General features: G+C 41.9%; 1 protein-coding gene across 2 annotated transcripts; it reads right to left on the bottom strand.

Moving 5' to 3' along the window:
• Positions 1-5877: 5877 nt before the first annotated feature.
• rbl1 (retinoblastoma-like 1 (p107)) lies at positions 5878-42177 on the bottom strand. 2 transcript variants are annotated; one of them, XM_084173104.1, is made up of 22 exons: positions 41781-42177; positions 34510-34643; positions 29667-29867; positions 25919-25983; positions 25665-25793; positions 25259-25416; positions 24753-24817; positions 24432-24618; positions 23866-24032; positions 23373-23485; positions 22834-22937; positions 22439-22576; positions 22044-22208; positions 21513-21648; positions 20804-21022; positions 14123-14304; positions 13413-13589; positions 10578-10649; positions 10256-10346; positions 9772-9920; positions 9008-9172; positions 5878-8480 (listed from the first exon to the last, which is right to left on the bottom strand). In XM_084173104.1, exons 1-22 carry the CDS (start codon positions 41937-41939, stop codon positions 8307-8309), a joined length of 3150 nt encoding a protein of 1049 aa, XP_084029230.1. In that variant the 5' UTR covers positions 41940-42177; the 3' UTR covers positions 5878-8306. The 2 variants fall into 2 exon arrangements, with proteins under 2 accessions (XP_084029230.1, XP_084029229.1); XM_084173103.1 differs by having other exon boundaries at positions 9772-9932; positions 41781-42175.
• Between the last annotated feature and the right edge of the window lie 29912 nt (positions 42178-72089).

Raw genomic sequence — 72089 nt, forward strand, 5'->3', positions numbered from 1 at the left:
CTGCACCGATAGTGGTCGATGAGGGCCCTCTCATTCCACCCCGCATCCGCCGCTAGAGTCCGGAAGACCAGGGCAAACTCTTGTGCGCTCCTCTTCCCCTGTCGGAGGTGGAACAGACGCTCCCCCGCCGCTTTACCCTCTGGGGGATGATCGAAGACAGCCCTGAAGCGGCGGGAGAACTCCGCGTAGCTGATGGTGGCGGCGTCTATTCCCCTCCATTCGGCATTGGCCCACTCCAAAGCCTTGCCGGATAGACAGGAGATGAGGGCGGAAACGCTCCACTTGAAGTAGGAAACCCTGACACCCGGCTGCGGTGCCATCATATGCCCTCAGGAGCGAGAACCGAATCCCACTGGACTCCGGAGATGGTACGATGGGGCTGGCCGATGGTGGTGGTAATGTAGGAGGAGGTGTGGGCAAGCCTCCTCTTTCCCATCGGCGCAGGGTGTCCATCACGTCTTGCATGGCGGAGCCGAGTCTATGGATCATGGCGTCCTGGCTGCTGACCCGATCCTCCAGTGACTCGGTCACCGCCGCTGCTCCTGCTGACTCCATGGGTGGTGTGTTATTCTGTCAATGCTGAGGTGTATGCGGTGGTGAAGTCAGGCGCAGGACACAGAGGATCAGTAACGACTACTTTACTTTCCAAAGTAAAATACGCACAAAACAAAAGCCTCCAAACACAAGAGGAGAAATGTACGCGGAGTGCGTAATAAACAAGATGGTCAATGCCGAACATACATACAAGAGACGCGGACAATAACACACAAAGGCAAACATAAAACAAGGGAACTTATATGGTACATAATCAATACAGAATACGAAACAGGTGTACCAACTAGACAATACAAGACAAACATCGAAACATCGAGCGGCAGTATCTAGTACTCCGGGGACGACGAACGCCGAAGCCTGCCCGAGCAAGGAGGAGGAGCAGCCTCGGCGGCATCCGTGACACCCTGCTCACTTGCATAATCAACTCCTCCCTCACCACTGGCATTGTACCCTCCACTCTCAAGATTGTTGCCGTTACTCCGATCCTCAAAAAGCTGAATGTGTCTTCCCAGTACCCTCCCTCCAACCCTACCCCCTAAACCTTATCCTAACCCCTCCCTCCTCTTTTTATCTGTCTTGTTTTGTCCTTTGATTTTAAATTGCACATTTGATTCATGCACTTAATTTTATGATTTTATGTACTGAAAATTCTTTTTTTTCAAGCTAGTAGATTCCCATAGACTTCCAGTCATTGCACTAATTAGCATTGGCTCTAACTTCCGTCATACTGGACACAGACACATAAAAATGGTATCCACAAGTTCATCTGACTTAAAGGGCCTCATTGCCAAAATCCCGAAGTATCCCTTTAAGGTCTCAGAATGACCTAGAACATATAGATATACAACAGTCACACCGTTGTAGTAGTGTAATGTGTAACTTCATACACACTATGGTGAGCTAAGTAAAATGTTCATCCGAAAAAGTTTGTTGACTTATCAAAATGCAAGCAGAGGTCTACCACTCAGAATTTTTTTTTTATGACATAAAAAACGTAAGCCTATGCAACATTAACCAATTAAAAACAGTTATGTAGCAATGAGGTTTGTTCAGTAAGCTATAGGCCCAATACATTATCACCGCATATTGGCTTTGCTTGAATTGCCCTGCCAATATTGTTCTTCTCAGACAATTTTGAAATTATATTTTTTAAATGTAGGCATTTGATCACATTGCAGTCTTCCAGCTGATGGCAAAACTCAAGTCGCACTGCATTATTCTGCCTCATGCACCAATTCATGTTGTTACTCCTATGACCAGAGAAAGTGAAATTCCTCGATTTTAAAACCCTTTCTGCAGTCAAATGACCAAATCGTACTCCAGTGGCCTCATGGGTGAAATGTTATTAATATCTTTCATAATTTCATAATTAATAAACATTATTTAAGAAAAATCGAACAAACTGTTTTGTTATATTTCAGTCTTCTGTGATGTATTTAAAGTGTAATATTGGGATGCAAACTCAAATTGTAATACATTTCAACTCTATATCTGACATAGTACAGGTGTCTTATTTTTCTAAAGCCCATAACCGTGTGTGAGGTGTATACTTTTTTCCCAATGTAGATTTATTTAAGACTACCAAGAAACACTGTGTGACCCTGATTTAGCCCACTGCAGTAAAAGGTTAAAAAATACACAAGCTGCTAATAATAACAACGCAAGCTTATCGGAACACTTTGCTGTACTCGTTCATTGCAGCTGCAGTGCTGGTTGTAGCGTGAGTAGTGAGACGGGTATTTTATGGTTTATAAAAGTGTTGACCAAAGTGTTGACAGTGCTGAATAACAACTTAAACTTGAACACTTACTCATAAAAACAGCAGCTCTTTGCTGTATTCGTTGAGTCTCTCTTTAGTCATGGTTTTAAACGTTTTGAAATCTCACAGTATCAACTTTGCTGTGTATTTGAGGCTTCTTTTTACAGTCTATGGCTCGAGGAAACTGTGCAGACATGGTGATCTGAGCTATCTGATTGGCCAGCAAATGTTTGGTGATCCGACTAGGAATGCCTTGGAGATCTACCAGTCTATTGCAATCGACCGGCTGGTGACCACTGCCTTAAAGGAATCCATAGACTGCTTACAAGGAAACAAATATCTAAATACATTATTTCACTGAACTATCCCATTACGTTTAAAAAGGGTTATAATAAGGCCCGGCAAAATTACAGCCAAAGTGTGAATATAGTCTGCGGTCAAAAGACTGAAGTACTGGAAGTATTTAAAGGTTATACATGTAACATTTCTACGTGAAAGTAACTCTACATGTCAATCACATATCAGTAGTAATGGACAAAAAATCTATTATCTATAACTATCTGTTGTGTGTGTAGGCTACATCTCCCTGTTTTATGATTAGATCACTTTCATCAGGTTGACAACATTAGCAAAACATTTGAAATACAACACTTCCTCACATCCTTGCAAGAGTTGTTTTACATCAGTGTTTGTGAATTAAATATTAAATATATTTCCGTGAACATCCTGTGTTGTGTGCTTAACCATTCTTTTACCATTGATATGTTCTAAGCGATGGATCTAAATTTACATGGAAAATGGGGGCGGGTCATGTATTTTCAATTTCAGTCAAGGGGAGGGTTTAGTAATTTTTATATCTAATCCAAGGGAGGGTCATGTAATTTGTCATTAATACAATTTCAATATTTCTCAGTTTTTTTTAGAATTTGTTGCTTATAAGGCAACTATATACAGTATATCAATGTGTGCCCGATGTTGCCCCTCATCTCTGATTTTCCGCTGGGCGTGCAATATCAAGTGCGCCTATAGGCTATTTAGTGTGGTCTCAATCAAATCATCCATATAGGCTATGAAGTGCATGCTCGGAGAAGCACAGAGCAAAGTAATATTTCTAAAGATAGCTGCTGGGTTGGTGTGAATAAAACTAGGCTGCTTTACACACTGCAATGGATATTCTAACCCTGAGCCCCGGCCTACTCTGCTCTTGCTGATCAACTTTTGTGTGTGCTGCCTAACCAATGGCTGTGCTGTGTAAGACCACGTGACAGTTCAGGAAGAGAGAGTCCAAGGCTTCTTCTCCAATTTTTTTTGATTAGGCCTAGTCCAAAAAAGGCACTATCTTGCGTGAAGACTAGCCTATAGCCTAGGTTCTGTTCAGTTTGAGAAGAGCTTGAAGATGAGGAGGACCGGAGGTCAATTTTTATAGCTTGCTACTACGATCATTGATTTTATTTAAAACAATATGTTTCTTGCCCATGATGTAGGCCTATTTATCAGAGGTATTGACCTTACAATAAGCCAGATTTGAGTAATTTACATTGTGGTGCTGAAACTTGAAGCAGCAGCTGTGGAGCAATCAATTGGAAATGGACAGCTCATGGTGCTGAAAGTAGGCAAATTCGAGTAGGCATAACTCATTTAAACCGTTTTCATTTTAATTAGACTTTACTAACAACAAGAGTGCTTTGTGTTGGAGCCAATCTTTTCCGATTTAAGAAATAAGAGGTAGGCCTAACCTTTTGACAGATGAAAATTAGGCTATATGCTGCTATATCCATAGATTTGTCGGTCAATTCCTCCACCCACCATGCACTCTTTAAATAACAGCCCTTCACTGAGACGGAGGTAGGCTAAGTTAAAACCAAGACTTGAATTGAGGAGGTATGAGAGGGTCAGCCATATGCCTAGTTTTTATTAAAGAAAATGTCAAAAAGCACAGGCCTAACCCTTGTTAGCTTAAGATTGTTAAGACAATAAAATGGATCTGATTATATAAAGTGATCTATAACAGCGCTTTGGTCCGCGATGCTTTATGCTAGAACCAAGCTCTAAAATACCCAGGAAAGACGTGACTCCGATGCGTATGGGGATACCATTGTTTAGTTTCTTTGACATTCAGAGGCTGAGCTACAACCTATAGCCGAGGAGACAAAACATTGACTTTGCTTGGGAAGTAATCTAATTGTCACTATCAATTGATTAACCTGTTCACTTTCTGTACAATAGAAGATGTTTAAACCCAGACAGATTGTAGGGAAACATTTGTGACCTACTCTCATTGGGTTAAGCCACAGAAAAAGAGTAACCAGCAGCTAAAGCTTACATTTTTCTGCGTCGGTAGGCCTGCTGTCTGGGGTGGAAAGGTAGGCTTAACTTTTGAATGTAGCATACTCAGATTCCTAATGACGTCTCAGATTGTATTATTTGCACAGGGACAGTTTCATTGCAAACATTTCATGAAATATGATAAGGTGAAAACATAGGCTTAGCTCTCTGTCCATTCTTAGCCTGCAATTTCGGTAATTTATGTGGTATAAAAAAATATTCTGCTAATATGTGAAATTACGCACAAATAGCATGACATTTTTATAAAAGGCAATTTTTTCTCGGACATGTAAATACGATTATGTATTCATGCAATGCTTTTACTATAAAGGAGATCTTCCCACCCCTACTCTTGTCCACGGTGGTCTGCGAGCCCACAACCTTCTGGCCCGCAGCCCTGTGCGCCATCAAAACTATGAACGCGCTTATGAATCATTACATCATTGAATAAGTTTGTGTTAATAACTAGCTTACTAACATTTACAAATGTGGGAGTATTGATTAATAAATGGTGAGCAAACTGTAAATGCCTTATAAATGGTTTATTATTGAACATTAATATAAAGGGTTAACCAATGTCAGTAGGAGCAGCGATTTAGGATAAATTCTGCCTTAGACCACAATGAAAAAGATTATATGGACAGGGCAGATCAGAACTGTTACTCTGAGACGCTTGATATATACATGATGGTCTAAAGTTTATACTTTGGTGTAAATGTAACAAATCTTTTAAAGCTTACAACTTTGTAGTCAGGTAAGGCAAGCTAAGAAGTAGGAAGAATGGAAATGGGAGAAATAGAGATAATGTGTGACTGACCAATGTATGCACAATGCAGGAACATGATACACAGTAGTACCTCAATACTTTTACAATGTGGCATGGAGCAAAATCTGACAGTTCAGGATTTGTTGCAAAGTAGTAGATTCTGTGATCAGTTTATTGTGTGTTTAACTAGCACCATCTAGTGGATTTTTTGTTTGTTTTTGTACTTGCCAAAGACACCACAGAATGTATCAATATGTCTTTGTCATCTCTCCTCTTCACAAAATATATTGGGATCAGTTATACCATCCCATGAGGACATCCAACATGCCAAGGCATGGTCAGTTATGAGCATAATAGCCTAATAAATATCATGAGTAAATGAGAATAAGCAGATGTATTATCTATTGACAATGTAATCATGAATGTCCATTTGGCTCTCAGAGCCTTTTGGTGAAAATATGAAGGAAACAACTGATATCAAAGTTTTATTGTACAACCGTGAGTGCTCGTACAATAGTTAGGAATTAATCCAAAAAGTTAATGTGACCAAAATCATCAACACCAGTAAAACACTAATTTCATAAAACACAGATGAAGTTTAACAGTGTCACAAGCATTACAAAAGATTTCTTCAACATAATATCTAACACAAAAGACAATTCAGGCACATGTATGGGGTATACAGTGCATTCGGAAAGTATTCAGACCCAATTACCTTTTCTACATTTTGTTACGTTACAGCCTTATCCTAAAATGGATTATATAAACAAATGTTCATCAATCTACACACAATACCCCATAATGACAAAGCGAAAACAGATTTTTCCGTTTTTTTTGTTGCAAATGTATTAAATAAAAAACAGAAATACCTTATTTATATAAGTATTCAGACCCTTTGCTATGAGACTCGAAATTGAGCTCAGTTGCATCCTGTTTCCATTGATCATCCTTGAGATGTTTCTACAACTTGATTGGAGTCCACCTGTGGTAAATTAAATTGATTGGACATGATTTGGAAAGGCACACACCTGTCTATGTAAGGTCCCACAGTTCTCAGTGCATGTCAGAGCAAAAACCAAGCCATGAGGTCGAAGGAATTGTCAGTAGAGCTCCGAGACAGGATTGTGTCGAGGCACAGATCTGGGGAAGGGTACCAAAAAATGTCTGCAGCATTGAATTCTTAAATGGAATAAGTTTGGAACCACCAAGACTCTTCCTATATCTGGCCGCCCGGCCAAACTGAGCAATCAGAGGAGAAGGGCCTTGGTCAGGGAGGTGACCAAGAACCTAAAGGTCTCTCTGACAGAGCTACAGAGTTCCTCTGTGGAGATGGGAGAACCGTTCAGAAGGACAACCATCTCTGCAGCACTCCACCAATCAGGCCTTTATGGTAGAGTGGCCAGACGGAAGCCACTCTTCAGTAAAAGGCACGACAGCCCGCTTGGAGTTTGCCAAAAGGCACCTAAAGGACTCTCACCATGAAAAACAAGATTCTCTGGTCTGATGAAGCCTGAATGCCAAGCGTCATGTCTGGCAGAAACCTGGCACCATCCCTACGGTGAAGCATGGTGGTGGCAGCATCATGCTGTGGGGATGTTTTTCAGCGGCAGGGACTGGGAGACTAGTCAGGATCGAGGGAAAGATTAACGGAGCAAAGTACACAGAGATCCTTGATGAAAACCTGTTCCAGAGCGCTCAGGACCTCAGACTGGAGTGAAGGTTCACCTTCCAACAGGACAACGACCCTAAGCACACAGCCAAGACAATGCAGGAGTGGCTTCGGGACAAGTCTCTGAATGTCCTTGAGTGGCCCAGCCAGAGCCCGGACTTGAACCCGATCGAACATCTCTGGAGAGACCTGAAAATAGCTGTGCAGCGACGCTCCCCATCCAACTTGACAGAGCTCGAGAGGATCTGCAGAGAAGAACGGGAGAAACCCCCCAAATTCAGGTGTGCCAAGCTTGTAGCGTCATACCCAAGAAGACTCGAGGCAGTAATCGCTGCCAAAAGTGCTTCAACAAAGTACTGAGTAAAGGGTCTGAATACTTATGTAAATGTGATTTTTCAGTTTTTGCTTTGCCATTATGGGGTATTGTGTGTAGATTGATGAGGGGAAAAAACGAATCCATTTTAGAATAAGGCTGTAACATAATAAAATGTGGAAAAAGTCAAGGGGTCTGAATACTTTCCAAATGCACTGTATGACATAATGAGGCTCACATTTACTAAATTAGGTTGTTGTAACATTGGAATTTCAACTCCTGATGATAAGAAATCCATCAAATTCGAGCCCCTACTACATCAAGGAAATGTGCAATACCAGACATGTTGGTATGTAGTTGATGTTTGGATTACTGTAAGATGTTGCGGTTGAGTTAAGATTTTAAAACCAATTAATATTTTATCAAAAATAGCACCACTGATCATACCTAAGAAATTTCCCTTAAAATAAGACAAAATAAAAAGTGTAGATACTACACAAATGCTGCCTTAACTAGCAGTATGAAGGAAAACAAAGTCAAACTGCCATATTTCATATAGAAACCAGCCCTTTCTGCTATGATACCGCATGCATACTTTACAATGCAATACAGAGGGCCAAAGGATAATTTATGATAAACCAATTCAGCAGCAAAAGCCTATTTGGTCACCGTCTTAAAGTCCATGAACAATTTAAAAGCAACACAGGTTTTGGTTCATGTGACTTTGTGAAATCGAGGGGAAATCACATCTGAAGACAAAAGAAATGTTGACCAGAAAAAGCTACAGACTATAAGTAGGGTAAGCACTTGCGGAGGACATTAATGAGTTGTTGGCACTGGAATGTTGGGTTCTTAAAGAGAGATTGAGTTTCAGGGTGGGATTTGGGTTTGGGAGGGGCTCTCTCAGTGGTGGGCTCTCTCAGTGGTGGGCTCTCTCACTGACCACATCCTGCAGCCGTTTGAGCAGCACATCCTCGCTCTCGGGACACACCCGTTTGGTGGGGGACTCGCCCAAGTAGTCGCCCTCCATGGAAAAGGCCCTTTTCCTGCTCACCCCGCCCTGGCGGATCATCCTGTTGATGTCAGTCAGCTCCTGGGGAAGGAGGGGTGAGCTAACATGAACATACACACAGGCAGTAAAAGGAACCTTTGCCCCTGGGAGTGCTCCTGAGCCAAAAGGGGTCCCCTAAATCAGCCTCTCAAACCTCTCCTCACGGACACCCAGCTATTATATGCATTTTAATTATTCCAGAGCTAACACGCCTGACCTGATCAACTTGTCAACTAATCATCAAGCCCTTGACTACTTCAAATCAGGTGTGCTAGTTCAGCAAAAATGTGAAACGCCTGGGGTTCCCTGAGGAGAGGTTTGAGAAACCAAGGTAAATGGACTGTAATATTGTCCATAAATTACCTAATTGGAAAGAAAGGACCACACCTCCCCACACATGTGCAAAGTATGGATTATGTTGATTCACGAGTTAATACATGTATTTATGTTAAAGTATGTGTATATGAACCATACAGACAACACAATTTGAGGTAACAATTAGCAACTAAACTTCTGTACAGCCACTTTATAATACAAACACACACAAATGCATAAGGGTGGGAACATACTTTGGAGGGGCTGCCGTTGATCTTGTAGGTGTAGGCAGAATTGGGGGTGAGACAGGAGCCATTCTTGTGTGGGGACACGTAGATCGAGTGTCTCTGGGAGATGCGGCGGGGGGACAGCGGCTGGGCTCTCATCGAGGGGAACGGAGACAGAGGAGGGGCCTCCATCTGGAAGACAAGAGGGAACAAACAATTAACTACAGACAACTAGCTTACAAACCTCAAACCTCTGACTGCTTTGACAGATAACTACAACTAACAACAAATACACTACTAATGTATTATAGAGACCGAAAGTGTAGACTGGTGTCAGGACAGAAGTTCTGTCCATGGTTAAAGTTGTATTAGTCATATGTACAGGATACACATGGTATACACCGTCCAACAAAATGCTAACTTGCAGGTTCCTTCAACAATGCAACAATACGAAATAATAAAAGATAATACGAACAGAAAGTAAATGGCACAGTAGAATATAGGAAGGCACAATTTATAGTACAATATTTACACATGTATCAGGGCAGGGGGAATTAGGGGGCAACTGTTTCAATTGTGCAGTATTAACAATAGTAAATAAGAGTCTGGTAGCAGCAGTTGTGATTTGTGTGTAGCATGAATGTATATGTGTGTGGATGTGTGTGTCTGTGCGGTGAGTGAGTGCATGTGTGCTAAGGTGCGGAGAGTCAGTGCAGGTGGTCAGACCAGTTCAGATTGCTTGTAGATAGAAACGGTCTCCGAGCCTTTTGGTATCAGACCTCATACCATACCCTGTTGTCCATGCTGGGGGCGGCGTATCGGAGGGCAAAGCCCTTTATCTTCAGCACATAGACAGAGTTGTAGAACTGGATGAGGTCGCCGCGCTCCTCGCCTTGGACAGGGGCCTCCTCTCTGCTGCTCTGGTCGGCTTTCTCAGCAGCTGAAATTAAGACTGGTGGGTGCAATTGTTCAATAACGGATACTCATATCACCAAAGAGTCTGCCTACCGTATCAATATCCATTTTTTTTATACAATAAAAAAAGAATATGAAAACTACATTTTCTTTCATAATTTCTGTGCTAGAAACAAACCATATGAAACCAACATTTTCTAACAGCTGGACATTCATTCAGGTGACATTCAGTGGGATTCAGTTCCAGAGTCTCTCTCAGCTCAGGTATGAGGTATCTTTTAGTGGTCCGAAAGTAACTATCCGAACCACCTGGCTATACTCCAGCAGATAGAAAGGCAATTTGGGGGCGAGCTGTCTTACATTTTCCACCAGAGGTGGGGTCCACTTCCATGTTCTCGTCTGAGGGCTGTTCTCTAGTGCTGCTGGGCCGGATGAGGACACTGCGGTAGACCTGTGGAGTGGGTACACACAAGAACCATAAGGAACACATCACGCAAAAATTATTTTATGCTATACGACAGGCACAAATTCTATATGTAATACAATATTAGTGGTTTATATTAAAATCAGTTTTCTGACTATACACCACAAAAAGGCACCTCTCTCTGCAGAAGTGTTTTGGAGAAGATCTTGAAATAAAGTACTGAAGTGTTCAGAAAAATCTGGCATGTGGGTTACTTACATGACTGCTGGCTTGTGGTTGACTGCGGTAACATTTCATGATGTCCTGGAACGTGTGGCCTTCTTTCGTAATCTACAACAACATTCATATGTATACTATTAATAGGAATTCAAGCAACAATCACTCAGAAAATGAGAAAATAAATGTATGCTGAAATGCTTTATGACAGCGTTACTTAAACGTGTTAGTGCCAGGGGCTGGCAAAACATGGCCTTCTTCCTCTGGGTACAGCTTGGGTTAAAACAATGTGACAATTGCGTTTTATTCCCCCCCCCCAAAAAAAGTATCAATGCGTTCTCTCTATATCTACTACCCTAACACATAATTGTTTTAAGATAGCTTGATGGTCCATGTCATTACTATTTGATTATCTATTTTAGGACACCTGGGGCTATCAGAAACAAATGTGTAAAAAAATGTTGATGAAACTTCTGAATTTTGAATTTTGCCTTACTGCCATTACCTCAATTAATGCACAACATAAAACAAAGACATGTCAAATCAGGTAGGCCACATTTCAATTGGAAGGATTTATTGTTTGTAGTGACTGAAATTCATCAGAAAGGTATTGGGATCATCTGGTAGTAAGTGTGTGGATGTGTGTAGAAAAGAAGATCTGCATTGCTTTCAAATGAGATTGTGTCCTGCGCGGCTTGTGGGTGTGGTAGAGGGAAACATAAGACACGTGTTCCTGAGAGTCTTAGCTTTCAGGAATGGGATCATAATAGCTGATAGCCACAACTGTTCAAAAGTTAGAGGCAAATTTGTAAAAACAAAAATAAAGAAACGCTCTGTTTGTCACAAATGTCAATAGCGGATATCGGAGGTTACTCACGTATCCGCAGTTCTATGAACCAAGCGGCGCATTCAATGGATTGAATATTATTGGGGGGGGGGGGGGACGACAAAATAGCCCTCTGGAATATTGGGAGGACTTATATGCCTATGCAGTCAGAACAATATTCTACAGTGAAAATGAGTCAATTCTGCTGAAGGTCACATTGAGTCAGTAAGATAAGGTGATGATTATGATATGGGCCATCCGGAGTACGTCAGTTATTGCAGTAGGACGGACACACACACACTGTATTATTGAGTCAATTGTCATATTACAGTTTCCCCTCAAGGAAATGTGCCACAGATGCGGTAGAGGTCAACCGAACTCGACCATAACAATGAAATTGCCATGGAAACGCGTGGGGGAAAGGGCCACAGGAGCAAGATGGAGAGTCTCCTCATTGCCCCACAGCAAAATCTGCCTGCATTTAGGTTATTGTGTATTTCACACTATGTTGAGGTAAAAATCGCAGTATAATGCTTTGTATGGATGTCAACCCCAACACGTTCATGTCATCGTTACCAATCAACTGCATTACAGTTAAAAAACGACTGACTACCAGTATGCTAGCTATGCTAACCAGCTTATAAGAATGGGAGTTAGCATTTAGCAGTCACTTCTAAAACTGAAAAGGGACAACTTCTAAATGTTATGCAGTGAAAACAGCCAAATATATCAAAATCGGACTTAAGTAACCACATGGTATAGGCCTGTTACAATACATAAATCCTGACGGATATCCACTCTGTTAGATCAGATTTGTTAAATGTGCACCAATCCATTGACTCCTTTACTGCATCTATGTTTAAATATGAGATGAGGGCAAGCAGTTCAACACAGGTAGGTCACATTATTTACCATTTTGGGCAGTGTTTGTCCATAATGACATCACAACTACATAAGCATGTGAGCCCATAGAATTAGAATGCCATGTCTGAGCCAGCCATGATGTCACAACTAATCAATACATTCCAAACATTCCGTTTCAACATTCTGGTGACTAGGGAACATAGAACACCAGTTTTAACAAGACAATCTAGAAGATTCCTCCCGGGTATAGTTATTACAGACTAGAGAAACACAGCAAGATCTGTGCCAAGCTGTCCTCCAAGAGCTCCAGACCAGGGGGGTCTAGGACTCCACCAAGTACCGGCTCAAGGGCACTGACCTAGCCGGCTACGTCAAGTGATCCGTGGTGGGATGCACCAAGGGACCTGGGCCTGTCTGGAAATGATCACTCTTGTATTTTTGATTCAACAGACAGCCAGAACAGAGAGGAAGAGCAGTGGGGCTGAGATTCGAGAACAGACATATGTGCTGTCGGCATTGGCTGTGACTGCTAGACCAACCTTTGCCCAAAAGATGACCTCTACCTTGGATCAGCAAGGGTTCCATAAAGAGGCAGTACTACTAGGAGGCAGTAGTATTGTATCCAGAACCAACAAAATCAACTGTATACAGTAGTTCCTTAAGTCCACAGAAACACCTGCAGTTCTTCAATAAAATAATGAATCCAAAAGAACGCATTACAAATGTTTTCAGTCAGATTTCTTGATGGTGCAGAAAAGTAGAGGACATTTTATATTAAGAAACAAGGGAATACATTTGTCAAATTTGAATATAAAGGGTATTCTGTGTTTTAATAGGGAATGTAAGTCTAACAATTTTCTTAGAAATTGAAAAAAAGAAAGATTAATGAAAGCGTATAAAATAACGAAACATTTTATTCAAGGTTATTGTCCACATGAGAAAAAATAAAAACAAGAAAGTATCATATTAAGTACCCTGTATGACAGAAATAATTGACTAACGGATTCTAATCAAGTCATTATCACCTGTGTCAATCCCTCTGTTCAAGACCAACAGAACATCCCTCAACTCATTCAGTGAATCCAGAAACACAGCGGCGTAGAAAGGCATATTTAGCAGACGCTCTCGAGAGGCTTACAAATCAATGCATTCAACTTAAGTAGCTAAAACAACCAGTGCTTCAGTACCTTAGAGATGATGTAGACGGCGCAAAGGAGGAGCTGGTCCAGGTGTCTGTCCTTCATCAGCTCCGGACACTGGACGACGGAGTGCTCAAAGCACGTCCAGATCTTCCCCCGCAGCTCTGCCGAGATGTCCAGCCTCACGCACAGGTCTCTTAGCCGCACACTGGCCAGGTGGTACACCTACAGAGAGGGCGAGAGAGGGAGATAATGTGTCTCAGCTGGCTGAAGATTTTCAATGCACCAAGGAAACATCTCCAAGAGTGAAACATTTGAGTTATTTGTAACAGCTAGTACTACTTACACCATTATTCATTATTTGTGTGGCATGTGAAGAAAAAAATAAAGCCCCCCTGTAGATAATGACTGTGTGCTGTTCTGACTTCGTATGCATCCCAAATGGCACCCTATTCCCTATATAGTGCACTACTTTTGACCAGGGCCCACAAGGCTCTGGTCAAAAGTAGTGCACCATATCGGACATGGTTCTCAAACCTCTCTGGGACCCCTATACGTTTCACAAATTTTGTTGTTGCCCTGAACTAGCTCACCTGACTCACTAGTCAAGGGCTTGATGACTAGTTTACAATCAGGTTTGCTAGCTCTGGAATAGATACGTGGAACGGCTGGGGGTACCCGAGGACAGATTTGCGAACCACTGATACAGAGAATAGGGTGCCATTTGTGACGCAGCCTGTGTGTGCCCTCTGTTTCACCTTCCTGAAGAAGAGGGCCAAGGAGCCTGTGCGTCGGGGCCGGCTCTGTTGGGGGTCTGGCTGGGCCTGAGGTGCCGGGCTGGGTGAGGCTGTCAGGAGGACCTGGGCTGTAATGGGGCTGCCGGGCTCCCCTCCGGTCTGCACCTGGATCAGTGTGATGCCTCCCAGATCATTCTTTATACCTGGGGGTCACACAGGCACATTGTACTCAGAACAGGAGGGGACGATTGGCTTGTGGAGGCGTTGCGCAATTTCATATCAATAAAATGACCAAAAGTATGTTCCGTGTAGGGTTGCAAAGGGAGGGTATATTACTGGAAACTTTCTGAGTTTACCAGTAAACTACCAGAATTTTGGTAGCTTTCAAGTTTTTTTAATGAATTTTATAAGATTACATCTAGTGGCCTTTTTGGGTACTTCAGATTATCACAGGGGACTAATTATCTCTGACCCTCTGTGTGGCCCTGTGTGGCCTCCTAAATATAAACCATCAACTTAGTGAATGAGGATGTCAGCATGAAATATTTTTTTTATTTTTACAACTTTTATTTATTTTACCTTGTCAATGTCTGTTGTAAATGTTTTGGTGACAAATTGGTAGCAGTTGTGAAAAAACTCAATAGTTGGAAGAGTTGCAGAGTTAATTGAAAATAATGCCATTGTTGAGTAGATGCTTTTTTCATTAATTAGGCAATTTTCTGTTGAACCATATGGTCTATCCACTAGAAATTCATGGACACATAAAAAAACGAATACTATGCAGGAATAATTAAAAACAAGTTATTCAACTATAAATGTCCAAAGTTACCATAGATTACTGAAAATTCAGGTAACTCGTATGTGATGGTACCAAATGGACCATGATTTTTAGTCGCTATTCATTCTTCTGGAATAACTTCATACAGTCGTGGTCAAAAGTTGAGAATGACACAAGTATTGGTCTTCACAAAGTTTGCTGCTTCAGTGTTTTTAGATATTTTTGCCAGATGTTAATATGGTATACTGAAGTATAATTACAAGCATTACATAAGTGTCAAAGGCTTTTATTTACAATTACATTAAGTTTATGCAAAGAGTCAATATTTGCAGTGTTCACCCTTCTTTTTCAAGACCTCTGCAATCCGCCCTGGCATGCTGTCAATTAACTTCTGGGCCACATCCTGACTGATGGCAGCCCATTCTTGCATAATCAATGCTTGGAGTTTGTCAGAATGTGTGGGTTGTTTGTTTGTCCACCCGCCTCTTGAGGATCGACCACAAGTTCTCAAATGGGATTAAGGTCTGGGGAGTTTCCTGGCCATGGACCCAAAATGTTGATGTTTTGTTCCCCTGAGCCACTTAGTTATACTTTTTGCCTTATGGCAAGGTGCTCCATCGTGCTGGAAAAGGCATTGGTCGTCACCAAACTGTTCTTGGATGGTTGGGAGAAGTTACTCTCGGAGGATGTGTTGGTACCATTCTTTATTCATGGCTGTGTTCTTAGGCAAAATTGTGAGTGAGCCCACTCCCTTGGCTGAGAAGGAACCCCACACATGAATGGTCTCAGGATGCTTTACTGTTGGCATGACACAGGACTGATGGTAGCACTCACCTTGTCTTCTCCGGACAAGCTTTTTCCGGATGCCCCAAACAATCAGAAAGGGGATTCATCAGAGAAAATGACTACCCCAGTCCTCAGCAGTCCAATCCCTGTAACTTTTGCAGAATATCAGTCTGTCCCTGATGTTTTTCCTGGAGAGAAGTGGCTTCCTCGCTGCCCTTCTTGACACCAGGCCATCCTCCAAAAGTCTTTGCCTCACTGTGCGTGCAGATGCACTCACACCTGCCTGCTGCCATTCCTGAGCAAGCTCTGCACTGGTGGTGCCCCGATCCCGCAGCTGAATCAACTTTAGGAGAAGGTCCTGGCGCTTGCTTGACTTTTTGGGGCGCCATGAAGCCTTATTCACAACAATTGAACCTCTCTCCTTGAAGTTCTTGATGATCCGATAAATGGTTGATTTAGGTGCAATCTTACTAGCAGCAATATCCTTGCCTGTGAAGCCCTTTTTGTGCAAAGCAATGATGATGGCACGTGTCTCCTTGCAGGTAACCATGGTTAACAGAGGAAGAACAATGATTTCAAGCACTACCCTCCCTTTAAAGCTTCCAGTCTGTTATTCTAACTCAATCAGCATGACAGAGTGATCTCTAGCCTTGTCCTCGTCAACACTCTCACCTGTGTTAACAAGAGAATCACTGATATGATGTCAGCTGGTCCTTTTGTGGCAGGGCTGAAATGCAGTGGAAATGTTTTTGGGGGATTAAGTTCATTTTTATGGCAAAGAGGGACTTTGCAATTAATTGCAATTCATCTGATCACTCTTCATAACATTCTTGAGTATATGCAAACTGCCATCATAAAAACTGAAGCAGCAGACTTTGTGAAAATGTATATTTATGTCATTCTCTAAACTTTTGACCACGACTGTACATTCTATACTCATTAATTTGTTAGCTAAAGTCCGCAGACCATTTATGAGAGATTCTTATACAAGATACGGACAAAATAAATCTGGGGACACCACTATCCTCCAGAACCGTAGTGGTATCCTTTCTAGTGTTTTTAAATCACTTTTTAAAGGCCTTCTCCTTAATTAAAAAATAAAACATCAGCCACAAGATGGATATGGGTAAATCCAGGGGTGTAAAGTACTTAAGTAAAAATACTTCAAAGTACTCCTAAGTAGTTTTTTGGGTCATCTGTACTTTACTATTTATATTTTTGACAATTTACTTCACTACATTCTTAAAGAAAATACAGTACTTTTTATTCCGTACATTTTCCCTGACACCCAAAAGTACTCAGTACATTTTGAATGCTTAGCAGGACAGGAAAATGGTCAAATTCACGTGCTTATCAAGAGAACATCCCTGGTCATCCCTACTGCCTCTGATTTGGCGGACTCACTAAACACACATGCTTCATTTATGAATTATGTCTGAGTGTTGGAGTGTGTCTCCCTGGCTTTCAGTAAATAAAAAAAACTAGAAAATGTCACCATCTGGTTTGCTTAATATAAGGATTTTGAAATGATTTGTACTTAAGTATATTTTAGCAACTACATTTACTTTTGATACTTAAGTAAATTTAAAACCAAATACTTTTAGACTTTTACTCAAGTAGTATTGTACTGGATGACTTTCACTTTTACTTGAGTCGTTTTCTATTAAGGTATCTTTACTTTTACTCAAGAATGACAATTGGGTACTTTTTGCCCACTGGGTAAATCCATGTTAATTCAATCACTTTTTGACAGCATCCCTTTTGATTTAAACAAAACTTTCCATACTTGGTTGCACATAGAAGAAGTGGTCAGAAAGTGACTTTTTAGACCTGAAGTCCAAAACATTCCGGAGATAAAAAATAAATAAATATGTGTTTGAATAAATAGTCATTTTTAAACCTTTAATGTCAATTATCTAAAAATGCGTAAATGCCGATTTGTTTTCCATATTTGCAATAGGGCTGGGAATTGCCTGGGACCGATATTATCACAATACTTTGGTGGCGATTTTCACGATTCCGTATGTATTGCAATTAGATTCTGTGATTTTATATCGTTTTGATGTTCCAAACATATTGCTCACCATGTCTGCTGCTGAGGTACAAGAGAGCCATGAGAAAAACAAGTTTTGATCAGTCATGGAAATAAGTGCTGAAATCTAATTGGCTCCCTATTTAAAAAGAAGATGGAGAACAAGCTATGAAGGGTTTTGGTGCAAATAATATTGTGATAGTCAAAACGATACGATATATCATCAAAAATTATATCCCGATACGTAACTATTGATTTTTCCCCCCATGTTATAGCATAGACCCTATTTCACATCAGCTGAGGTTTTTGTGTTTTGCCTACCATCGGTTGAGGCACAAAATGCTCTTGAATATAGGGTGGGTGTCATTTCTATCATAGAAATTTAACACATAGGTTCATTCTATCTCTTCAGACAACTGCAATCTAGCTGGTACACCATTGACATTTAAAATTGAATGCATTTTTGACTTCTTATTACTACCACAAAGATAACTGCCGGTCCACCCACTGTCGAATGTCAACTTAAATTGTCATGTCTATTCTATAATCTACATTTCTATGATTTCAATAGATTTCCTATGGAGGATTGACAGTATAATTTAAAACAACAGATATTCCCATTCAACTCAACATTCTCTTTGTGGTACCATTTGAAAGTACATTTATCAGCCAAAACATGACACCCTGCCTGTATTCAAGAGCATGTTGTGTCTCAACCGAAGGCAGGCACAACACAAAAAACTTAGATCAGGGATGGGCGCCACAAAAAATCTGAACTCATCATGAGGGGCCGCAGTGGCTCAGGGGTCTGCGTCCCTACATCCATACCCACAGTCTGAGCCGGCCCTAGCCTTTTGGGGGCCCTAAGTGAAATTGCAAGCAAAACATTTTAGCGGCCCCCCTCTTGACAACGTTTGATCCGCGGGCCTACGAAAGGGACACCTGTTGCCAATCCCTACCTTAGATTATGTAAAATATGGTCTAAGCTACAACGATTATTATTATTTTTATAATTGAGGCTAAAGGTATTTTCTTTAAATAAAAAACTATTTTTTCCCCATAAGTTATAAAATAGTTTGACAACCCTGTTTGTAAGCTTTTAAATTATATCAATCTTAACTGTTTATCTTTTCCAGTTATGAAGAGATGATGTCTCATGGTATTGTGGGGTATGCAAAATGGGTCAACTTTGAGCACCTTTATCTCTTAAATGTTTTGGCATTCAGGTCCAAAAAGTCACTTTCTGAGCACTTCTACAATGGTCAAATATGTATGGAAGGTTTATAAAAAAAATCAAAATGGGTGCTGTCAAAAAGTGAATGAATTCAAATGGATTTATCCGTATACACTACTGGTCAAAAGTTTTAGAACACCTACTCATTCAAGGGTTTTTCTTTATTTTTACTATTTTCTACATTGTCATCAAAACTATGAAATAACACACATGGAATCATGTAGTAACCAAAAAAGTGTTAAACAAATGAGATTCTTCAAATAGCCACCCTTTGCCTTGATGACAGCTTTGCACACTCTTGGCATTCTCTCAACCAGCTTCACCTGGAATGCTTTTCCAACACTCTTGAAGGAGTTCCCACATATGCTGAGCACTTGTTGGCTGGTTTCCTTCACTCTGCGGTCCGACTCAACCCAAACCATCTCAATTTGGTTGAGGTCGGGGGATTGTGGAGGCCAGGTCATCTGATGCAGCACTCCATCACTCTCTTTCTTGGTCAAATAGCCCTTACACAGCCTGGATGTGTGTTGGGACATTGTCCTGTTGAAAAACAAATGATAGTCCCACTAAGCCCAAACCAGATGGGATGGCGTATTGCTGCAGAATGCTGTGGTAGCCATGCTGGTTAAGTGTGCCTTGAATTCTAAATAAATCACAGACTGTGTCACCAGCAAAGCACCCCCACATCCTCTTCCATGTTTTACGGTGGGAAATACACACGCGGAGATCATCCGTTCACCCACACCGCGTCTCACAAAGACACAGCGGTTGGAACCAAAAATCTCAAATTTGGACTCCAGACCAAAGGACACATTTCCACCGGTCTAATGTCCATTGCTCGTGTTTCTTGGCCCAAGTAAGTCTCTTCTTCTTATTGGTGTCCTTTAGTAGTGGTTTCATTGCAGCAATTCGACCATGAAGGCCTGATTCACACAGTCCCCTCTGAACAGTTGATGTTGAGATGTGTCTGTTACTTGAACTCTGAGAAGCATTTATTTTTGGCTGCAATTTCTGAGGCTGGTAACTTTAATGAACTTCTCCTCTGCAGCAGAGGTAACTCTGGGTCTTCCATTCCTGTGGTGGTCCTCATGAGAGCCAGTTTCATCATAGCACTTGATGGTTTTTGCGACTGCACTTGAAGAAACTTTCAAAGTTCTTGACATTTTCCGGATTGACTGACCTTCATGTCTTAAAGTAATGATGGACTGTCGTTTCTCTTTGCTTATTTGAGCTATTCTTGCCATAATATGGACTTGGTCTTTTACCAAATAGGGCTATCTTCTGTATACCACCCTTACCTTGTCACAACACAACTGATTAGCTCAAACGCATTAAGGGGGAAAGAAATTCCACAAATTAACTTTTAACAAGGCACACCTGTTAATTGAAATGTATTCCATGTGACTACCTCATGAAGCTGGTTGAGAGAATGCCAAGAGTGTGCAAAGCTGTCATCAAGGCAAAGGGTGGCTATTTGAAGAATCTCAAATATAAAATATATATTTTGATTTGTTTAACACTTTTTTGGTTACTACATGATTACATATGTGTTTTGATGTCTTCACTATTATTCTACAATGTAGAAAATTGTAAAAATAAAGACAAACCCTAGAATGAGTAGGTGTTCTAAAACTTTTGACCGGTAGTGTACATCCTTAATTTAACTGACCAAAAACGTGTCTAAATAACACAGTGTGCGATAAGTGTTATAATATGCCATTTAGCAGACGCTTTTATCCAAAGCGACTTACAGTCATGCGTGCATACATTTTTGTGTATGGGTGGTCCCGGGGATCGAACCCACTACCTTGGCGTTACAAGCGCCGTGCTCTACCAGCTGAGCTACAGAGGACCACCTCGCGGCGGCTGTACCTTGCAGTGGGATGCTGAGCTGCTGGCCATTGGCTGTGGTCATATTGAGTATGGTGGGGGTCTCGATCTTCAGCGTCCCCCCAGGCGTGAACGTGAGCCTCTTGGCAAGGGACTGCTGGGCCTGGCTGCTGCTGTCGTCCCCAAACAGACGCCGCTTGGCACTGCCTGCCGCCGGGGAGCTGTAACGGTCGTGGACGGATAAGGGCGACGGAGGAATGTCTGGGAAAAGGACAGAGGTTCAGTTTGTTAGACTTGAAAGAGCATTCATTTTCCTGGGGAACTTAGCATAAGCCTGAAAGTCGAAAATTATATGCCGTTATTTCAAGAGAGAGAGCTTTCATGTTATTTTGAGGACAGTATGGATGTACAGTCTACTGTAATCAAAAGGGACATTAAAGTCACACCACTCCATGTGAACACAAAGATTGATACAATCTCCCTCTAGTGGCTGATTGAGGACACACACTGTGGCATACAATACTGACATACACAAAAGGGAAAAAATAAGAAATGCTGACATACTGGCTCTTTCTCAATTCATCTTTTCTCAATTCCTCGCATCCTCTCTACCTGCCTCGTTCTGAAGCAGATTTGAGAAGAAGGTCCATGTACCTTCTCCTCCAATACGGTTGAGGTGGCGAGGAGATTCAATGCGAGGAATCGTGGATAGCCTAATTGAGATAGAGCCTCTGACACCAAGATGGCCTACCTTTGCGTGCGCTGCTCAGGCCCGTTCTAAACTCTCGGATGCGGGGGTGGATGATGGGGGAGAGGGCCACCAGGGGAAGGTGGGAGGGACCAGCACTGCTGTTGCTCCCCGTGTCAAAACTACTGGGGAAGTTCACCTGGATACGATAGAGAGGAGGAAGATCAGTTAGGAATAGTTAACCATTTACAAATATATCAAGTCTGTTAACTGTGACCCCTATCCTTATGGGAATTCCCTTTGGTCCATGTTAGCTAGGATCGTGTACTTTTACTATTATATGGCTTGCATTGTTGTGATTTGTTGGGTTTAAAGTGCCTAATCAAAATGCACTAGGCACAGTTAACAGCATAAAAATACTTTGTCAGTTAAAGACTGAGGCAGGCTCTAGCTCAACACATTCCAAAGTTAAATGACTGCAGCTTATATTATAACTTATTCACCACGATAACACAACAGTAAAAAACATTTTCTGATGTACAGTAGATCCCCAATGGGCTGTGCATTGTTGTTGTAGTGTTTCTGGCTGCTCACCTCCTCCACGGTGGGGACCTTGTTGTGAGCCTGCTCCAAGGCCTCCCACAGCACAGAGTCTGCTGTCCAGGCCTGGCACTCCAGCACCTGCTCTTCGATGGAGTTCAGGTGCTTCACCATGTCCCGGGACAGACCCTCTTCCGAGCGGATGAACACCTCAATCACCTGCATGTACACATATTCAGCGTAGGTCGACGTCAGATTGTGTGTGTGTGTGTACCGGTAGACATTTCATGTGAATGTGTGTATGGTTGGATTATGGCGTGTGTGTCATTGCGTTATTGGTTAGAGATATTGCTTCAATACATACGTGTGTGTGGGTAGGGGTTGACAAGACCATTTCAATCTACTGTGAGTGGTTGAGCGTTTGCGTGCGAGTGCAGCTAGCCACTTACCTTGAAGAAGTAGAACGGTCGTAGTTTGAAGACGCTGATGATCCAGGGGAAGGTGCGCTGGGAGCTGTAGGCAAAGAGAACCACCTCCAGACAGCAGGCCATCAGAGAGCAGTGGAAGATGTCCTGCTCCAGCAGCACCTACAATGTTCAATCAGTAGCACATTGAACGTTCAACAGTCTGATGCACCGTCATACCTTATTTTATGCTAATCACACCTTAGCTATTCTTCATATCTGTAGGCGTTAGTTACCATATGTATGCGTGCCATAGCACGAAACAGAAGATAACGGTGTGAAACAGAGAGGCACTATCTGAACTTGTCCAATAAGAAACACTTTCAGTTTTCATTTTATCTACAGTGTATACCTAATGAACACGACCCAGTGTAACTTACAGCCATGTCTTTGCCGTGTAGCCTCCTTGTCTCCTGGGCCATGACGTTCTCGAGGATCTTGTAATAGAGGATTTCAGCCAGCTTCATCCTGTTCTCAGCAAAATCTGAACAAAGGGGGCCAATAAATGGCATTAGGAAGAACATACAAGCTTTCAATTACCCATTATTTTAACGAAATACATTTACATTTTAGTCATTTAGCAGACGTTCTTATCCAGAGCGACTTACAGTTAGTGAATGCATAAATTTTCATACTGTGGTCTTGTGTCTGCTTTTTGTCTGTTCAACAATAGAAGTAATATACATGGAAAGCGGAATACACACAATAGATTTAATGTAAACAACTGGAAACACCTCGTCATTTTTGGAGGCATGTTTTTGACAGAACACTGTTTACGGTAAATTGCAAAAGAGTGTTGGAGCAGTTGCGTACTAAGTCCACTTTTTGACATTTGTGATGTACCCCTTCTCCAAGCGTATTTCATTCCTATTTCTGCATGCTCAATGTATTCCATCTGTATTTGTGTCTGGTATCTCACCCATGTGTGATCCAGGCAGCTCCTCTGAGTCATTTGTGTAATGTTGCTTGAACGTCTGTCCCAGGGTTTTCACTCTGCTCAGAATGGCTTCGGTGGGGTCCCGCGAACATGACCTACATGTGAATAAGTCACAGGGCCAAAACAGTTAAACACCACATACCTTCCAATTCAAGTCGTAGTGGCCTCTATGTTTCTCTTCTCCCTGGGACTTGATTGATCAACCAATCACGGTTGGGGGCAATTATATTTCAATGGGAAAATTGGAATTAGAATTTCTGTTTACTTCCTGAATTGACTGAATTGTAATTCAATTGACCCAAACCAGATGAACATGCCTAGCTTACACAAACTATTTAACATGTAGGGACGGTTTCCCAGACCATGGTTATAAACCCAGTCCTGGACTAAAACACACTTTCAATGGAGATTCTCCATTCATGAAAATGGCCCTATACACTCGAATGGACATTTGAGGCAGTGGATGTGAGCTTACTGGAATATCTGCATCAGGGCCTCGCTGGGGGCGCTACGCAGGCCTGAGACCATGCTCTGGAGTCGGCTGACGCTTTGCGTGGCCGAGGACACAGGGGTTACCAGCAGCTCCTTCTCCTTCAGGTAACGTCTGCCCGTCAGAGGAGTGGAGGGGGCCAGGGTGCGCTTCTGCACACACACACACGACAGAACAAGGTTTTATTTCCTCTCAAAGTCATAAGAGTCACATGATCTCTGTTTAAGCGCAATCAAGTCAGAGGGGATTTTGATTAGCGATTGAAATGGGATGGGTAAACACCCTGAGAGTGGAATCACTCTTTTTCACATTTTATTCACGCAATGATTATTTAGCGAGATGACATTAGCAAAGATGTGGCCAACACAGACAAGACAATGAGCAAAAAAATTTAAGCGGTATGTGGCAATATAATTTGAAAAATCTATATTTGATAAATAATCAGGAAAAAATACATCTCTGTTCAGTTAGTTTGCAGAGATAGTTAAATAAATGTGCATCATCCCTGTTGATTTTCAGTTTTAAGAATGTAACTGGATTCAGCCATCTACCTTCTCAAAGTGCTGTTGCAGGTTGCTCTCCACCTGCATGCGGGCTGACAGCTGGCAGGTCCGGAGCTCTGGTGCAGCCTTCCTGGGCGTCCCGATCTCCTCGTCGGCGTCCGCCCCCAGGAACACCCTCTCGTCAAAGTCCCCCACAGTCAGCACGTATTCCTCATACTCCCGGTTTATCGCTTTACTGGGTGGCGAACACACGATATCAGACCATAAGCAAGCAACGTTAAAAACACAAGAAGACGTTTCAAACGTGACCGAGTGTGATAACATTCTAGGCACCTCTAAAAATAACAGATTAGGATCCAATAAACTCACTTGTTATCTATGAAGTTTGGTGGATCCAGTAGATCTGTCAGCAGATCCTCGTTCCCTTTAAGAATCTGGAGGAGAAGATAATGAATGAATCGACACACTGGGCCCTGGGGAGGCTCAACAGTTCCGTCGCAGGGATCAAAAGGGACTGATGCAGTTTTCCCATCTTTTCAAGGATCTCTTTATTCTAGTTCAGACAAAAAGGATCCAATTACTATCTCCCACAGGATTTACTATATTCAAAATTAATTATGTCGGCATCAGTATTCATGTGCTGTGAATGAGGGAATCCTTCCACAGAATGACTGACAGAAGACTAGAAATAACCTTGGCTGGGGGGCATGTGGCTGTGTGTGTTTGAGTGAACATTTTATGCGTAAGGGTGTGTGGTTGGATTATGGAATGTGTACATTATTGAGCTTTTGTGTGTGTGTGTGGCACGGTCGCTTTAACCCACCACAGTCCTCCACCAGACGGCAGGTCGTCATTGTTTTAATGAGGGGTCTCACCTGCCGCTCAAAGAGCCTTTTAATGTAGGGCTTGAAGTAGTGCTCCTTGATGCCCTTGGCCTCCACCACCAAGCCGTCGTGTAGCTCACACAGCCGGTCGATGACACATGGCGGCTCCTCCGGGGTGTTGTTTTCCAACCTGAAGATGCTGGGCAAGCCTGAGGACAAAGGAAGCCTTGGTTTGTCTCCACTCTTCAGTATGTCATGTTGCTCCTGATTAATCTGCCCCTTTCTCCATTTCTCTCATATTCAAAACTATAATGCTATTTGTTCATAATTCAAGTTTGAATGAGTTGAAGTCAAATGAGTGCCATCAGCTCGTTTCATTTTATTGATTACCTTTTATAAAGTAGCTGTGTTTTGTTATTGGTTGTAAATTACTTTTACGTCAATTATAACATGCTACCTTTGAAAAGTGGGTTGACAAGGTCTTTCCTGTTGGAGCACAGCAGGGCATTTCCAAACACCAAGTCCAAGCAGCAGAGCAGGAGGTGGTATGAGTTCACCAAGTCATCGCCAATCATACGGAAATTTCCTATGATCAGGGAGTAGATTATGTCACTAATAGGTGGGACTGAAGGCATTGGGTTAAATTAAAACAGAATTTCCCACATTGGTTAAAACATGTTAAAAGAGAACCGATTACATTTCCTAGCTTACCTTTAGTGTACACAAACAGGGTCCAGCAGAATTTGAATACATCACTGACGTGACAGGGCAGGCGCCTAACATAGTGAGAGGGGGGTTATGGGATGTCATAGGTAACATTTCATGCAGTCGTCTGAAACTTGCAATCAATATTTCAAACGTGATGAGATATCTCTTTGGTAAAGAGACAGAGAAACAGCCAGAAAGAGAGCGAAAGAGAGACAGAGACAGCCAGAGAGAGCAAAAGACCGCGATTGACAGACAGAGGCAGACATACAGCGAGAGCGAGACAGAGAGACAGATAAAGACCCACACAGACAGATGAGGGAGACGGACAGAGACATGAAGAAAGCGAGCGAGACAGAGAGAGCGAGAGGGCAGAAGGACTGAGACAGACAGAAAGAGACAGACAGACAAACCGAGATAGAGACAGACAGACAGACCGAGGCAGACAGACAGCGAGAGAGAGAGACAGAGGCAGACACACAGACAGACGAGGGAGACCGAGATACAGCGAAACAGACAGAGAGACAGACAGAGGGACAAACAGACAAAGAGGGACAGAGACAGACAGACAGGGAGACAGAGGGACAGACCGAGGCAGACAGAAAGAAAGGGACAGAGACACACACACACCAATCAATTGGTCAGATGGACAGAGGCAGACAGACACAGACAGACAAACAGTGAGACCGAGGGAGAGGGACAGACCGAGGCAGACAGAAAGGGACAGAGAGAGCGAGAGACACACCAATCGATTGGTCGAAATATATTGACACATCCTATGCGTTTTAATCAAATCAACTATATTCACTGAGCTTGTCTGATGCTTTAAGCACACTGTTTGATTAAATAATTAAGACACACAAATGAATAGAGGGAGTCTGACCAGCAATTGATTTGATTGTGCTCAGACCTGTGTTAAAAAAGAGACAGCGAGTGACTGTGTGACTAGCACCCGTTGTCTCGCTCTCCTCCCAGCTGCAGCGACCACCACAGAACATCAGTGTTAATCGCTGTCCGTGTTGCTGAAGCTGCAACATAATTACAGCCATTTCTGACTGAAAAGTTCTGTTACTGATATCACTCATTTGTTTAGGAAAAACATTTCCTATTCCCTCAACCCTTGCTCTCTTTACGTGACACATGTATGCATTGCATGCACGTGACCAAAGACCTATTCACATGGGACTAGTATTACTAGAGAACGTTGGTTATGCAATTATTACTCAAGAATGTCCGTTATTCCAGAGGACGAGTCGGACGGGATACATTTTTTCCAAACTGCCCCTGTATTTATTTTTTAAAACAAATAGACAGTTATGACGGAAGCCTGGAGGTTCTTATTCTAGGTGTGAAGATACAGTATTGCCACATGTCCAGGTGATAGGGCCACACTGATAACTCAAGCTTGGTTCCCAAGTTTTTAAACCATAGCAAACCATCTTTGGTATAGTGTCGCCATAATATTTTAATTGAGGAAGTGTGATCATAATCATTAGGATATTTGAGCAATCCGCAGTACATCCTAAATGCCCCCCAGCCTTTAGATTTGAGCTAAAAACTGTGCAATTGCACTTGAGATGCGTTTTAAGGCTATGGATGACAAAGTTTACTTATAATTTCCAAAAGTTTAGTTTGGTTGTATGTTGCTTTGCGATCTATTAACAGCAAGGGTTGCATTAAATAGGCTCAATATTTTTTACTGATGCATTTGGCAATATTCAATTCATATGCAGAAAACATATCAACAAAAGCATTCACTGAAAGTTGATAGGCTACTTGTAGGACATTCGTATATATAGCTTATGCGCAGTTAAATTTACTGAATCAGTTTTCTTGCGCAAACAGCAAGCAACACCTGTCAAACTCAGACATTTCTCTTAAAACACAGGGATGCCAATTCAAACGGCACTAGTATTATCAGAGGACCTTAGAGTAGGTTATTCTGGCTGGAATTGTTACTCTTCTGCCATGTAAAAAATTACTGCCATGGCAGATTCGGGCGGGACTAAAAGTACAAATGTGGGATTTTGTGCTCGAGCACATAATTACATTCCCCGACTTCCCCCAGTAAAACTAAATGTGAATAGGGCACAATAGGACCTATAGCATATCATAATCACATCAATAAATTGGTTATAACAAACTCTGAACACCGTAACACATGACAGCAAAGTAGATGCAGAGGACGTGACAAATAAACTTGAAACGGGGAATGTTTACTGGTTGCTCAGGAGGTAAAGGGAAAGTCCGATATGTGGAATCAATTTGACTAGTTGTGGAAAATAATGGAGATAAAGAAAAATATGGTAAGGATCAAGTGCTGCGTGCATATTATGTGTGCCAAACAGGTGCTGTATAGATTACAACATAATTTGTCTGACCGTTTGGAACAATGTAAACACTAAATAAATTATAAGTGTACCAGAGAGTCTGTTGTATAGTTTTTTTCTATGCCTTTATTACAGCAAAGACTAAAAACAGTCGCATTCATTCGTGAATGCAATTTCCCGAAATGGAACGATTTATTTATTGTTTAAGCTAATTATTCAACGCTCGCTTTATTTTAAAACTAAAATGCTTGATTCCATTTCAAATCATGAATGACTCGTATGCTGTGACATGAACTAATGAATTATTGATTGATACAGTAGCCTATATAAGTATTTAAATATAGGCCTATGTAAGTTACGGTATTAAGACTAAACAGGATGGGCTCTTAGGCCTACAGCTCAATGGTGGTTATACAAGGCTGCTATACTAAGCCTACTAATGATGACATTACTTATGATCATAATAATAATAATAGTAACAATAATGAGATCAAGAAAAATGAGTATTATTATTAATATATTTGAAACAGTGTAAACACGAAATAAATGATAAATAATACCAAAGAGGCTGTTCTAACAGAAACAAAGTTTAAAGACTTTATTACAGCAAAGCAACGGTTAAAAACAGCCGAATTGTTTACTTGACATGTCATTGCGTGAGGCTTGGTGCTCACGGAATCAATAGGCTATTAAACAAACACTCAAACAGGCAACAGAAGCAGGATCCGTCTTAGTTCTGTAGATATATTGACGATTTATAAATCCAGGCACGTTTAACAGTTAGGCTATTGATTATAGACCTAATTTCTGGTTTCCTCTCTCCTCACTTTTCTTAGACAATAAGGCAAGGGCTGTTTTCTCATCTCCTCATTCCGCTGCTGCCTCTGCCGCATTGTTCTCAACACCAATATGCTGGTTAACTTTGCTATTATGCACATAGCAACATGGTCTAGGAAAAGGTGCCAATTCAACAGCGCACTGATGCGTTTCAGAACCGCGGACAGCGACCACTATCCAACGCGGGAGAAAGCGCAGTTATAAATTAAATCATATTTTTATTAGTGTTGCACCACTGTTCTTATGTAATATAACCATATACAATTTTAGTAGCACGTCTTACACTGATGGACTGTGCCATCCCCACAGCCTCCACAATGGATCAGTCCACTCAGACAGGTGTCAGAAAGACAGAGCGAGTCAGTAAGACAGAGGCAGATAGACAGAGAGAGAGAGAGAGAGAGAGAGAGAGAGAGAGAGACCGAGACATACACAGGCAGAGAGAGACAGACAGAGACTGCGAGACAGAGACACAGACAAAGAGACACAGACAAAGAGACACAGACAAAGAGACACAGACAAAGAGAGAGAGAGATCGAGGCAGACAAAGAAATGGGGCTAGAGAGAGAGAATGTGTAGGCCTATACCTGTGTTTTCTGCTTCTAGGCTGTCGTGGGGGCTCCCCTTGAGGATCCTGGAACATGTCCATGAATATGGGCTCAAACTTCCGAAAGATCACAGTTGACACTTCAAAGGTTCTCTCCAGGCGGCCCATGCGATTCCGAAATTCCTGAGATAAGTTGGACATATCCGACCATTTCTTCATCTTGTTGAAGAACTGAATCAAACTGAAACCAATGTATGAAAATAAATGACATTAACTTATGAGTTATGGAAAGAATCATATAGTGCACATAAACAGTGCCATCAGAAAGTATTCATACCCTTGACTTATTACATATTTTGTGTTAAAGCCTGAATTCAAAATGGATTACATTGTGGGGTTTCTCACCAATCTAAACACAATAACCAAGCGAAAATGTTAAATTTTTTTTGCAAATGTATTGAAAACTAAATACAAAAATATCTATATACAGCACCAGTAAAAAGTTTGGACAAACCTACTCATTCAAGGGTTTTCCTTTATTTTTACTATTTAGTGAAGATATTAAAACTATCAAATAGCACATATGGAATCATGTAGTAACCAAAAAAAACATTAAACAAATTAAAATATATTTGAGACTCTTCAAAGTAGCAACCCTTTGCCTTGATGACAGCTTTGTACGCTCTTGGCATTCTCTCAACCAGCTTCATGAGGAATGATTTTCCAACAGTCTTGAAGGGGTTCTCACATATGCTGAGCACTTGTTGGCTGCTTTTCCTTCACTCTGCGGTCCAACTCATCCCAAACCACCTCAATTGGGTTGAGGTCGAGTGATTGTGGAGGCCAGATCATCTGATGCAGCACTCCATTACTCTCCTTGGTCAAATAGCCCTTACACAGCCTGGAGGTGTGTTTTGGGTCATTGTCCTGTTGAAAAACGAATGATAGTCCCACTAAGCGCAAACCAGGTGGGATGGCATATCGCTGCAGAATGCTGTGGTAGCCATGCTTGTTAAGTTTGCCTTGAATTCTAAATAAGTCACAGACAGTGTCACCAGCAAAGCACCACCACACCATCACACCGCCTCCTCCATGCTTCACGGTGGGATCCACATATGCGGATATCATCCCTCCACCTAGTCTGCGTCTCACAAAGACACGGTGGTTGGCGTCCAAAATCCACAAATTTGGACTCATCAGACCAAAGGACAGTTATCCACCAGTCTAATGTCCATTGCTCATGTTTCTTGGCCCAAGCAAGTCTCTTCTTATTGGTGTCCTTTAGTAGTGGTTTCTTTGCAGCAATTTGACCATGAAGGCCTGATTCACGCAGTCTCCTCGGAACAGTTGATGTTGAGATGTCTGTTACTTGAACTCTGTGAAGCATTTATTTGGGCTGCAATTTCTGAGGCTGGTAACACTAATGAACTTCTCCTCTGCAGCAGAGGTAACTCTGGGTCTTCCTTTCCTGTGGCGGTCCTCATGAGAGACAGTTTCATCATAGCGCTTGATGGTTTTTGCGACTGCACTTGAAGAAACTTTCAAAGTTCTTGAAATGTTCCGTTTTGACTGACCTTCATGTCTTAAAGTAATGATGGACTATCATTCATCTTTGCTTATTTGAGCTGTTCTTGCCATAATATGGACTTGGTCTTTTACCAAATAGGGCTTTCTTCTGTATACCACCCTTCCTTTGTCACAACAAAACTGATTGGCTCAAACGCATTAAGGAAAGAAAGAAATTCCACAAATTAACAAGGCACACGTGCTAATTGAAATGCATTCCAAGTGACTACCTCATGAAGCTGGTTGAGAGAATGCCAAGAGTGAACGAAGCTGTCATCAAGGCAAAGGGTGGCTACTTCGAAGAATCTCAAATACAAAATATATTTAGATTTGTTTAACACTTGGTTACTACATGATTACATGTGTTATTTCATAGTTTTGATGTCTTCACTATTATTCTACAATGTAAAAAAATTGTAAAAATAAAGAAAACCCTTGGATGAGTAGGTGTGTCCAAACATTTGACTGGAACTGTACGTACAGTGGGGAGAACAAGTATTTGATACACTGCCGATTTTGCAGGTTTTCCTACTTACAAAGCATGTAGAGGTCTGTAATTTTTATCATAGGTACACTTCAACTGTGAGAGACAAAAATCCAGAAAATCACATTGTATGATTTTTAAGTAATTAATTTGCATTTTATTGCATGACATAATAATAATATAATATAATATAATATGCCATTTAGCAGACGCTTTTATCCAAAGCGACTTACAGTCGTGCGTGCATACATTTTTGTGTATGGGTGGTCCCGGGGATCGAACCCACTACCTTGGCGTTACAAGCGCCGTGCTCTACCAGCTGAGCTACAGAGGACCACATAAGTATTTGATACATCAGAAAAGCAGAACTTAATATTTGGTACAGAAACCTTTGTTTGCAATTACAGAGATCATACGTTTCCTGTAGGTCTTGACCAGGTTTGCACACACTGCAGCAGGGATTTTGGCCCACTCCTCCATACAGACCTTCTCCAGATCCTTCAGGTTTCGGGGCTGTCGATGGGCAATATACGGACTTTCAGCTCCCTCCAAAGATGTTCTATTGGGTTCAGATCTGGAGACTGGCTAGGCCACTCCAGGACCGTGAGATGCTTCTTACGGAGCCACTCCTTAGTTGCCCTGGCTGTCGTTGTCATGCTGGAAGACCCAGCCACGACCCATATTCAATGCTCTTACTGAGGGAAGGAGGTTGTTGGCCAAGATCTCGCGATACATGGCCCCATCCATCCTCCCCTCAATACGGTGCAGTCGTCCTGTCCCCTTTGCAGAAAAGCATCCCCAAAAGAATGATGTTTCCACCTCCATGCTTCACGGTTGGGATGGTGTTCTTGGGGTTGTACTCATCCTTTTTCTTCCTCCAAACACGCGAGTGGAGTTTAGACCAAAAAGCTCTATTTTTGTCTCATCAGACCACATGATCTTCTCCCATTCCTCCTCTGGATCATCCAGATGGTCATTGGCAAACTTCAGACGGGCCTGGACATGCGCTGGCTTGAGCAGGGGGACCTTGCGTGTGCTGCAGGATTTTAATCCATAACGGCGTAGTGTGTTACTAATGGTTTTCTTTGAGACTGTGGTCCCAGCTCTCTTCAGGTCATTGACCAGGTCCTGCCGTGTAGTTCTGGGCTGATCCCTCACCTTCCTCATGATCATTGATGCCCCACGAGGTGAGATCTTGCATGGAGCCCCAGACCGAGGGTGATTGACCGTCATCTTGAACTTCTTCCATTTTCTAATAATTGCGCCAACAGTTGTTGCCTTCTCACCAAGCTGCTTGCCTATTGTCCTGTAGCCCATCCCAGCCTTGTGCAGGTCTACAATTTTATCCCTGATGTCCTTACACAGCTGTCTGGCCTTGGCCATTGCGGAGAGGTTGGAGTCGGTTTGATTGAGTGTGTGGACAGGTGTCTTTTATACAGGTAACGAGTTCAAACAGGTGCAGTTAATACAGGTAATGAGTGGAGAACAGGAGGGCTTCTTAAAGAAAAACTAACAGGTCTGTGAGAGCCATAATTCTTACTGGTTGGTAGGTGATCAAATACTTATGTCATGCAATAAAATGCAAATTAATTACTTAAAAATCATACAAATGTAATTTTCTGGGTTTTTGTTTTAGATTCTGTCTCTCACAGTTGAAGTGCACCTATGATAAAAATACAGACCTCTACATGCATTGTAAGTAGGAAAACCTGCAAAATTGGCAGTGTATCAAATACTTGTTCTCCCCACTGTATGTACACCCCCAAGTCAATACTGGTTAGAATCACCTTTGGCAGTGATTACAGCTGTGAGTCTTTCTGGCTAAGTCCCTAATAGCTTTGCACACATGGATTACTAGCATACCCATAACATGACGCAGCCACCACTATGCTTGAAAATATGGAGAGTGGTACTCAGTCATGTGTTGTATTAAATTTGACCCAAACATAACACTTTGTATTCAGGACAAAAAGGTAATTGCTTTCCCACATTTTGCAGTATTACTTTAGTGCCTTGTTGCAAACAGGATGCAAGTTCTGGAATATTGGTATTATGTACAGGCTTCCTTCTTTTCACTGTCAATTATGTTAGGATTGTGGAGTTACTACAATGTTGTTGATCCATCAGTTTTCTCCTATCACAGCCATTAAACTCTGTAACTGTTTTAAAGTCACCATTGGCCTCATTGTGAAATCCCTGAGCGGTTTCCTTCCTCTCCGACAACTGAGTTAGGAAGGATGCCTGTATCTTTGTAGTGACTGGGTGTATTGATACACCATCCAAAGTGTAATTAACAATTTCGCCATGCTCAAAAGGATATTGAATGTCTTTTATTTTTTTTCTACCCATCTACCAATAGGTGTCCTTATTTGCGAGGCATTGGAAAACCTCCCTGGTCTTTGTGGTTGATCTGTGTTTGAAATTCCCTGCTCGACTCAAGGGACCTTACAGATAATTTTATGTGTGGGGTACAGAGATAAGGTAGTCATTCAAAAATTATGCTAAACACTATTATTGCACACAGAGTGAGTCCGTGCAACTTATATGACTTAAGATAATGTTTACCCCTGAACTTATTTAGGCTTGCCATAACAAAGGGGTTGAATAATTGTTTTATTAATAATAAAATGAAGAAATAAAAATACATACTAATTCCACTTTGACATTATGGGGTATTGTGTGTAGGCCAGTGAAAAAAAGTCTCAACTTAAATCATTTAAAATTCAGGCTGTAACATAACAAAAAGTGGAAAAAGTCAAGGGGTGTGAATACTTTCTGAAGGCGCTGTAGACACGATGTGGGAGGTTTGGGGACCAAGCCTCTCATTACTGACCTCAGTTTCGACGTCCTGAGTATTCGAGTCAGGGACACACAGTTGCCTTCCATCACTCCCTTACCCACAGTGGGCGTGGAGCCCTTTCTGCAGGCTGCATAGAGAGAGCAGGCTAGCCAATGAACTACTTCCCCCTGAAAGAAAGACAAGTCAGAAGTGTATGGCAAGTGATGACAGTAAATCACAGTGCTTTATGCTATACCGTATACCGGGGTATTTCGAAAACACCAACGGTAAAATGTTCAATACCGTAAAAAATTTAATAAATATACACACATTTGGAAGGTTGGGGGCAACCCCGCTTAGCGTGGTCTGCAGGGGTGCGTGCTACACCACTGCTTATAACTATGTTAACCCTTCTACAATTTCAGCGGCCCGCAGAAATCAAATTAACATAAAATAATCCCCATCAAAATCTGTCTATTTAAACTACAGTTCTTTCTTTTTTGCATGGGCTGTGACTCAATCCACCGCATCCGCCGATATCGACCTTCCGCATCTGCGGTGAAAGGTGGCAAAGCTATAGCGGTGTTTGTCAGACCATGAGACATCCTGAAAATCGGTCTTCTCACGAAAACGTCTGTAGCGTGCAAACGGTTTGGCCTACAAACTATTTGACTCGTGGAAAGATGACTCTCACGAACAGGATGGCGTTGTCCGTTTTGATCTACTGATCCCAAAAGCATCATGGGACTTGTCTGAAATCGGTACAGCCTCTTCTGCCAACTTCTGTCGGTAGCTTCCGAACAGTTTGGGCTACACACTAAAATGACCCCTCTGTGGAAAGGTGAGTCTCTCATGAACACATTATGCTCTATGACACACACAAGCCTCACAAGACTTGTCTGAAGGTCCCCGGTACCCCTTTAAAAAAGTGAATGGAAGTATATATGGAGATAGTTTAGTGCCTAAAATAACGGGTTTCTATAGGCTAAGGGCGGCAGGTAACCTGGCGGGTAGGAGCGTTGGGCCAGTAACCGAAAGGTTGTTAGATCAAATCCCTGAGCTGACAATGTCATAATCTGTCGTTCTGCCCCTGAGCAAGGCCCACTGTTCCCCAGGCGCCGATGACGTGGATGTAGATTAAGGCAGCCCCCCGCACCTCTCTGATTCAGAGGGGTTGGGTTAAATACAGAAGACACATTTCAGTGCAGTGATGCCAAATTCAATGTTTCATCAAATACTTTTTCTATATAATTTTTTGATACCTAAGGGGTCTTAAAATTCCAAATCAAATAGCTAAATGATCCTTGGTATGACCATCTTAAAACAATTCCATATGTTAGCTTAGTAGAACAGGATTTTCTAATGATCAATTAGCCTTTTAAAATGATAAACTTGGATTAGCAAACACAACGTTCCATTGGAACACAGAACAGATTTTTGCTGATAATGGGCCTCTGTACGCCTATGTAGATATTTCATTTTTAAAAATCAGCCATTTCCAGCTACAATCGCCATTTACAACATTAACAATGTCTACACTGTATTTCTGATCAATTTGATGTTATTTTAATGATAAATTGTTTTACTTTTCTTTCGAAAACAAGGACATTTCTAACTGACCGCAAACTTTTGAACGGTAGTGTAAATTATTTAGTATATGTAAAGACAAGATTAAATCAAGAATAGTCTGATGGGTGACAATATTAGCCTATCACTTGTGAATGATGCCAAGCGTAAGGCAAGAAACAACACCTTTTTTTTGCGACTTTTTGAATCATAGACACACACCTCATGTAGCCTAGCCCATAGGCCTATATGTTTTGATAGGGTTTGTATCACAACTAAATAACTTCTAAAAATTAAGCACATTAATCCGCTTTACAAGGGGTGAAGAGACTAACTGGCAGCGTGTGAGTTTCAAGTTTGGGGAAGATAATTTTCACAATAAAAATGCACCATTATAATAAAGCATTACATATATAATCACATTTGCGGTCACTTTTGATAATGGTGTTTTCCCGCTAATGGAACATTTGCACTTATAGCCTACTGCCGTGTGCACATTGCTGCGCTTATAATGTGAAGAAATAGCCTAATAGTTTATGAACATTAAGCTAAACGTTCTGATCTGTTATGTCAGCCTCATTGCGTAAAACAGTTTTTTTGATGCTAGTGGTTGTATTAATTTGGGATCTATCGCATCCCACAACTGTCCCAGACTATGTTTGGAATATTTATTTCTCGCACAGAATAGGTCAACTTTTGTACTATGGGGGAAAGTAGATTGACATAGGCTAGTGCTTTTGCTGTTCGTTAGGCCTACTCATCTTGTTGGCTGACGAAAAGTAAATGTGGAAAGTTCTTCCAATATCTTCAATATGCACCTCGGAATTATAAGGACGTGCACAGTTGCGTCCCCAAAGTGTCTGTCTTCACTTGTAGCCTGTGATAAAGACCCGATCACGTGATTGAGAGCCACGCGAGTGAGAGGTGCTTCGGAGCAAGCAGCACTCAGAGAAGGGAATTATCATTATTATATTCAGCCCTAGGGCACAATGGCCACTGGCCGCAAAAGGCATGGATTTTTTTAGGGGGCATTACGGCCACACAAAGGTGATGCCGCTGGGAAATTCGAGGCTTTATCAAGTGCTTGTCAAATTGTGAATGAGAGACTGACGAAATGTGTACAGCCAGCGCAAAAAACAATGCAGAGCTCATGCCTTTCATGCGACTTTTTGCAAATCAGCATTAGAGTCGCATCATGCAGCCTTACAATGTATTAAAAATCAAAACATTTAGCCCAACGTTTGTAGAAGTTACATTAATAACTCTAAATTAAGCATATGAGTACCTATTTCTTTGTTAACCGCTCAACACAGAATAGCCGCGTGTGCGCACTCCCTCAAATACCCTTTCTATTTTATTCAGCTTTGTTCAATTGTATTCTTCATAATATAAAATAATGCTACGGAATTCTAAGCAAATCTAGGTCTCCTAAATGAACTAGTGTAGCCCACAGCCATATGGCATAGCCAGATGAGGACCTAACATAACAACAACTCAAGAGTATGCTATTCTGTTCTTCTCAAATAGACTACATTTTCTTCATATCATGCTTCTTTAGACCTGTCTAAAATAAATAATGGATTTATTGTGATGGTGTAGGCTATATTACATGGATTTATTATACTTTTTTTTTATGTAGATGTTCCAAAAGGTCTGCATCAGTGGCTTGTAGGCTATGTGTGGAAGCCAGGAGATGCTAAATGTGTTTACGTTAATTAAACTGTCAATTACCGTGAGACCGGCAGTTATTTGCTTGACAATCACCGGCTGACTAAATTCCGTGAACGCCACAGCCCTAGGATAGTGAGGTGCTTTCCCACAGTTAAAGTTCCAAACTCTTCACAGTTGTGTTCTATGGGTGTCACTGAGTAGAGTGATACCCAGTTTCATGGAGCCACAATCCATAGGTAAGGCTGTACAGTCAAATAAATACCCCCAATGCAATTCTGAAGTCCAATACATCCACAGTGTGATACATTCTTTTCTCCAATTTACATAAAACATTCCAACCATTTTTAGCATGATCTAGTAGTCCAAAATACAGTGTTTTCCAGAAGCACATGAAGTAGCTAGCCCAACAACAACAACAAGACGTAGCCAGCCAGGATTCCCCAGGCCCCGAGGAATAATTTTTGGTGGCCTCTGGTTCATTCTAATGCCTTGATTCCATCTGAAATACACAACAAAATTATTTTATATTTAGAGTTTACCTCCCAGATTGGAATAATTTGTTGTGGTATTATGTTTTCAATTTAAATGACTGAAAATGTATGAATTCAGCGTATTGTTCGTTTTGGGCGATATCGTCTTGGCATATATGATCAGGTATATTTTCTAAGTAAGAGAACATTAAACTTTTTATTAATTTTTATTTTTTACATTTAACCTCTTCTTTTGAAATTCAAGTATTTTACAGCTAGACATTAATTGCCAGAATGTTTGTTTTTTAAATTATGTATTTTAATAAAACAGAAAAATTCAGTAAATAGCCCAAATTATCTTGCTTTTTTAAAAGATTACATTGTAAAATCTAACAAATTGTGTTAGGGAGCCAAATGAATGTCTCTGTTACCGATGCGATTCGGTAGGCTACTGATGAGTCACTCACTTTCATGTCACTGACTGGCAAGTCCTGATGGACTTCATATCGAAAATACAAATGAGATCTTTAGTTTACTTGTCCCAATGCGATACCATGGATCACTAAACGAAGATAGACCACAGCCTGTCATTTCCAATGGGAACCAATTAGTCATAGTGGGCAGAACAAGCAAGATTGTGGGCAGAGCCAAGCACGAGCTAGTGAGATCCTATTGGCGCGTTCTAGCATACATCAGCATATTTACGTTAGGGAACACCTCCTCTGTGAAGTGCGTGTGTGCAATTACTAAATTCAACTTTGCACTCTCCTTTTCTAAAGGGTAAAGTCTACTAAACTTAGTCCACTCTGTTCATAATAGATTCTAGTTTTGGGAACAGATAACTGTACTGATATCAAATGTTTAAATCTATGAGAAAATGTGCAGAATGTCGGCCAAAATCCATCTTCTCCCACTGCCAGCCAGTAGGCTTCCTCTCACTACCATATTTGGAAGTGAGTGGAAACGCTAAGCGGATGGTTCACATTTGGTGAAATATCTCTCATTGTTCTATCTGTGGTTGAACAGTCTTGAACAAAATTGAATCTGCAGAGAGATGGCTATATTTCGGTGTATTTTCTTTCTTCTTAGTTGTTTGCCTTTCACTTACTTAGCTAATGCAGCTAATTTAGCCTACTCAACAACCTGACTCAAACAGAGAGGAATGCTTTATAGCTAGCTGGCTAAGGCTTTCCAACACTGCAACTCGTTCAAGTCAAGGTAAGCCTTGGGGATGGAGCCAGGTTTCCGCCAGACATGACGCTTGGCATTCAGGCCAAAGAGTTCAATCTTGGTTTCATCAGACAAGAGAATCTTGTTTTTCATGGTGAGAGTCATTTAGGTGCCTTTTGGCAAACTCAAAGCAGGCTGCCATGTGCCTTTTACTGAGGAGTGGCTTCCGTCTGGCCACTCTACCATAAACGCCTGATTGGTGGAGTGCTGCAGAGATGGTTGTCCTTCTGGAAGGTTCTTCCATCTCCACAGAGGAACTCTGGAGCTCTGTCAGAGTGACCATCGGGTTCTTGGTCACCACCATGACCAAGGCCCTTCTCCCCCGATTGCTCAGTTTGACCGGGCGGCCAGCTCTAGGAAGAGTCTAGGTGGTTCCAAACTTATTCCATTTAAGAATGATGGAGGCCACTGTGTTATTGGGGACCTTCAATGCTGCAGACATTTTTTGGTACCCTTCCCCAGAGCTGTGCCTCGACACAATCCTGTCTCGGAGCTCTACGGAGAATTCCTTTGACCTCATGGCTTGGTTTTTGCTCTGACATTCACTGTCAACTGTGGGACCTTATATATACTAATCATGTCCAATCAATTGAATTTACCACAGGTGGACTCCAATCAAGTTGTAGAAACATCTCAAGGATGATCAATGGAAACAGGATGCACCTGAGCTCAATTTCGAGTCTCATAGCAAAATGTCTGAATACTTACGTAAATTAAGTATTGATGTTTTCTATTTTTTATTAAAGTGCAAACCTTTCTAAAAACCAGTTTTTGCTTTGTCATTATGGGGTATTGTGTGTAGATTGATGAGGAAAATGTATTTATTTAATCAATTTTAGAATAAGGCTGTAACATAACAAAATGTGGAAACAGTCAAGAGGTCTGAATACTTTCCAAATGCACTGTATGTAATGGGGAATTGATAGATACTAACAATCAAAGGGCAAACAATTCACAGAATGAAGTTATGAAACAATGAATGCACACAAAATGGCGAGAAAGCGCATTATGGAGAGATGTGCCTTGTGCATCTTAGCCACACACCCCTTCTTTTTGTTCTGTGGCATCAATGGATTAGTCCACCAAGACAGGTGCGAATCTGACAGGCTTATCTTGTGCCATGAAAAAAATAATTTATTTGTGACTGCTCAACAAAAAAAATCCAGGTCATCCAACTGCCTATCAACCAAACAATTGACCATTCGACTAAATGTGGTCAGCCCTAATGAACACCTGTGTGTAAACACAAGACGGACGCCACAAACATGTCACTTAAAAATACGGTCGGCTGCAACCGTGTTAAAACCAATAATGTATATAAACCCTGGATTGCCGGTGCTATGTATTGGCCATTGAGAGGCTTTTAAGCCACCGGTCGGCCATATTGGCACTCCCCAGTAAGAGCATGTTTTATACGGGTGGACGTGCCAAGATGGAGGTGCGGTGGCTTCAACACAGCGCCCCCTATCAGTCATCTGGTATATATATAAATTGCTGGTTAAAACAGTGTACATCCGGTAAGTGTGTATTTTGCGTTTGTGAAATTATTTTGATGTGATACGAAAGTAGAGGGATTTGTTTCTAGAACCATACCACAATTGATAATCGATTCACGTTTAGCTAGAGTATTTGGCTGTTTTAGCTTCCAAAACAAATTTGCCCTTAAAACAGAACATGTAAGGTCCTTGGACTAGTATAAGGAGTAACGTTAGGCTTTGTTAGTCCATTATTGGGCTGTGTTACATTGAGCTGGGTGAATGGATGACATGCTGTTATAAAAATAAGACCATGTTCATAAACAAAATCTTCTCCATAATCTTAAACGGCACTGACCGCGACTGGTTTGTTCCCAAATGATCAGACAAAACAAAAAGGTAGCTAACTAGTTAGCCAACGTTGGTGTCTAGCATTGTGACGATTTAGCAAATTACCAGTTCCCTTGTCAAGTGTGCTGGTTGATGGACAATAGTGTTAGTGACTGTGTTCAGCTAACGTTAGCTAACTAGTGGCTATACGCGCTAACTAGCTAGCTAACCAACTAAGGTTAACATGTCAGTGTCTCACTTTGAATTCAAAACTAACGACGTTAGTTACATAGCTAGCTAAACTAAAGAGGGGATAATAGCTTAACAGTATTTATGCTGAACACGCTCAACAGCAAAATGTCAAGACTCAAAACTAAAAGTTGTTTAACGTTAGATGCTAGCTAACGTTAGTGTCAAGTCCGTCCTTGTCCGGTCGCATTGTTGATCCCACAATATCTGATCCCAACTTCCTAAACAAAGAGTAACGTTACGGGGCAACGTATATAAAGTAAAATGTGCAATACTAACTAGCTAGTTTCATAAAATAGCTAGCTATACTGTATTAGTTAGCTGGCTAGTTTACCTCCAGTGTGTATGTATTCCAAATCGACTTGAAGTTTTGCATGGCTTCAGATGCCGTCTGTTCGTCCATATTCAGCTCCTGACAAAGCATTTCCAAACTCTTTCGGACGGAGCTCTCGTCCGTCCGCCCGGAGTCGGAATCTGACTCGTCTCCCCGCATTTGTAAATCTAATTTACAGTGCCTGAGAAATTAAAATCTATAGGTATCTAGCTAACGTTATGTCAACAAAACATCCAATTCCCACAATGCACTGTAGTGCAATTGGCGCGAAAACGGATCCTTTCCGACCAATGAGTAAAGGCCCAAAAGGGCAAACAAAGGAATGCAAAGAGGGTCAGAGGAGAACATCCGGGGTCCTGGATCAGAGAGATTGTGGGGGTTGCGTTGAATGCCCCTTTTATGTTGGCTGAGATGAAGAGAGCATTAGCTAAAGCTGGGGTAATATCTTCTGGGAAGGATGAGATGTGTTCATGATGGCTAATCTCAGTGACACTGCAATGGTGAAAGTATTGGGCCTTTACAATAAGGTGTGGCAGAAAGAAAAACTGCCTGGAAGTTGGAAGCATGCTGCAGTTGTGCCAATATGAAAACCAGGGTGATTTTAAATTTTTAAATTTTAGTCATTTAGCAGACGCTCTTATCCAGAGTGACTTACAGTTAGTGCATAATTTTTTTCATACTGGCCCCCCGTGGGAAACGAACCCACAACCCTGGCGTTGCAAGCGCCATGCTCGACCAACTGAGCTACAAGGGCCTACTAGTCCTTTAAGTTATAGGCCAATAGAGTTGACATCACATCAGTGGCGACCAGTCATTCAGGGCAGGTGGGGCAGAGCCTGTTTTGAGTCCTACATTTTTAGCTAAAAATATATATATATATATATATATTTTATATATATTTTTTGGGTTGCATGTTTTTCATGTAATTTTGGCATTAATACGTGTTACATATCAGTTTGCAAACAATGTAAAAAAAAAAATCATTGAGTTAATAAAGCCGCATGCAAACATGGTCTCTTTTTTGCTTTCTTGAGTAAGGCAGCTCCAAAATGCAGGTGTTTCAGCCTAGGTCAGTGGTTTCTGTGGTGGAGCAGCCAGCAGAAAATACGGAGCGTAGGTGTTGGTAATGTTCTCTAGTTGCGCTGTGATTAGCTCAGTGTTCTGTCACTTGTGGGGACAGTAGTCACCGCCAAGTCTAAGGGTAGAGCTCCAAAATTCAAGCCCCTTGGGTGCTGCCATAGATTTACATTAGAAGTGCCCATCCAAGAAGGCTCAAGGTCATTGGCCACAGATAAAATCACGTTGAATTACGTTATATCTACCGTAGCTTTGATTGGACAGATCATGTCAACATGATACTTTCAAAATCTTAGCTAGCAAGCTAGACAAGCTGTAAGTTAGGACTTGGTGGACTGTATATTCTTTAGGTTAGGTTTTACTTGATGTGTTCGCTCCTGTGTGCTGGTAAGGACACAGATGACAGACAGGTAGGATTCCAGTTGAGGTGGTTTAATAACGCTGAATATGCACAGGCACGGAACAGCACAGTGTATGTAGTATGGATGGGCTAAGGCACTTAGTGGTCAGGCAACTTGCTTCAACCAAAGTGTGTGTGTGTGGTATATCAACAAGGACGCACACTGGCCTTGGCTAACACAATGAAAGATAACTGTTGGGAAAACACAAGGATGGCTGGAACTTTCTCTCACTTGACTTCTCTCGAACTGATCTTCTCTATGCTGGAGATCGCCCAGCATGCTCTGCTCCACTTCACCGGTGGGCGGAGCTACAGCTCTGATATAATGAACTAACATTACTGATATGATTAACTACAAATACTTCACAGCCTTTTGTACAGCCGCCCCTGAATTCACTATGTTAATTCACTCATAAGAAAGGCTCAATACTTAACTTGACTATCTTAACTCTTACTTAACTCTTACTTGCATATCATATCCAAACTTAACAGACATGAGACCAGATGTCTATGGGTGTCTAGCCATCCCATCAGCAGAGGGCCTGGCTAGGCATAACCACTAATAACAAATCAACTCTAGTCCAGTACTTAAATGATGCAAAGGGTTCTCTGCTCTAGTGGAGTAGAGAAGCTGCTGTCCATAACAGCCGGGCAGGAACACTTAGTCCATCAGGGGCACACTGTGGGGAGAAAGTCCTCATGGGAGAGGGGTGAATGTAACTGATGGAACGCTGCTTTGTTCTAACAGCAGGAAACACTCCAAACTACTAGGGTGTCAGCTGGCAGGAAACTAGGGGGAACACCTGACTGCTTAGCTAATAGGGCACCAGGGACACCTAAAGGCCTGGCAACGTGGCCTGACTAATAACTAAGGGCAGGACACTGTGGCAAGTAAAGGCTGACAGGCAGGCCTACTACATGGATCAACAGGTCTCCAGCAACTGACTATCAGAGGCTGTTGGGGATACCAGCAGGGTATCTGTATAAGAAACAGTCTCTGGGGCTGACACAGTCTGAGACTCGAAGGAGGGAGCGCTCTGGGCTCCATTGGCAGGAGCTGGCTTGACCCCTAGAGCAGGGCCAGGTGGTAGCTCTATGGTGGATAGCGTAAAGGGCTCCGGCTCTGGTGGAGACTCCCCAACCGGATCAGGCAGGGACCTCCAGACGAGGGGAAACTGAGGGTCAGGAGCCAGATCTGAGCTGATAATCGGGCTGAGCTGAGGTCTCACAGCAGGGACAGACGTGTTCTCCAGAGAAGGCAGCAGAGCTCCCCAGGCAGGGTGTGACTGTGGACCCTGGGCTAGAGCTACAGAGGGTTCTCGACGACTGGCAGATTGGGGCTCCCCGACTGAGCCAGGGTGGACCTCACAGGCAGGGACTAGCGGAGGTTGCAGGGCAGAGGACTTTTTTTTACACTATTGTTTCTTTTCTTGGGTCCTGCTCAGCCCTTTTTCCCAAACCTTTACCGTGTGTTCAAAATAAACATTTTATGTTTGACGGTAGCTTATGGTTGTCGGTGTATTTTTCGTTCTCACTGTTTCCATGTCACGATTCTAATTTGCATGAATTATGTTACGGGTCTCTTGTCCATCCACCCTAGACGTTTAAAGCCACAGGGTTCGTAACACGAGGACTGGATGGGACCTCTGGGTGGAGGCTGAAGCGGCCCCCGTAGAGGAAGCCATTGTGGGCTCCCACTCAAGAACAGGTGGGGGCTCCCCAACGGAGCTGGGCTGGTCTCTTTGTGCTGAGGTAAGTATGAACCGCACTGCATGGTCAGCCGGTGTCTGGAAGACAGGGCCAAGTGGAGGGCCCATGGCTAGAGATTAACTGGGCTCCTCATCAGGAGCTGGTGGGGGCTTGTCGTTGGCTTCTGGTGAATCCCCCCTAACTGAAACAGGGATGACACTTAGTGTAAAGCCAGGTGGTGGCCCCTGGGCTGCAGCTGGTGCCAGAGATACTGTGACAGGGGCTGAGGATCCCTGGGCTGCAGCTGGTGGCAACCAGGGGGATGCTGGCTGATGATCTGCATCAACAGCGGTCTGTGGGCCTGTGGCTGCAACACGATGGCTCTCTGTTGCGGGAGCTGGTGATCTGAAGACAGGGCCAGGTTGTACCTTCAGGTCCAGCTGGGCTGCCTGGGTAGGAGGCAGCGGGTCTACTATGACGGAAGCAGGCTGGGCCCTTGTGGGTGGAGAAGGCTGCTCCTCATGCCCGGCAGACAGTGAGTCTGATTTGACAGGGGTAGGCTGAGCTCCTATAGCAGGAACAGACAGGAAACTGGAGCACGAGGTAGGCTCGGCCCCATAATCAGTGGCATACAGGCACTTGAGGGAAGCAGTAATCCTGGGGAAGGGGCAGACTGGGCCCCATCTGTGGTAGCTGGTCTGGGCTCCAGGACAGGGGTAGGCAGAGCCCCTGTGGCCGGAGAGGGCTGTAGCACCATGTTGGTCTGGATCACCACGGTGGCTGCTACTGGCTGATGCTCTGTAGCCGGAGCAGCTGAAGAGTCCACCTCGTTGATTAACTTCGGCTCTGTAGCAGGAGCGGGTGGCAACTCTGGAACAGTGGCTGGCTGCAGGCTTCTGTTGACTGATGGGTCCTTCGTGGCGGCAGACTGAAACACCTTGTCAGGAACAGGCTGAATGCAAATGAATTACTTAAAAATCATACAATGTGATTTTCTGGATTTTTGTTTTAGATTCTGTCTCTCACAGTTGAAGTGTACCTATGATAAAAATTACAGACCTCTATATGCTTTGTAAGTAGGAAAACCTGCAAAATCGGCAGTGTATCAAATACTTGTTCTCCCCACTGTATGTCTCTTAGCTGGACCAATGGTGGAGGAGTAGCCTACTGACAGGAGAATGTGAGCGCCGGGACTGAGGGAACTCATAGCTGCTGGAGGAGGCTCTTGGTAGCCGCACTGTAGGCTTGGAGTGTCACTCTGATGATACGGCAGTAGTGTCTCATCAAATGCTGGAGGCCACGTTGGGGGGTCAGGCCACTCACTGTTGTCATACTGTCCATCGCAAGCCATATCTTCTTCGTTTGGTGATGGCTTTGTATGCTCAACCAGCTCTGACACGGACAGTGGTGGTGCCATCAGAACTCCATCTACTGGAAGGATACCTTGGGATGAGGGCTCTGTAGGGGCTGGCTTAGTGGGAGAGAGACTAGCTATAGACAGGGATGTGAGTTGTGGCAGCACGGAGTGAAGAGTCTCGGTGAGCTGTACCATCTTATTTTTTTATTATTTTTATTATTATTAATATTTATTTTATTAATTTTTTTAGGGGGTAGATCAGCTTTAATATTGCAGATAGATTGTAACTTCCATCAATGTAATTGTCTGCATTGCTTCCAATCCCCCATATGTTTTTTTTCTCGCAAATATATGTATGTATACAGTGTATATGTATGTATACAGTGTACATATACATATATATATATATATATATATATATATATACACTGCTCAAAAAAATAAAGGGAACACTTAAACAACACAATGTAACTCCAAGTCAATCACACTTCTGTGAAATCAAACTGTCCACTTAGGAAGCAACACTGATTGACAATACATTTCACATGCTGTTGTGCAAATGGAATAGACAACAGGTGGAAAGTATAGGCAATTAGCAAGACACCCCCAATAAAGGACTGGTTTTGCAGCTGGTGACCACAGACCACTTCTCAGTTCCTATTCTTCCTGGCTGATGTTTTGGTCACTTTGAATGCTGGCGGTGCTTTCACTCTAGTGGTAGCATGAGACGGAGTCTACAACCCACACAACATTTTTACATTTTACATTTTAGTCATTTAGCAGACGCTCTTATCCAGAGCGACTTACAGGAGCAATTAGGGTTAAGTGCCTTGCTCAAGGGCACATTTACGTCATTTAGCAGACGCTCTTATCCAGAGCGACTCACCAATTGGTGCGTTCACCCTATAGCCAGTGGGATAACCACTTTACAATTTTTTTTGGGGGGGGGGGGGGGTAGAAGGATTACTTTATCCTATCCCACACAAGTGGCTCAGGTAGTGCAGCTCACCCAGGATGGCACATCAATGCGAGCTGTGGCAAGAAGGTTTGCTGTGTCTGTCAGCGTAGTGTCCAGAGCATGGAGGCGCTACCAGGAGACAGGCCAGTACATCAGGAGACGTGGAGGAAGCCGTAGGAGGGCAACAACCCAGCAGCAGGACTGCTACCTCCGCCTTTGTGCAAGGAGGAGCAGGAGGAGCACTGCCAGAGCCCTGCAAAATGACCTCCAGCAGGCCACAAATGTGCATGTGTCTGCTCAAACGGTCAGAAACAGACTCCATGAAGATGGTATGAGGGCCCGACGTCCACAGGTGGGGGTTGTGCTTACAGCCCAACACCGTGCAGGACGTTTGGCATTTGCCAGAGAACACCAAGATTGGCAAATTCGCCACTGGCGCCCTGTGCCCTTCACAGATGAGAGGAGATCCCTCAGGAGACCATCCGCCACCTCATCAGGAGCATGCCCAGGCGTTGTAGGGAGGTCATACAGGCACGTGGAGGCCACACACACTGCTGAGCCTCATTTTGACTTGTTTTAAGGACATTACATTAAAGTTGGATCAGCCTGTAGTGTGGTTTTCCACTTTAATTTTGAGGGTGACTCCAAATCCAGACCTCCATGGGTTGATACATTTGATTTCCATTGATAATTTTTGTGTGATTTTGTTGTCAGCACATTCAACTATGTAAAGAAAAAAGTATTTAATAAGATTATTTCATTCATTCAGATCTAGGATGTGTTCTTTTAGTGTTCCCTTTATTTTTTTGAGCAGTGTATATATATACAGTGGGGAGAACAAGTAATTGATACACTGCCGATTTTGCAGGTTTTCCTACTTACAAAGCATGTAGAGGTCTGTAATTTTTATCATAGGTACAGTTCAACTGTGAGAGACGGAATCTAAAACAAAAATCCAGACAATCACATTGTATGATTTTTAAGTAATTAATTTGCATTTTATTGCATGACATAAGTATTTGATCACCTACCAACTAGTAAGAATTCCGGCTCTCACAGACCTGTTAGTTTTTCTTTAAGAAGCCCTCCTGTTCTCCACTCATTACCTGTATTAACTGCACCTGTTTGAACTCGTTACCTGTATAAAAGACACCTGTCCACACACTCAATCAAACAGACTCCAACCTCTCCACAATGGCCAAGACCAGAGAGCTGTGTAAGGACATCAGGGATAAAATTGTAGACCTGCACAAGGCTGGGATGGGCTGCAGGACAATAGGCAAGCAGCTTGGTGAGAAGGCAACAACTGTTGGCGCAATTATTAGAAAATGGAAGAAGTTCAAGATGACGGTCAATCACCCTCGGTCTGGGGCTCAATGCAAGATCTCACCTCGTGGGGCATCAATGATCATGAGGAAGGTGAGGGATCATCCCAGAACTACACGGCAGGACCTGGTCAATGACCTGAAGAGAGCTGGGACCACAGTCTCAAAGAAAACCATTAGTAACACACTACACCGTCATGGATTAAAATCCTGCAGCGCACGCAAGGTCCCCCTGCTCAAGCCAGCGCATGTCCAGGCCCGTCTGAAGTTTGCCAATGGCCATCTGGATGATCCAGAGGAGGAATGGGAGAAGGTCATGTGGTCTGATGAGACAAAAATAGAGCTTTTTGGTCTAAACTCCACTCGCCGTGTTTGGAGGAAGAAGAAGGATGAGTACAACCCCAAGAACACCATCCCAACCGTGAAGCATGGAGGTGGAAACACCATTCTTTGGGGATGCTTTTCTGCAAAGGGGACAGGGCGACTGCACCGTATTGAGGGGAGGATGGATGGGGCCATGTATCGCGAGATCTTGGGTCGTGGCTGGGTCTTCCAGCATGATAGCAACCCGAAACACACAGCCAGGAGTGGCTCCGTAAGAAGCATCTTGGAGGGAGCTGAAAGTCCGTATTGCCCAGCGACAGGCCCGAAACCTGAAGGATCTTGAGAAGGTCTGTATTTTACATTTTAGTCATTTAGCAGACGCTCTTATCCAGAGCGACTTACAGTTAGTGAGTGCAAACATTATATTTTGTTATTTTTTCATACTGGCCCCCCGTGGGAATCGAACCCACAACCCTGGCGTTGCAAATGCCATGCTCTACCAACATCCCTGCCGGCCATTCCCTCCCCTACCCTGGATGACGCTGGGCCAATTGTGCGCCGCCCCATGGGTCTCCCGTTCGCGGCCGGCTACAACAGAGCCTGGATTCGACCAGGACCACTGCGCCACTCGGCAGGTTAATTATGTCTTTACCCCTACCTACATGTACAAATTACCTTGACTAACCTGAACCCCCACACATTGACTCGGTACCCCTGTATATAGCCTCGTTATTGTTGTTTTAGTTTATTTAGTAAATATTTTCTTAACTCTAGTATGAGTATGGAGGAGTGGGCCAAAATCCCTGCTGCAGTGTGTGCAAACCTGGTCAAGACCTACAGGAAACGTATGATCTCTGTAATTGCAAACAAAGGTTTCTGTACCAAATATTAAATTCTGCTTTTCTGATGTATCATATACTTATGTCATGCAATAAAATGCAAATTAATTACTTAAAAATCATACAATGTGATTTTCTGGATTTTTGTTTTAGATTCCGTTTCTCACAGTTGAAGTGTACCTATGATAAAAATTACATACCTCTACATGCTTTTTAAGTAGGAAAACCTGCAAAATCTATACTTGTTCTCCCCACTGTATGTATGTGTATGTGTGTGTGTATATATATATATGCATACACATACATATCCTTTAAAAATATATATATATATTCCCCTTTATTACTTTCCAACCCCGCCACCCTTTCCCCACTTGGAGTAAACTAGTGAACAACAACGCCTAGGCCTCTACTTCCAGCCCATACCCACTATCTACATTTTATGGACACAGTCAATTTTACAGTATTTACATTTGTACATTACGTTTGTTCTTTCTCCTGAACTTCTTCTACTCTCAACCTCTCCAATCATTTTCATGATGTCCATCCGTTTTGCTTCTATATGCCATATCTTTCTAACTGTGCTCCTTCACAAAAGCTCCCAACCTACAACCCATACACTTATTATGGACACAGCGTGCCTACATTATTAGTTATCTCGTTGTTGTTAGTTGTTATTAGTCCCATCCTTCAATTCCATTCAACACCTCCCATCTATCTTTTAACACCATCCATATAGGATTTCTATTTGCCATATATATTTCAAATGTACTGTGATGTCTTACAAAAGTTCTGAACCTTTCTATTCTCATTGTTTCTACAGATTGTGAATTGAAAATAAACATTTTTGCTAATAGGATTATTATGTTATTGATCGATTGACTATGACTTTTCAGATCACCCAGTAGTGCTATATGCAGGGTTAGCTCCAGGTAAATATTGCAATCCTTTAGCCATTCCTGGACCTGTGTCCAAAAACAAGCTACAAATGGACAGTACCAAAACAAATGATCTAATGATTCTGTCTCTTCGCAGCAAAATCTGCAGAGCTGGGAAGATTGTATCCCCATATAAATAACATTATATTGGTAGCAAGAATTGTATATAATAATTTAAATTGAAAGATTCTAAGTTTTGAATCCGGTGTCGTTTTGCGTATCAATTCATAAACACTATGCGATGGGATCGGTACGTCAAAAATCTCTTCCCAACTATTTTGCAATCTATATGGGACGGCTGTCAATCCTTTGGTCCTTAAATTAAACTGATATACCTTTTTATTTATCACAGTTTTCCTTAACCAATTATGTTCTTTAATGCAAGGCCGACAGACAAGTTCCTTACTTTCTCCTCCTTCCACTTTCCTCTTCCATTTTTGCGGTAAGGCTGCAATTATTTGGTTGTAATTTTGGGTAGAGCAGACATTTCCATATGTTTTTGTTAGCTGCATGTGCGACATAACTCCACCAGTCCTACCGATGATATCATTTACAAAGATTATACCTTTTTTAAACATTCTCTCAAAAAATGATTTTTTTTCATCAATTAGTGTATTTGAGTTTAACCACAATATTTGTTGCATTATTTGTTCTGTCGTTTCTGGAGGATTAAATTGAAATTGCAACCAACTTTCTATGGCTTGTTTTAGAAATAGTGATATCTGGGAGATGATTTCCTTTTCAAATAACTGAAAGTGAGTGGTTGTAATCCGAATAAAGGGAAAAAGGCCATTCTTGAACATTGGGTGAGACAATCTTACTAATTTGCTAGAGAACCAGTTCGGATTTAAGTATAACTTTTGTATGACTGAAGCTTTTAGTGATAGGTCTAATGCTTTAATATTTAATAATTTCTGTCCTCCGAATTCATATTCATTATATAAATAGGCCCGTTTAATTTTGTCTGGCTTGCCGTTCCAAATAAAATTGAATAATTTTTTCTCATATAATTTTAAAAAACTGTTCGCTAGGCGTAGGCAAGACCATAAGCAAATAGGTAAACTGGGATAATACTAAACAGTTTCTCAGGGTGATTTTTCCACAAATTGACAGTTACCCAACTTTCCATGGTAGCAAGATCTTATCTATTTTTGCTAACTTTCTATTATAATTTATTGAAGTGAGATCATTTATTTCCTTTGGGATATGTATTCCGAGTATATCCACATCATCAGACCATTTTATTGGTAAACTACATGGCAATGTACGTTTTTTATATTTTATTGATCCAATACGTAAAATAGTACATTTGTCATAATTTGGTTGTAATCCAGAGAGGTTAGAAAATGTATCTAGATCCTCTATGAGGCAGTGGAGTGATTCTAGTTGTGGATTTAAAAGAAAACATGAATCATCAGCGTACAATGACACCTTTGTTTTTAAGCCCTGGATTTCTAATCCCCTGATATTATTGTTGGATCTGATTTTAATAGCTAACATCTCGATGGCCACAATAAATAGATATGCCGATAGTGGACAACCTTGTTTCACTCTTCTTGACAGTTTAAAACTTTCTGAGAAATAGCCATTATTTACTATTTTACACCTAGGGTTACTATACATGATTTTGACCCATTTTATAAGAGATTCACCAAAATTGAAATGCTCCAGGCATTTATATATAAACCCCAGTCGTACTTTATCAAATGCCTATTCGAAGTATGCTATGAATAGCAGGCCTGGTTTCTCAGATTTTCCATAATGTTCTATTGTTTCCAATACTTGCCTTATATTATCTCCAATGTATCTTCCTTGTAAAAATCCTGTCTGATTAGAATGAATAATATCCGACAATACCTTTTTAATTCTATGCGCTATACATTTTGCTAGAATTTTTGCATCACAACACTGAAGTGTAAGGGGCCTCCAATTTTGGACTGGATCTTTATATTTTCCACTTGTATCCTGTTTCAGTAATAATGAGATCAGACCTTCTTCTTGAGTGTCAGATAATCTACCATTTACATAGGGGTGGTTAAAACATGCTAATAGCGGTCCTCTTAGTATATCAAAAAAGGTTTGGTGTACTTCGACTGGTATGCCATCCAACCCTGGAGTTTTCCCAGACTTAAAAGTTTTAATTGCATCCAGAAGTTCCTCCTCTTTAAATTGAGTCTCCGCCATGTATATCTCACTAGATCAGGATATTTAAGCCTCCATATATCTACTAGTTCTAATGTATCCATGACATTCACAATTTCCTTAAGAGCATGTGGATGATTGTTTGTGGTGTGATTTCCTTTACGGTCTATTTAAAACAGTATTATAATCCCCCACCTTAATAATATTGTCTTGAATTGCTTGCAGGGTTGATAATTTATTATATATATTGTCAAAGAAGTGTGGATCATCATTATTCGGTCCGTAAATGTTAATGAGCCATATCTGTTTATTGTCCAATAACATATTTAAAATAATCCATCTACCTTGCGTATCTATTTGGACAATTTGCACATTCAGATCAAAATTACTATTAATCAAAATTATCACCCCTTTTGAATTTCTTTGCCCATGGGAGAAGTACATTTCGCCCCCCCCCCCCCCCCATTCCTTTTTCACGCAACTTCATCTAGAATTGTTGAATGAGTTTCCTGTAAACAATAGATATTATATTCCTTCTCTTTGAGCCATGTAAATATTGTTCTTCTTTTGTTATTATCAGCTAAGCCACCTAAGCCATTACAATTATAACTGGCTATACTTATTTCACCATACACCATAATGATATACAAGTTTCAAGTCTATTTATCATTATATATGTTTGTAAATTTACCATAAAAAGAAACCGTAATGATTGAGTGTCCATATAGCTGTACCATGATATTTGCATTGCTACTAAGTATCCCTTCAATTGTTCTCCACTAATTCCCCCGCTAAAGCCCCTCCCCATCCCAAGTTGAGCCGTCATCCCAGTGATCGGCATCCCACCCACATCCCTCCGGATCCCTAGGGCCCGAGAGGCCAGGACCCATCCATCGAAAACAGCACACAGTGCCACGCACAAAACAGAAGCAGATTAACCGCCAAAAGCATTTCCAATGCTGTCACCTCTATATATAACTATTTAAAAATATATATCTATTCAAATATCTTGCATATCTTATTTTCCATCATTATCAATTAATATGCGTAATAATGTCGGCAGTACATACGTAGGATTTTAACATATAACCCTGATTGCCATTGTATTACATTTAATTTATTGACAAGCAATTATTATCCTAGCAAATAATTACTGTCGTCCATCCCAGTAGTGTGGCCCCCTCCCCATGGGTTACTGCAGCCAGTGTTGCCAGCACTGCCACTACCTGGTTGGGGGTACCCCACCGGAATCCCCACCGGCTAGGTAAAAGGTCGTCAAGGTTCTCATTAGCAGCTTTGAGAATGTCCTTGTATACAATAAATGCATTGTTGGTTAAGGGCTGTAAGTAAGCATTTCACGGCGCATGTGGCAAAGAAAATTTGATTTGATTTGAAAAACAGAAAGTGTCTGAATACTTTTCGAATGCACTGTATATATAATCAAATCAATAGAAGGGTTTTGTAACCTCTTCCCCTGCCAATTTGACTGTTAAACTCATGGGTACACTAGCAATGGATGCCAGTCCTGACTTGAATGGGAACTGCCATCTATGGATTATATTTTTATGGTTGGTTGCAGCTGTCGGTTTGCCTTTTGCAGATTTCATAAAACAATCGCGGAAAACCCCCACATTTTGGAAAGTAAACGCCTACTGCTGAAAAGAGAATAGTAATCTGTCTGTAGAATCAATAGAAACTATACTGAACAAAAATATAAATGCAACATGCAACAATTTCAAAGATTTTACTGAGTTAGTGCACATAAGGAAATCAGTCAATTGAAAAAAATGCATTAGGCCCAAATGTATGGATTTTACATGACTGGAAATACAGATATGTATCTGTTGGTCACATATACCTTAAAAAAAGGTAGGGGTGTGGATCAGAAAACCAGTCAGTATCTGGTGGGACCACCATTTGCCTCATGCAGGTGAATGAATGGCATGACGATGGGCCTCAGGATCTCATCACGGTATCGCTGTGAATTCAAATTGCCATCGATAAAATGCAATTGTGTTCGTAGCTTAAGCCTGCCTGTACGATAACCCCACTGTCACCATGGGCCACTCTGCTCATATTGTTGACATCAGCAAACCGCTCGCCCACACGACGCCACACACGTGGTCTGCGGTTGTGAGGCCGGTTGGACGTACTGCCAAATTCTCTAAAACGATGTTGGAGGCGGCTTATGGTAGAGAAATTAACATTACATTCTCTAGCAACAGCTCTGGTGGAAATTCCTGCAGTCAGCATGCCAATTGCACGCTCCATCAAAACTTGAGACATCTGTGGCATTGTGTTGTGTGACAAAACTGCACATTTTATAGTGGCCTTTTATTGTCCCCAGCACAAGGTGCTCCTGTGTACCGATCATGTTGTTTAATCAGCTTCTTGATATGCGACACCTGTCAGGTGGATGGATTATCTTGGCAAAGGAGAAATGCTCACTAACAGGGATGTAAACAAAAATGTGCACAGAATGAGAGAAATATACTTTTTGTGTGTATAATATATTACTGGGATATTTTATTTCAGCTCATTAAACATGGGACCAAAACTTGACATGTTGCGTTTATATTTTTGTTCAGTGTTTTTTTTCTCAACAACTCCCAACAGCAGCACTGTTTTTCAAAGTAACTCATCTTGAGATGCGCTCGTTGTGGCAATAGCCTAATCGGCCATCACCGTGAGTAGCCTATGGCTTCATCTTCATCTTTAGGTGAGTCAGTGTGCCCCTATACATGTTATTTAGTAGCCTACAGTAACCTAATATTGTACAATCTGTGCGTCGCATCATTGGCCTGGGCTATTGTTTGTTTGAATTCAAGACCAGATTGATCTCAGTTTTGTCAGTAGCCACTCATTTAGGTTATTTGTGTGGTATTAAAAAATATTCAGCTAATGTCTTCTGTCGCAGAATTGCATGAAATGCATTTTAAAAGGCTGATTTTTTTCTGGACCATGCTATAAATAATTGTCCATGTGTGGAAATTCAAAAAATGCGGGGGCCTATGATTTCTTAATCCGGCCCTGGGTATGCTGTGTGATGACATGAACGAATTAATGATTTATTCACACAGTAGCCTATATTGAAATATAGGCCTAAGTTACAGTATTAAGACAGGTAAACAGGACACACTCTTAGGCCTACAGCTTGATGGTGGTTATACAAGGCTACTATACTAAGCCTACTAATGATAATGACATTACTTGATGATCATAATCATAATAATAACAAGGAGATCAAGAAAGATGTGGGTATTTTACATTAACATTTTAGTCATTTAGCAGACGTTCTTATCCAGAGCGACTTACAGTTAGTGAGTGCATACATTTTCATACTGGGAAACGAACCCACAACCCTGGCGTTGCAAGCGCCATGCTCTACCAACTGAGCTACAGGGTATAGGAGCGAGAGCTGCGTGTAACCTATTATGTTTGACAAACAGGTGCTTTTAGATTACAATATTCTATTTCTGACCGTTTGGAACAGTGTAAACACTAAATCAATTATAAGTAATACCAGAGTCTGTTCTAACCAAAAAAATTGTAAAGTCTTAATTACACCCATAGCAAAGACAAAAAACAGCCAATATTGTGAAATTGCTTTATCATGTTGCGGTTGATTGTGAGGCTTAGAGTTTACAGAATCAGTAGGCTATTCAACAAACTCTCAAACAGGAAACAGGATCTGTCTTATTTCTGTAGATATATAGGGATTATTTATAAAGCCAGGCACATTTAAATTAGGGTATTGATTATAGACCTAATTTCTGGTTTCCTCTCTCATCACTTTTCTTAGACAATTAAGGCAAGGGCTGTTTTCTCTTCTCGTTCCGCTGCTGCCTCCGCCACATTGTTCTGAACACCAATATGCTGGTTAACTTTGCTATTAAGCACATAGGAACATGGTCTCGGAAAAGGCGCCAATTCAACGGCGCACTGAAGATTAGGCTGTTTCAGAACCGCAGACTGCGACCGCTATCAAATTTCAAGTTTCACTGTCACATGTGCAGTGAAATGCCTTTCTTGCAAACTCAAGACCCAACAATGCAATAATCATGAACAATGTAATACTAGAAAAAGAACCACGATAAATAAGAAGAACACAATAAGTAAGTAAGCACACTATATACAGGGTCAGTTCCAATACCATATTTACAATGAGCAGGGATACTGGAGTGATGAAGGTACTGTAGATATGTATAGGGTTAAGGTGACTAGGCAACAGGAAATAAGATAAACAGAGTAGCAGCAGCTTGTATGTGTGTGGGTGTGCATGTGTGTAGTCAGTATAAATATATGTGCATATAATGTGTGAGTGAGAAGATGATGGAGTGAGTGTGTGTGACAGTGCAAAACTAAAAAGAAAAGGTCAATAAGGATACAAGGTTAATTCAGTTTGTGTAGCTATTTTGTTATATTTATCAGTCTTATTGCATGGGGATAGAGCCTGTTGGTGCCAGACTTGATGCACCGGTAATGCTTGTTGTACGGAAGCAGAGAGAATAGTCTATGGCTTGGGTGGTTGGAGTCTTTAACAATTTTCCGGGGCTTCCTACCACACCACTTGATAAAGTGCCTTCAGAAAGTATTCAGACCCCTTTACTTTTTCCACATTTTGTTATGTTACAGCCTTATTCGAAAATGGATTAAATAAAAAATATCCTCTGCAATCTACACACAATACCCCATAATGACGAAGTGAAAACCGTTTTTTAGAAAATGTTGCACATTAATTAAAAATTAAAAACAGAAATACCTTATTTACGTAAGTATTCAGAGCCTTTGCTATGAGGCTTGAAACTGAGCTCAGGTGCATCCTGTTTCTATTGATCATCCTTGAGATGTTTCTACAACTTCATTAGAGTCCACCTGTGGTAAATTCAATTGATTGGACATGATTTGTCTATATAAAGGTCCCACAGTTGACCGTGCATGTCAGAGCAAAAACCAAGCCATGAGGTCGAAGGAATTGTCCGTAGAGCTCCGAGACAGGATTGTGTCAAGGCACAGATCTGGGGAAGGGTACCAAAAAAATTCTGCAGCATTGAAGGTCCCCAAGAACACAGTGGCCTCCATCATTCTTAAATGGAAGAAGTTTGGAACCACCAAGACTCTTCCTAGAGTTGGCCGCCCGGCCAAACTGAGCAATCGGGGAAGAAGGGCCTTGGTCAGGGAGGTGACCAAGAACCCGATGGTCACTCTGACAGAGCTCCAGAGTTCCTCTGTGGAGATGGGAGAACCTTTCAGAAGGACAACCATCTCTGCAGCACTCCACCAATCAGGCCTTTATGGTAGAGTGGCCAGACGGAAGCCCCTCCTCAGTAAAAAGGCACATGGCAGCCCGCTTGGAGTTTGCCAAAAGGCACCTAAAGGACTCTCAGACCATGATAAACAAGATTCTCTGGTCTGATGAAACCAAGATTGAACTCTTTGGCCTGAATGCTAAGCGTCACGTCTGGAGGAAACCTGGCACCATCCCTACGGTGAAGCATGGTAGTGGCAGCATCATGCAGTGGAGATGTTTTTCAGTGGCAGGGACTGGGAGACTAGTCAGGATTGAGGGAAAGATGAACGGAGCAAAGTACAGAGAGATCCTTGATGAAAACCTGCTCCAGAGCGCTCAGGACCTCAGACTGGTGTGAAGGTTCACCTTCCAACAGGACAACGACCCTAAGCACACAGCCAAGACAATGCAGGAGTGGCTTCGGGACAAGTCTCTGAATGTCCTTGAGTGGCCCAGCCAGTGCCCGTACTTGAACCCAATTGAACATCTCCGGAGAGACCTGAAAATAGCTTTGCAGCAACGCAGAGAAGAATGGGAGAAACTCCCCGAATACAGGTGTGCCAAGCTTGTAGCGTCATACCCAAGAAGACTTGATGCTGTAATTGCTGCCAAAGGTGCTTCAACTAAGTACTGAGTAAAGGCTCTGAAGACTTATGTAAAAAATTCAAAAAACCTGTTTTTGCTTATTCATTATGGGGTATTGTGTGTAGATTGATGAGGGGGAAAAAACTATTTAATAAATTTTAGAATAAGGCTGTAACGTAACAAAATGTGGAAAAAGCCATGGGGTCTGAATACTTTCCGAAGGCACTGTAGATGTCCTGGATGGCAGGGAGCTTGGCCCCAGTGATGTACTGGGCTGTCTGCACCACTCTGTAGCGCCATGCGATCGAGGGCGGTGCTATTGCCATACCAGGCAGTGATGCAGCCAGTCAAAATGCTCTCAATGGTACAGCTGTAGAACATTTTGAGGATTTGAGGGCCCATGCCAAACTTTTTCAACCTCCTGAGAGGGAAGAGTGTTTGGACCATTTTAAGTCTTTAGTGATTTGGACATTGAGGAACTTGAAGCTTTCGACCTGCTCCACTGCAGCCCCGTCGATGTGAATCGGGGCGTGCTCGCCCCACCATTTCCTGTAGTTCACAATCAGCTCCTTGGTCTTACGGACGTTGAGGGAGAGGTTCTTGTTGGACTACACTGCCAGGTCACTGAGCTCCTCCCTATAGGCTGAATCATCGTCGTCGGTGATCAGGCCTACCACCGTTGTGTCGTCAGCAAACTTAATGATGGAGTTGGAGTCGTGCATGGCCATGCAGTCGTGGATGAACAGGGAGTAGAGGAGGGGACTAAGCACACACCCCTGTGGGGCCCCTGTGTTGAGGGTCAGCGTTGTTGCCTACCCTCACCACCTGGAGTCGGCCCATCAGGAAGTCCAGGATCCAGTTGCAGAAGGAGGTGTTCAGACCCAGAGTCCTAAGCTTGGTGACGAGCTTGGAGGAGACAATGGTGTTGAACACTGAGCTGTAGTCAATGAACAGCATTCTCACATAGGTATTCCTCTTATCTAGGTGGGTGAGGGCAGTGTGGAGAGCAATTGAGATTGCATCATCTAAGGATCTGTTGGGGCGGTATGCAAATTGGAGTGGGTCTAGGGTGTCTGGGATGGTGGAGTTAATGTGTGCCATAACAAGCCTCTCAAAGCACTTCATGATTACAGAAGTGAGTGCTACAGGGCGGTAGTCATTGTGGCATGAAGCCTTAGAGTTCTTGGGGACAGGAATGATGGTGGTCATCTTAAAACGTGGGGATTACAGACTGGGATAAGGAGAGGTTGAATACTACTGTGAATATGCCTGCCAGCTAGCTGTTCTGCGCATGCTCTGAGAACACACCCTGGAATACCGTCGGGACTTGCGGGTGTTAACCTGATTTAAAGATCTTTCTCACGTTGGCCTCGGAGAGCGAGATCACCCAATTCTCTGGGTCGGTGCTGGCCCCACACCCGGCACGATGTTGTTGTTCCAACGCGGGTGAAAGTGCATTGGTCATAAAATAATATTATTTTTATTAGTGTTTTCCAAAAATCCTGGTTGGGGGTTTCCAGATTTCCTGCTTATTCCATCCTGATTCCGGCACACATCCAACCGGAATTTCAGGAAAACCAGGTAATTTATTGAAAGTTGCACCATTGTTCTTACATAATATAACCTTAGACAATTTCACTAGCACATGTCGAGCGATGGACTGTGCTATCCCTACAGCCTCCGCAACGTATTAATTTGTCCACTGAGACAGGCGCAAATCAGATTGGCGTCTTGTGCACCATGATTTCTTAAAGAAATCTCAGTCGACCAAAATGGGGCCTGTCCTAGTAGGGAGGGATGTATTTTGTGTGTAGAGATTGACATAGTCTATTATTGTGGTGTTGAACACACAAACCATGATATTGAAATGCCTGAAGCCATAATGCTTTGTTAATTGGTTGTGTGGTGTATTGGCACAAAAACCTGTTGGTGGAAAATGTGTTGCATATATTTTATATAATTATAAATATGGCATCAAAATGTAGAAAATCTGATTTCCCCCTAGCTGATCATTGATCGTAGTGTAATGAAACAGGCAGGAAGAGTGAGCTCGTCTGTGGTGGTCGGCAAACCCTCAACCTTCTGGCCCGTAGCCCTGCGTGGAATCGACTGTGCCACAAAAGCATGCTGAAGTGGCATAGTCGTTCGGGTAGCTACAGTTGTTATTTGTGCTCGTAAAAATGATTTTGATTTAATTCAATGAGGGGGGGAGGATGTTACATTTATTGTACAGTACAAGGGGAGGGTCATGTGAACACAGGACAACCCACAGCTCAACGCTGATTGGCTAATTATTTCATACTTTCTTTTATTAAATGAGGCCAAACAGTTGCTGGCAAAAAGCAATCAAATGCTACGGCGGCAACGTCAGACTCTGTTCCAGACAGCATCAGATGCACGGGCTACACATACAGAGACAGAGGGGCGCTGTTTCCCTCACTCTGATGATTTCTCCAGTGAGATTCAGCCACTTGCGAATTGAAGGGAAATTATGAAAACATAGAGACGAAAGATAAATCATTATATAATTTTTATTGGTCAAATATTTGGGGAAGTCTGGCTTCCCTTGGCATCCATGAATACTCGCCACTGAATACAGATATGCATCTGTTGGTCACAGATACCTTAAAAAAAGGTAGGGGCGTGGATCAGAAAACCAGTCAGTATCTGGTGTGACCACCATTTGCCTCTTGCAGCGAGACACCTCCTTCGCATAGAGTTGATCAGGCTGTTGATTGTGGCCTGTGGAATGCTGTCCCACTCCTCTTCAATGGCTGTGCGAAGTAGCTGGATTTTTGTGTGTATGGAACATTTTAGGGATCTTTTATTTCAGCTAATGAAAAATGGGATCAACACTTGCGTTTATATTTTTGTTCAGTGTATAATTATATTCAGCCCAAGGGCACAGCGGCCACAAGGCATGGATTTCTTTTAGGGGGCATTCTGACCACACAACGGGGCATCAACGGTATGCCACCGGGAAATTCGAGGCCTGGAGACCACACTAAATAGCCTATAGGCGCTATTGATATTGTGCGCCCATTGGAGAATCAGGGATGACGGGCGGCATTGGGCACACATCGATATATACAGTGTGGGAAAAAAGTATTTGATCCCCTGCTGATTTTGTATGTTTGCCCACTGACAAAGAAATGATCAGTATTTAATGTTAATGGTAGGTTTATTTTTATTATTATTTGAACAGTGAGAGACAGAATAACAACAAAAAAATCCAGAAAAATGCATGTAAAAAATGTTATAAATTGATTTGCATTTTAATGAGGGAAATAAGTATTTGATCCCCTCTCAATCAGAAAGATTTCTGGCTCCCAGGTGTCTTTTATACAGGTAACGAGCTGAGATTAGGAGCACACTCTTAAAGGGAGTGCTCTTAATCTCAGTTTGTTACCTGTATAAAAGACACCTGTCCACAGAAGCAATCAATCAATCAATCAGATTCCAAACTCTCCACCATGGCCAAGACCAAAGAGCTCTCCAAGGATGTCAGGGACAAGATTGTAGACCTACACAAGGCTGGAATGGGCTACAAGACCACCGCCAAGCAGCTTGGTGAGAAGGTGACAACAGTTGGTGTGATTATTCGCAAATGGAAGAAAAACAAAAGAACTGTGAATCTCCCTCGGCCTGGGGCTCCATGCAAGATCTCACCTCGTGGAGTTGCAATGATCATGAGAACGGTGAGGAATCAGCCCAGAACTACACGGGAGGATCTTGTCAATGATCTCAAGGCAGCTGGGACCATAGTCACCAAGAAAACAATTGGTAACACACTACGCCGTGAAGGACTGAAATCCTGCTGCGCCCGCAAGGTCCCCCTGCTCAAGAAAGCACATATACATGCCCGTCTGAAGTTTGCCAATGAACATCTGAATGATTCAGAGGAGAACTGGGTGAAAGTGTTGTGGTCAGATGAGACCAAAATCGAGCTCTTTGGCATCAACTCAACGTGTTTGGAGGAGGAGGAATGCTGCCTATGACCCCAAGAACACCACCCCCACCGTCAATCATGGAGATGGAGACATTATGCTTTGGGGGTGTTTTTCTGCTAAGGGGACAGGACAACTTCACCGCATCAAAGGGACGATGGACGGGGCCATGTAACGTCAAATCTTAGGTGAGAACCTCATTGAAAATTGAATGGGCATTGAAAATGGGTCGTGGATGGGTATTCCAGCATGACAATGACCCAAAACACACGGCCAAGACAACAAAGGAGTGGCTCAAGAAGAAGCACATTAAGGTCCTGGAGTGGCCTAATCCCATAGAAAATCTGTGGAGGGAGCTGAAGGTTCGAGTTACCAAACGTCAGGCTCAAAACCTTAATGACTTGGAGAAGATCTGCAAAGAAGAGTGGGACAAAATCCCTCCTGAGATGTGTGCAAACCTGGTGTCCAACTACAAGAAACGTCTGACCTCTGATTGCCAAAAAGGGTTTTGCCACCAAGTACTCAGTCATGTTTTGCAGAGGGGTCAAATACTTATTTCCCTCATTAAAATGCAAATTAATTTATAACATTTTTGACATGCGTTTTTCTGGATTTTTTTGTTGTTATTCTGTCTCTCACTGTTCAAATAAACCTACCATAAAAATTATAGACTGATCATGTCTTTGTCAGTGGGCAAACGTACAAAATCAGCAGGGGATCAAATACTTTTTTCCCCTCACTGTAGCCTAATAAACAACTAATTCTAAAACACTGAGAAATATTGACATTTCATAAATTACATGAACCTTCTGTGGACTAGATTGAAAAAATACTAAACCTCCCCTTGACTGTAATTGAAAAAGCATGACCCACCCCCATTTTCCTCCAGGTAACCATTCTGTAAATATCGATCCATCCCTAACCCCAAGATAGACCACAGCCTGTCATTTCCCCATGGGAACAAATTAATCATAGTGGACAGAACAAGCAGAGGTGGGCAGAGCCCAGTTTGTAGTCCTAAAACCCGGAAATGAGTTACTTCTGGTTCGTTCAGCCATCCCTATGGGGAAAGGTTTTGGGATAAATGCTGAAAATAAGGTCTGAGGTTAAAACAGGCTTAGGAGATATTACGTTCTGTTCTATGAGATGTCACTTAACATAACCTTTATGAATTATGAAGCCTTTGTGCTTTTTTTATTACATAAATGCTTCAAAATTCATAAAAAAGTGACTTTAGCTGATGAAGATTCTCATAGAACAAAACATATATGATCTCCTAAGCCTGTTTCCCAGACATAATTTATTTTAGGTATTTATCCCAAAACTCCATTCATTTCCCCATAAGGTTTGTCCAGCGAACCATGGCGGAGTTCGTACCTACAAAAAGACGCCATTACTATTTCTTGTTGGCGCGTTATAGCATTTATTTTCAAATGTTTTATCGATGAGAATTTGCTGAATGTCGGCCAAAATCCATCTCGCGTCATCTTCTCCCACTGTCAGCCACTGGGCATCCTCTCATCACCATATTTGGTGGTGAGTGGAAATGCCAGCCAGATGCTTCAGATTTATACATCCGGTGAAACATCTGGCTCATTGTTCCATCTGTGTAGTTGCTGCATTGGCTGACACCATGGGTGTAACCATTACGCCGATTCTGTTGCAAAACGTTTCATCTGTTGCAAAACCTTTTGCAACAAACCATTTACTCCAAACAGAAAACGCAAACGAGTTTCTATTGGACAAATTCAGCTAGGTCCCTCCGTTTCGTTTGCTCCATTTGGTTCTTAAACGGTTTCTGTAATGAATGCACCCCAGCAGAGATACTTTTGAGCCCAGCTCTTGAAGTCTTCCTCACTTGAGCTCGCTGTGTTAGTCACGTGGGTTGTGCGTTAGTCAGGCTAGCAGTATGGTGAGAAATGAATACCCCTTCACTTGATGAAAGTTGAAAGTCATCTTTTATTGCACAATAAAAGATCACATACCATGTTCTGAGTTATGTGATTGGTCCACATGGGAATATTGGAGCTAGTTCAACAACAAAAATAAAATCCACAACTGTGAATGTTGCCGATGTCAGACAGTACTTTTCTTTTGTGCATGATGTTCCCACAATGTAGCTTTAGTACACCCATTAAGTGAACACTGGCTTTGACTGCATGAGCTGAAAACAAAATGTCCTAATCTGTCAATGGTCCTTATGCAAGCAGCTGTTGGACAGAACCTTGAAGCGTGCATGCATTCACACACAGTCAGAGTAGTCTGCCATCTCTGTAACTTGGATTGTGGCAATTGTCAGGGCCTATATAACCAGCATGTCCAGGCATGCAATCACAACACACATAGGCATGGCATTGGCAAGCCAGAGCCTGTATATATAGTGTCTGACCTGACAGCAGAAATAGGTTATAGTTCAGCTCAAAGTTCACACGGATACAACTGACCCTATCCCAATGACCCACAATCTATGGCACGTTAAGTGCGTTATACCCTTTTCAGGAAATCAAGTTGTTATTTATTTTTCAACTATTCTTGCCGCAGGTGATGGCAAAAGATACGATAAACATTCTAACATTTGAAAAGAGCCAGCAAGCCTTAGAAGCGGGACTGTTGTTCCTGTGAACCCTTTGACGTTACAAACCAGGCATAAACATGAAACTGCTCAGATAAAACTTGTACAATAAATACATATGAGATACATGACTTGAAATCAATCTGACCTTTCCATAAATTACCAAAGACTAACTGAAAAGAAAACACACAGTAAAATGTTTTCATGACATGAAGACTGAATAAATATTCATTGACCTTCAACTGCACCAATGAGTTGTTTTTCAAGTTTTCACATACAAGCAAAGTAAGAGGAAATAGGTGTGGGCTGGTGTGTTGATGAGATTTTAAGGTTGATCAAATAAACTAATGAGTTGGATGAGTTATTAGTATCCCCAAAACAGGTCTATCTGAAGACACATTGCTCAGCAAATGTTAGTGGAATATTGGATTCAACATGCAGAATAGGTCTACAATTGGATGAGCATAGGTTTTAATATCACATCCACTTCAGTTGTATACATACTGTGCACCCTTGACGTCCTTACAAAAGGCCTCTTAAGTGAATATAAGCATGTGAAAAGATTGTTCTTTGAGTGAAATAAGGGGACACTCATCAGACATTTATTACATTAGAAATTTGAATACGTTCAGCGATGTTTATGCATTAGTGGCTTCAGCCTGGATATACAGTGCATTCGGAAAGTTTTCAGACCTCTTGAGTTGTTCCACATTTTGTTACATCACAGCCTAATTCTAAAATTGATTAAATTGAGTAAAAAAACAATCTACACACATTACCCATAATGACAAAGCAAAAACAGGTTTTTACAATGTTTGCACATTTCTAAAAAAAAACTGAAATCACATTTACTTAAGTATTCAGAGCCTTTACTCAGTACTTTGTTGAAGCACCTTTGGCAGCGATTACAGCCTCAAGTCTTCTTGGGTATAACGCTACAAGCTTGGCACACCTGTATTTGGGGAGTTTCTCCCATTCTTCTCTGCAGATCCTCAAGCTTTGTCAGGTTGGATCGGGAGCATCCCTGCATAGCTATTTTCAGGTCTCTCCAGAGATGTTCGATTGGGTTCAAGTCCGGGCTCTGGCTGGGCCACTCAACGACATTGAGACTTATCCCGAAGCCAATCCTGCATTGTCTTGGCTGTGTGCTTAGGGTTGTTGTCCTGTTAGAAGGTGAACCTTCACCCCAGTCTGAGGTCCTGAGCGCTCTGGAGCAGGTTTTCATCAAAGATCTCTCTGTACTTTGCTCCGTTCATCTTTCCCTCGATCCTGACCAGTCTCCCAGTCCCTGCTGCTGAAAAACATCCCCACTGCATGATGCTGCCATCACCATGTTTCGCCGTAGGGATGGTGCCAGTTTTCCTCTAGACGTGACGCTTGGCATTCAGGCCAAAGAGTTCAATCTTGGTTTCATCAGACTAGAGAATCTTGTTTCTCATGGTCAGAGTCCTTTAGGTGCCTTTTGGCAAACTCCAAGCGGGCTGTCATGAGCCTTTTACTGAGGAGTGGCTTCCGTCTGGCCACTCTACCATAAAGGCCTGATTGGTGGAGTGCTGCAGAGATGGTTGTCCTTCTGGAAGGTTCTTCCATCTCCACAGAGGACCTTTGGAGCTCTGTCAGAGTGATCATCGGGTTCTTGGTCACCTCCCTGACCAAGGCCCTTCTCCTCCGATTGCTCAGTTTGGCCGGGCAGCCAGCTCTAGGAAGAGTCTTGGTGGTTCCAAACTTCTTCCATTTAAGAACGATGGAGGCCACTGTGTTCTTGGGGACCTTCAATGCTGCAGACATTTTTTGGTACCCTTCCCCAGATCTGTGCCGCAACACAATCCTGCCTCAGAGCTCTACGGACAATTCATTCGACCTCATGGCTTGGTTTTTGCTCTGACATGCACGGTCAACTGTGGGACCTTATATAGTTTGTGCCTTTCAAAATCATGTCCAATCAATTGAATTTACCACAGGTGGACTCCAATCAAGTTGTAGAAACATCTCAAGAATGATCAATGTAAACAGGATGGACCTGAGCTCAATTTCAAATCTCATAAGAAAGGGTCTGAATACTTATGTAAATAAGGTATCAGTTTTTTTATTTTTAATAAATTAGCAAAAATTTATAAAAACCTGTTTTTAATTTGTCAGTATAGGGTATTGTGTGTAGATTGATGACGAAAAAAAATATTTTAATCCATTTTAGAATAAGGCTGTAATGTAACAAAATGTGGAAAAAGGGAAGGGGCCTGAATACTTTCCGAATGCACTGTACATAAATGTAATCAGCGGAAGTTTGACAAATTAGAAAATATCAAACCAAATCTCAGAGGCACTGATGAGAAAAGTAATTTGCTGTTCTCCATATTGTGCTTTTGACGATTGATTGAGTCACTTTTTGGAGTATGAATTGGACCATGAAGACAACATTGGAAGATTATTTTATAACAGTGCACTGACTGATGCCACAGTAAGTCCAAATCCTGGTTTTGCATGTATGCATACAACTGAAGGGGCATTTTAAAACAAACAAAATACTTTGCTATATATAATTTCCAATATGGAGATGTAACAAAACATCTATATATAAAACACTAGCTAAATAAGGCATTTTACTTTTAATATAATCAACAAAGTTTAAAAAAAGAAAGTGTCATTTGGTGAAAGTTTGGCAAAGCAAAACAAATAAATTATATAGTAAAGTTGTGACAAGGCAAAAATAACATGTCTTTCAACAAAGAAAGGTGACGCTAAAGCAAGACGAGCTAGAAATACAGATCAACAACTAAATGTCCCCCACGGGCCAGGTTGTGTAAGTGTGCACATGCAGGCACACATACACACACACAAAAATAAAAGATTAAGACAGAATACAGGTACAGGTAAACTTTCACTAAAAGGACACTGTGCAAAAATTGTTTTCATATTAGAAAACAAACAAAATGTGAAGTCAGAAGTTGTTACGCTTAGAAGCGAAGTCTAAAACATATACCCCCCCCCCCCCAAAAAAAACAGACCCTGTTATGAAATGTAGATTAAAATCTGCTTTTGCATCCATTTAGTGTAGTACAGTACAGTACACCCAGCAAACCCGGGAAGATTTCCAGAACATTAGCTAAGATTCCCATTAAGTTCTAGTTAAGGGTTTTATATATGATTCATTCAAAGAACGTTTTAGATTAAAAAATATATTTATATACACTACCCGTCAAACGTTTTAGAACACCTACTCATTCAAGGGTTTTTCTTTATTTGTACTATTTTCTACATTGTACAATAATAGTGAAGACATCAGAACTATGAAATAACTCATATGGAATCATGTATTAACCAAAAAAGTGTTAAACAAATTAAATATATTTGAGATTCTTCAAATAGCCACCCTTTGCCTTGATAACAGCTTTGCACACGCTTGGCATTCTCACGAGCAATGGACGTTAGACTGGTGGAAATTTGTCCTTTGGTCTGGAATCCAAATTGGAGATTTTTGGTTCCAACCGCCGTGACTTTGTGAGACGCGATGTGGGTGAACGGAAGATCTCCACATGTGTATTCCCCACCTTAAAGCATAGAGGCGAAGGTGTTATGGTGTGGGGGTACTTTGCTGGTGACACTGTCTGTGATTTATTTAGAATTCAAGAAATACTTAACCAGCATGGCTACCACAGCATTCTGCAGCGATACACCATCCCATCTGGTTTGGGCTTAGTGGGACTATCATTTGTTTTTCAACAGAACAATGACCCAACACACCTCCAGGTTGTGTAAGTGCTATTTTACCAAGAATGAGAGTGATGGAGTGCTGCCTCAGATGACCTGGCCTCCACAATCCCCGACCTCAACCAAATTGAGATGGTTTGGGATGAGTCGGACTGCAGAGTGAAGGAAAAGCAGCCAACAAATGCTCAGCATATGTGGGAACTCCTTCAAGATGGTTGGAAAAGCATTCCAGGTGAAGCTGGTTGAGAGAATGCCAAGAGTGTGCAAAGCTGTCATCAAGGAAAAGGGTGGCTATTTGAAGAATCTCAATTATAAAATATAATTTAACACTTTTTTGGTTACTACATGATTCCATATGTGTTATTCCATAGTTTTGATGTCTTCACTACTATTCTACAATGTAAAAAATAGCAAAAATAAAGAAAAACCCTTGAATGAATAGTTGTGTCCAAACTTTTGACTGGTAGTATATATATAAAATATCCTTGGAATGTTCTCCTAACATTCACAAAAATGTTGTGCACAACATCTGTAACAACAACCATAGAACATTCCCCAAACATGCTCATTAGGTTTCCAGGTAATAACACAATGTACCAGTCATGTTTTTAGAACATACTGCCACAACAAAATGAGAACGCAGCGTTCTGGGAACGTTCTTGCAACATCAGGCGAATGTTTTGTACAAACATTGTATAATCAGCACAACTGTACAGTTTTTGTCTTATGAGAACATTTGCCGCAACCTAACGAATGTTCTGGGAACTTTCACAGAACACATTTTTGATAAATACAAGAAAAACTGGTACTGAAGTTGGTAGCTATTTGCCCCAAAGGGCCATAATGGAGAAAACTAAAAACATGGTGTGCTTGTTATAAAAGTAACAGCAATATACAGCTAAATAGATTTACATGTAAAAAAAAAAAAAATCTTAGTATGAGCTAGTCTACAGGAGTTTAAAATGCATCTGAGGAAAGAAAAGGAGACCACAAACCCTTTAAAACCCTGTACACACAGTATCTATTTGATCAAATTACAAACTTTTCACAGACTGGGAATAGACAGATTCATTTTGCAGACAGATGGGAATAGACAGATTCCCCCCCCCCCCCCTCCCTTAGAGTACCCTCTGTGCCCCTCAATGGTGAGGCACTGGCTCTCAACAGAGCCCTCTATGACAGACTTGTCTATGGCACCTCTTCACTACTCCCGCAGTGGCACAGCTGACCATGTCCCAGGCCATTGCCTGCCTAATAACATGACTAGTAGTCCCATTGAGACTGAGAATAGGTCATCTTTCAAAGTGACTTTGTGTGTGAATAACAAAAAAAAACATGATCAAAAATGTAGGATTGTTCTTTGCCTTCCGTTTAAAATATAAATACATATGTATACATACACACATACATATATACATACGTGTATACGTACACACATACGTATATATACACATACATACGTATACATATATACATACACATACATACACACATATACATACGTGTATATACAGATTTTTCAGGTTTTCCTACTTACAAAGCATGTAGAGGTCTGTAATTGTTATCATAGGTACACTTCAACTGTGAGAGATGGAATCAAAAAAAAAAAATTAAGTAATGAATTTGCATTTTATTGCATGACATAAGTATTTGATACATCAGAAAAGCAGAACTTAATATTTGGTACAGAAACCTTTGTTTGCAATTACAGAGATCATACGTTTCCTGTAGGTCTTGACCAGGTTTGCACACACTGCAGCAGGGATTTTGGCCCACTCCTCCATACAGACCTTCTCCAGATCCTTCAGGTTTCGGGGCTGTCGCTGGGCAATACGGACTTTCAGCTCCCTCCAAAGATGTTCTATTGGGTTCAGGTCTGGAGACTGGCTAGGCCACTCCAGGACCTTGAGATGCTTCTTACGGAGCCACTCCTTAGTTGCCCTGGCTGTGTGTTTCGGGTCGTTGTCATGCTGGAAGACCCAGCCACGACCCATCTTCAATGCTCTTACTGAGGGAAGGAGGTTGTTGGCCAAGATCTCGCGATACATGGCCCCATCCATCCTCCCCTCAATACGGTGCAGTCGTCCTGTCCCCTTTGCAGAAAAGCATCCCCAAAGAATGATGTTTCCACCTCCATGCTTCACGGTTGGGATGGTGTCTTGGGGTTGTACTCATCCTTCTTCTTCTCTCCAAACATGGCGAGTGGCGTTTAGACCAAAAAGCTCTATTTTTGTCTCATCAGACCACATGCCCTTCTCCCATTCCTCCTCTGGATCATCCAGATGGAAACTTCAGACAGGCCTGGACATGCACTGGCTTGAGCAGGGGGACCTTGCGTGCGCTGCAGGATTTTAATCCATGACGGCGTAGTGTGTTACTAATGGTTTTCTTTGAGACTGTGGTCCCAGCTCTCTTCAGGTCATTGACCAGGTCCTGCCGTGTAGTTCTGGGATGATCCCTCACCTTCCTCATGATCATTGATGCCCCACGAGGTGAGATCTTGCATGGAGCCCCAGACCGAGGATGATTGACCGTCATCTTGAACTTCTTCAATTTTCTAATAATTGCGCCAACAATTGTTGCCTTCTCACCAAGCTGCTTGCCTATTGTCCTGTAGCCCATTCCAACCTTGTGCAGGTCTACAATTTTATCCCTGATGTCCTTACACAGCTCTCTGGTCTTGGCCATTGTGGAGAGGTTGGAGTCTGTTTGATTGAGTGTGTGGACAGGTGTCTTTTATACAGGTAACGAGTTCAAACAGGTGCAGTTAATACAGGTAATGAGTGGAGAACAGGAGGGCTTCTTAAAGAAAAACTAACAGGTCTGTGAGAGCCGGAATTCTTACTGGTTGGTAGGTGATCAAATACTTATGTCATGCAATAAAATGCAAATTAATTACTTAAAAATCATACAATGTGATTTTCTGGATTTTTGTTTTAGGTTCCGTTTCTCACAGTTGAAGTGTACCTATGATAAAAATTACAGACCTCTACATGCTTTGTAAGTAGGAAAACCTGCAAAATCGGCAGTGTATCAAATACTTGTTCTCCCCACTGTATATATATATATATATATACACACACACATATGTATGTACGTACGTTTGTATGTATTTATGTATGTACAGCTCTGGAAAAAATTAAGAGACCACTGCAAATGTT

This window comes from Coregonus lavaretus (assembly GCF_964263955.1).
Source record: "Coregonus lavaretus genome assembly, chromosome: 12".
NCBI classification, from domain to species: Eukaryota; Metazoa; Chordata; class Actinopteri; order Salmoniformes; family Salmonidae; genus Coregonus; species Coregonus lavaretus.

Bases quoted from the DNA above. Each gene is read 5' to 3' on its own strand.
- rbl1 (XM_084173103.1), bottom strand. From the start codon at position 41,939: ATGCGGGGAGACGAGTCAGATTCCGACTCCGGGCGGACGGACGAGAGC. The intron at 21,649-22,043 runs GTGAGCAGCCAG...TATCGTATCCAG, and splicing joins AGGTCCCCACCGTGGAGGAG to GTGAACTTCCCCAGTAGTTT. The intron at 8,481-9,007 runs GTATGTTCCCAC...CTCCTTCCCCAG, and splicing joins TCAACGGCAGCCCCTCCAAA to GAGCTGACTGACATCAACAG.